We start from the raw sequence: 69,524 nt of genomic DNA on the forward strand, positions 1-69,524 counted from the left end.
ACTGGTGGTTGACTGCCCCCCAGCCCAGAGTGTGCATGGAAAATTGTCTGGCAGCCTCCCTGACAGCAAGCAGTGATAGTGCCCATGAAGGGGACCTTGTTGGGCCCACCCCTTTCACGGTTATCGCTTCTCGGCCTTTTGGCTAAGATCAAGTGTAGTATCTGTTCTTATCAGTTTAATATCTGATACGTCCCCTATCTGGGGACCATATATTAAATGGATTTTTGAGAACGGGGGCCGATTTCGAAGCTTGCTTCCGTCGCCCTATGCATTGACCCGATATGGCAGTATCTTCGGGTACAGTGCACCACCCCCTTACAGGGTTAAAAAGAAAGATTCCTACTTTCATTGCTACCTGCTTGCTGGCTAGCCAGCTAGCCAGCCCTGTGGGCCTTGCTGCTGCTGCAGCCAAAAAACAAAAGGTGGTGCTGCTGCTGCTTCTGCTGCTTCTGCTTCTGCTTGTGTCTGGCCCCTGTTGGAGCGTCCAGGCACAGGACTTCTGCTGCTGCTGACTAAATGGCCTCCTTAATTGGATCATTTGAGTAGCCAGCACACCTGTGCAGGTAGGGCATGACATGATAGGCAGCTGCCTTGATAGCGGGTGGGTGCTGAATGTTCCTAATTGACAAAATAAGATTAATGCTTATGAAGAAATATAAAATCTCATCCCTTCCCCAATATCGCGCCACACCCCTACCCCTTAATTCCCTGGTTGAACTTGATGGACATATGTCTTTTTTCGACCGTACTAACTATGTAACTATGTAACATAACATGGGGGGGGGGGGGTCTCCTGGCTGTTCACACAGGTGTGTCATTGCTGTACATTGACCATGCATTGCTTCTGTGGTATTGCAAAGGCAAAGACAAATGCTTCCAGCCATCCATTGCACTAATGGATTGGTCATCAGCTGGCTGTCTATGTCCCGCATCAATATAGACCAAAGTACAGAGGGTTAGGCTATGCTATTGTGCACCTACCTGATGCATCAGAAGGTGCGAGGCCCTTGCTAAATTCTGTGCACAGACTTTGAGATCTATGCTTTAGACTGTATCTAAACCTGCTCCAACATGGACTGACATTCTGGCCTACTTTCAGCCGATGCGACTTGTCTGTCGCTGAACAGTCGCTTTTTATGTATTCAGCACCTATGTATAATGTTGTAAAAATGCTCTAGAAGCTAAAGTCGCAGAAATGTCACACATATTTGGCCTGCAACTTTCTGTGCGACAAATTCAGACAGGAAAAATCAGTATAAATCCTTAGAAAATTATCCCCCAGTGTCTCCATCTGCTGGCGGTATTGAATAAGCATTGCTGCACTGATGGGGTATGCATTAGACGAAAAAAAAGAAGAAAAAGAAGAATAATACGCCCAGAAAAGAGGCGAAAAGGAGAAAAACGTAAAAAAACGTGAAAAAAAAGTAAGAGGAAGAGAAGGGAAAAAAAGGTGGAAATGGGTTTAAAAGTGATTTCGGCGGAGAAATATATATATATATATATATATATATATATATATATATATATATATGCGCACACACACACATAGATATAAACGTATTCTCCGTTGAGATATTGCAGCCGCTGCTGTGTCCAGGCCCAGGAGCCTTAGCACTGTGCTGTGATGTCACTCAATACCACTGACATCACTAGGTGTAAACAACATCTCTCCTTTGCTGTGTATGTGACTATGGAGCTGTTTGGTGATGTCGTCTATTACGGCCTTCATAGAAGCAACAGGAGATTGTTGCATCCATCTTGAACCCTCAGAACTACAGTGCTATGATGTCACTCACTTCCACAGGCCTTGCAGAGTGTAAACAACAACAACCCAGCTTTGTTGTGTATGTAACCATAGGGATTTGTGATGTCACCTAGAACCTTCACAGCAGCGACAGCTTTATGAGGAGCATCAGCACTGCTCTGCCTGAGCAGAACCATCACCGCCATAGGTTGTCAAATAACCCGGATTTAACCCACACAGGTAAGTCCAATGGGGTGCAGGCATGTCCTCTATGCTTACAGCTTCCCGTGGGTGTTGGTTTGATACCGTTTGGGGACAGCCAAGGAGGCATCTGCAGGCAACAAAGGTAGGTGTGTGCTTGTGTGTGTGTTTCCTATGCAGATCCTAAGCCCAGTGTCACATGCAAGTAGGAGGAGTAAGAAGGGTTCCTGGCAAATCCGGGTTATGGATTGCATTTAAAAAGGCCCCGTGGGAGTGCAATGGGCCCCTGTCTTGCTGCTTAGCAATAATGGTATGGGTTTAGGTTCTGCTGTGTGTACTGGTGGTTGACTGCCCCCCAGCCCAGAGTGTGCATGGAAAATTGTCTGGCAGCCTCCCTGACAGCAAGCAGTGATAGTGCCCATGAAGGGGACCTTGTTGGGCCCGCCCCTTTCACGGTTATCGCTTCTCGGCCTTTTGGCTAAGATCAAGTGTAGTATCTGTTCTTATCAGTTTAATATCTGATACGTCCCCTATCTGGGGACCATATATTAAATGGATTTTTGAGAACGGGGGCCGATTTCGAAGCTTGCTTCCGTCGCCCTATGCATTGACCCGATATGGCAGTATCTTCGGGTACAGTGCACCACCCCCTTACAGGGTTAAAAAGAAAGATTCCTACTTTCATTGCTACCTGCTTGCTGGCTAGCCAGCTAGCCAGCCCTGTGGGCCTTGCTGCTGCTGCAGCCAAAAAACAAAAGGTGGTGCTGCTGCTGCTGCTTCTGCTGCTTCTGCTTCTGCTTGTGTCTGGCCCCTGTTGGAGCGTCCAGGCACAGGACTTCTGCTGCTGCTGACTAAATGGCCTCCTTAATTGGATCATTTGAGTAGCCAGCACACCTGTGCAGGTAGGGCATGACATGATAGGCAGCTGCCTTGATAGCGGGTGGGTGCTGAATGTTCCTAATTGACAAAATAAGATTAATGCTTATGAAGAAATATAAAATCTCATCCCTTCCCCAATATCGCGCCACACCCCTACCCCTTAATTCCCTGGTTGAACTTGATGGACATATGTCTTTTTTCGACCGTACTAACTATGTAACTATGTAACATAACATGGGGGGGGGGGGTCTCCTGGCTGTTCACACAGGTGTGTCATTGCTGTACATTGACCATGCATTGCTTCTGTGGTATTGCAAAGGCAAAGACAAATGCTTCAAGCCATCCATTGCACTAATGGATTGGTCATCAGCTGGCTGTCTATGTCCCGCATCAATATAGACCAAAGTACAGAGGGTTAGGCTATGCTATTGTGCACCTACCTGATGCATCAGAAGGTGCGAGGCCCTTGCTAAATTCTGTGCACAGACTTTGAGATCTATGCTTTAGACTGTATTTAAACCTGCTCCAACATGGACTGACATTCTGGCCTACTTTCAGCCGATGCGACTTGTCTGTCGCTGAACAGTCGCTTTTTATGTATTCAGCACCTATGTATAATGTTGTAAAAATGCTCTAGAAGCTAAAGTCGCAGAAATGTCACACATATTTGGCCTGCAACTTTCTGTGCGACAAATTCAGACAGGAAAAATCAGTATAAATCCTTAGAAAATTATCCCCCAGTGTCTCCATCTGCTGGCGGTATTGAATAAGCATTGCTGCACTGATGGGGTATGCATTAGACGAAAAAAAAGAAGAAAAAGAAGAATAATACGCCCAGAAAAGAGGCGAAAAGGAGAAAAACGTAAAAAAACGTGAAAAAAAAGTAAGAGGAAGAGAAGGGAAAAAAAGGTGGAAATGGGTTTAAAAGTGATTTCGGCGGAGAAATATATATATATATATATATATATATATATATATGTATATATATATATATATATATATATATATATATGCGCACACACACACATAGATATAAACGTATTCTCCGTTGAGATATTGCAGCCGCTGCTGTGTCCAGGCCCAGGAGCCTTAGCACTGTGCTGTGATGTCACTCAATACCACTGACATCACTAGGTGTAAACAACATCTCTCCTTTGCTGTGTATGTGACTATGGAGCTGTTTGGTGATGTCGTCTATTACGGCCTTCATAGAAGCAACAGGAGATTGTTGCATCCATCTTGAACCCTCAGAACTACAGTGCTATGATGTCACTCACTTCCACAGGCCTTGCAGAGTGTAAACAACAACAACCCAGCTTTGTTGTGTATGTAACCATAGGGATTTGTGATGTCACCTAGAACCTTCACAGCAGCGACAGCTTTATGAGGAGCATCAGCACTGCTCTGCCTGAGCAGAACCATCACCGCCATAGGTTGTCAAATAACCCGGATTTAACCCACACAGGTAAGTCCAATGGGGTGCAGGCATGTCCTCTATGCTTACAGCTTCCCGTGGGTGTTGGTTTGATACCGTTTGGGGACAGCCAAGGAGGCATCTGCAGGCAACAAAGGTAGGTGTGTGCTTGTGTGTGTGTTTCCTATGCAGATCCTAAGCCCAGTGTCACATGCAAGTAGGAGGAGTAAGAAGGGTTCCTGGCAAATCCGGGTTATGGATTGCATTTAAAAAGGCCCCGTGGGAGTGCAATGGGCCCCTGTCTTGCTGCTTAGCAATAATGGTATGGGTTTAGGTTCTGCTGTGTGTACTGGTGGTTGACTGCCCCCCAGCCCAGAGTGTGCATGGAAAATTGTCTGGCAGCCTCCCTGACAGCAAGCAGTGATAGTGCCCATGAAGGGGACCTTGTTGGGCCCGCCCCTTTCACGGTTATCGCTTCTCGGCCTTTTGGCTAAGATCAAGTGTAGTATCTGTTCTTATCAGTTTAATATCTGATACGTCCCCTATCTGGGGACCATATATTAAATGGATTTTTGAGAACGGGGGCCGATTTCGAAGCTTGCTTCCGTCGCCCTATGCATTGACCCGATATGGCAGTATCTTCGGGTACAGTGCACCACCCCCTTACAGGGTTAAAAAGAAAGATTCCTACTTTCATTGCTACCTGCTTGCTGGCTAGCCAGCTAGCCAGCCCTGTGGGCCTTGCTGCTGCTGCAGCCAAAAAACAAAAGGTGGTGCTGCTGCTGCTTCTGCTGCTTCTGCTTCTGCTTGTGTCTGGCCCCTGTTGGAGCGTCCAGGCACAGGACTTCTGCTGCTGCTGACTAAATGGCCTCCTTAATTGGATCATTTGAGTAGCCAGCACACCTGTGCAGGTAGGGCATGACATGATAGGCAGCTGCCTTGATAGCGGGTGGGTGCTGAATGTTCCTAATTGACAAAATAAGATTAATGCTTATGAAGAAATATAAAATCTCATCCCTTCCCCAATATCGCGCCACACCCCTACCCCTTAATTCCCTGGTTGAACTTGATGGACATATGTCTTTTTTCGACCGTACTAACTATGTAACTATGTAACATAACATGGGGGGGGGGGTCTCCTGGCTGTTCACACAGGTGTGTCATTGCTGTACATTGACCATGCATTGCTTCTGTGGTATTGCAAAGGCAAAGACAAATGCTTCCAGCCATCCATTGCACTAATGGATTGGTCATCAGCTGGCTGTCTATGTCCCGCATCAATATAGACCAAAGTACAGAGGGTTAGGCTATGCTATTGTGCACCTACCTGATGCATCAGAAGGTGCGAGGCCCTTGCTAAATTCTGTGCACAGACTTTGAGATCTATGCTTTAGACTGTATCTAAACCTGCTCCAACATGGACTGACATTCTGGCCTACTTTCAGCCGATGCGACTTGTCTGTCGCTGAACAGTCGCTTTTTATGTATTCAGCACCTATGTATAATGTTGTAAAAATGCTCTAGAAGCTAAAGTCGCAGAAATGTCACACATATTTGGCCTGCAACTTTCTGTGCGACAAATTCAGACAGGAAAAATCAGTATAAATCCTTAGAAAATTATCCCCCAGTGTCTCCATCTGCTGGCGGTATTGAATAAGCATTGCTGCACTGATGGGGTATGCATTAGACGAAAAAAAAGAAGAAAAAGAAGAATAATACGCCCAGAAAAGAGGCGAAAAGGAGAAAAACGTAAAAAAACGTGAAAAAAAAGTAAGAGGAAGAGAAGGGAAAAAAAGGTGGAAATGGGTTTAAAAGTGATTTCGGCGGAGAAATATATATATATATATATATATATATATATATATATATGCGCACACACACACATAGATATAAACGTATTCTCCGTTGAGATATTGCAGCCGCTGCTGTGTCCAGGCCCAGGAGCCTTAGCACTGTGCTGTGATGTCACTCAATACCACTGACATCACTAGGTGTAAACAACATCTCTCCTTTGCTGTGTATGTGACTATGGAGCTGTTTGGTGATGTCGTCTATTACGGCCTTCATAGAAGCAACAGGAGATTGTTGCATCCATCTTGAACCCTCAGAACTACAGTGCTATGATGTCACTCACTTCCACAGGCCTTGCAGAGTGTAAACAACAACAACCCAGCTTTGTTGTGTATGTAACCATAGGGATTTGTGATGTCACCTAGAACCTTCACAGCAGCGACAGCTTTATGAGGAGCATCAGCACTGCTCTGCCTGAGCAGAACCATCACCGCCATAGGTTGTCAAATAACCCGGATTTAACCCACACAGGTAAGTCCAATGGGGTGCAGGCATGTCCTCTATGCTTACAGCTTCCCGTGGGTGTTGGTTTGATACCGTTTGGGGACAGCCAAGGAGGCATCTGCAGGCAACAAAGGTAGGTGTGTGCTTGTGTGTGTGTTTCCTATGCAGATCCTAAGCCCAGTGTCACATGCAAGTAGGAGGAGTAAGAAGGGTTCCTGGCAAATCCGGGTTATGGATTGCATTTAAAAAGGCCCCGTGGGAGTGCAATGGGCCCCTGTCTTGCTGCTTAGCAATAATGGTATGGGTTTAGGTTCTGCTGTGTGTACTGGTGGTTGACTGCCCCCCAGCCCAGAGTGTGCATGGAAAATTGTCTGGCAGCCTCCCTGACAGCAAGCAGTGATAGTGCCCATGAAGGGGACCTTGTTGGGCCCGCCCCTTTCACGGTTATCGCTTCTCGGCCTTTTGGCTAAGATCAAGTGTAGTATCTGCATTTGGTCTGGTCGGAAGGTGTCTGTGGTACCCTGCTTCTCGGCCTTGGGGGATTGTCTCTCCTTACGGAGGGACTTCACCCCCTTGCTGCTATTGGGGAGCGGGCTTATTCCACAGACAACGGGTTGCGATCCCCCTGTCTCTGGGACCTTGTGTCTCAGAAGGCATTTTCGGTACGTTGAGCGTTACCTGTAGCTTCGGAAGCACCTAGGGTACCCCCGACCTCTGCCTTGGGTAAGGGTTCCGCTTTTATAGCGGGATTCCGAGCCCCTGCTGCTATTGGGGAAGGGGCTTAGTCCCTGGGTGTGGAAGATGCCGTTCTCCTGGGCTTTCCCCTCTGGGGAAATGTCGATGCGAAATACCATCCGCATAGAGGTGTCGGAGAGCCATCGTCAGTTGAAGAACCTCCGCTTCATTGCGGAGGTGATTCTTCTTGACTACTTCCGCCTCAATAGGGAGGACATCCTGTGTCTAAATGACCAGGAAAGCCGTGGCCTGTATACCGTCACCTTCACGGCCACGGCGTGTTGCGATAACATCTATGCAACCTTGTCTGGTGCGGACCAGAGGGACGATCGACTCGACGGTCTTTCGTTCCAGTTCCTCTATGGTGAGGAACATATACCGTTGGTGGTGGCTATGCACAGCCCTCATGTGACCACGGAGGATATAGCCACTTTTCTTCGGCGATACTGCGAAGAGGTGCGATTCGCAAACAAAATCTTGAACTCCGTGCGGTTCTGGAACGGCAAGAGGAAGTTCTGGGTCAAGCTCCGTAAGGATCCCGGTGGTATTGGGGGTCTTTGCCATCCGCCCCCAAATTTTGCCATCGGGAGAGTTCGGGGCTTCCTGTTCTATCCTCAAATGCCTATGTATTGCCGAAATTGCTTGAGGTTTGGCCACACCCAGGAGACCTGCGGCGCGGAGCGTGTGATTCGCTGCAATAGGTGTGGCCAAGAAGGTCACATAGCCTCAAGATGTAGCCACACGATAAGGTGCAACCTCTGCGGAGAGGAAAATCACGATTTTAATTCCTGTCCCCATAAAGCAAAAACTACGATGGGTGGGTCAAGGCTGGGCCCACCCAAAGAGGGGACAGGACAAAAGACATCCTTTTTTAAGATGCCCAAACCCCAGATGGCAGGTACTGATGGGTCCAGGCCCAAGACCTCTGGTGCTCCATCGGGGGGCCCACCGGTGGTAGTGCTAGGGGGAGGCCATGGGGATTCCACGAAGCCCGGGCGGGTGATCGAGTTTACTGCCCGGGAAATTGAAAGACGTCGATCGACTTCCTACCTGGCTCAAGAGCCCGCCGAAACTTCTGAAGGGGGCTCACCTGTGGCGGGTGGCAGCCGACGGGCCTCGGTGGGGGCAGAGGTGGACCCAAAATTGCAGCATAAGCCAGGTACTGGCTTGGCCCAGGGTCGCCCTGCTCCGGACGACGAGGCCCCGGTGAAAGCCCGCCGGAAGGGGAGCCAGGTGGCCAGGTCTGAGCCCGGTCCTGTTACTCCGCCTATACAGGACAGGGCCAAGAAGACAAGTGGCGCCAAACCAGGGTTTGCTGCCCCGCCAGCAGTGGACCCGGTGGGTAAAACTGGCCATCGTCGATCGATGGGGAAGTTGGAGCAACAGTCCTCAGCAACGCTTGCTGGGGAACAAGCGATGAAAACTTCCCAGGGTAGCGGCAAAGGTTCCGGAAAAGAGGCCTCACAGGCCCCTGTGCAGCAGTTCCAGTCGTCAAAAGATGAAAGAAGACGCAGATCCATCAGCCGGGGGCCAGAGATTGCATCGAGTGAGAGCAACACAGAGGATATGGACAGCAGTGTGACATTTAAAAGACAAAGAGAAGAAGAAGAGGAAGACATTCAAAGGAAAGCGGCGTGCCGCAGTTCGGACGAGAGCGAGCTCAGGGTCGGGGCATCATCGATCTCAAGCTCCGACCCTCAGAACATCAAGGAGCTGATGACCCCGCAGGCGGGGGATGACGGTACGCAGCTTATTATTGACTTTGATTCTCCAAGCACGGACTCTCCATAAACTATGCCTATCCCTGTAAAAATTGCCTCACTCAATGTGAGGTCCTTAAAGAGCCCTGATCGCAGGGCTGCTTTATTTTCTTATCTAGAGACATGTGACTTTGACCTTTGCCTGCTACAAGAATGTGGAATCCCTAGTAAAATGGACTATAAAGACTTAAAAGAAGACTGGAAGCTGGGCCCATCCATATGGTCCGGTGCAAATGACTGTCGTTCTGTGGGTGTTGGGCTGCTCTGCCGAGGCCAGTCCTTTTCTATTCATACAGTAACTGAGATTGTGCCTGGCAGAGCTCTTTTAATTCATCTATATTTTAATGGACTTTTAATTCGTGTTTTAAATGTGTATGCCCCTCCTGATAAACAGGAGCGGGCAGAACTATTTGAAATTTTACCACTGTTTTGTGTTGGGTCTTCCCCCCTGCTGGTGGGAGGTGATTTTAACTGCATACGTGATGGGGAACACCGGCAGGGTGGGGATATTAATCGTAAAGACCGCACTTCTTACCTGCTTAAAAATTTTATTGATGATTTTAATTTGAAAGATTGCTGGAAGGATCTCTTGCCGGAGGACCCGGGCGCCACATGGTCCAATGGAAGAGTGAGCTCCAGAATCGATTTTATTTTTTCCTCTAGAGCTTTTAAACCCCTGAAATGCACGCTCGAGCAGAATATCTTCTCTGATCATAAGCTCCTCTTGGTGGGCCTGGAGCTAGAGGGGGAGCAAAAAGCAAAAAGGGGCCTCTGGAGATTAAACACCACACTCCTAGAGGACCCTGAGATAAAAGAGGAGTTTGTGCGGACCTACCAATGCTGGCAATCACAAAGAAAACCCCACGAGCCTATGCTGCACTGGTGGGAGGGCACCAAATCTAAAATCAGATATTTTTTTATCAAAGCAGGTAAGAAGAAGGCAAAAATGGAAAAACAGTGGTTTTATGTTCTTAACATGCGTTTAAATGTACTTTTTAAATTGAAAGAAGCTGGTATGGATGTAGAAAATGATATTTTAAACCTTAAAACTGAAATAAAACATGCCATAGAAAAGAAAGGGAAACAAATCATTTTTAACTCACATGTGCAGCACCTGGAGGAGGGCGAGAAATGTTCCCGTTTCTTTTTTAAAAAAGTGATGAATAGGAGGGATATCATCCAAAACCTTGAGGGTGAATCCACTCCAAAAGGCATGTTAGATGCAGTTTTTAACTTCTACCAGCTTCTTTTTAATAAGAAAGATCTTAATCCATCCTTTTTAGAACATGTTCTTAATTCCCTTGATTTTAAGCTAGATGTTTTAGACCAGGAGGTTTTATCCCGTGATCTTAACTTAGATGAACTTTTATTTGTTTTTAAAAGTTTTTCTAGTGGGAAGGCCCCTGGGGAAGATGGTTTACCCATCGAATTTTATTTAGCTTTTTGGGATATTTTAAAGGATGATATGGTTTTATTGTATAAAGAAACTTTTATTGTTAATGAACTTCCCCCTTCCTGGAGGAGGGGGATTGTATCATTACTTTTTAAAAAGGGTGAAAAGGATATGCTAAAAAATTGGCGCCCCATCACACTTTTAAATGTCGATTATAAAGTTTTAGCCAAGTTATTAGCTGTCCGTTTTAAACCTTTTATTCATAAATTAATTCACCCAAATCAGGTTTGTGGGGTACCTGGAAGGTCTATAGCTGAATCCCTAAATATTTTAAGAGATGTTTTATGGTATTTTAAGGATAGAAATCAAACTGTAGCAATTTTATCCTTAGACTTTGAAAAAGCCTTTGATAGGGTCTCCCATGAATACCTGTTTTTAGTTCTTAAAAAGATGGCAGTGCCTGAAACGATTTTAAGCCGAATCATGCTTTTATACCGATCCTGTTTTAGTCAAGTCTCTGTTAATGGCTTTTTAACCAGCGGTGTTCCTCTTTTATCAGGTGTCAAACAGGGCTGCCCCCTGTCCCCACTCCTTTTTATTTGCGCAATCGAACCACTGATGGCCCTCCTCAGAAAAGACCGGGTAGTAAGAGGCGTACCGATACCTGGTGGAGGAGGGACCCATCTAAAGGTGTTGGGGTACATGGATGATGTCACCATACTGTGCCCGGACTCTCCATCCATGAGGGGGGCATTGAGGAACACCAGCTATTTCTGCGAGGTCTCTGGTTTTAAGCTAAACACAGATAAATGTGACTGTTTTTATATTGGCTCCTGGGATTCATCCATCACCCCAGGAGTTACAATGCAACAGGATCAAATTAAAGTTTTAGGTATTGTTTTTAACCAGGTCAATGATGGGAGCCCTAACTGGGATTCAGCTATAGCTAAGATGGAGAAGAAGATTTTAATGTGGAATCTTAGAAACCATACCATGGATGGGAAGATTTTAATAATAAAGATGGTTTTACTCCCTATTATGCTATACATTGCCATGGTATTTCCTCCATCTATTTTATACATTAAAAAAGTAACTAGAATTGTTTTTACTTTTTTATGGGGTTCAAAAATGGAGAAATTAAAGCGTGATTTTATGTACAAAAGTAAAGATAATGGCGGGAAAGATGTTCCCAACCTTTTTACTTTCTTTTACATAAAGTATTTCTGTTTCTGTTTTAAAATTATTAAATCCGATGGCATTTTTAGCTGCTTTTTAAGGTACGCTGCGGGCATGGTTTTTAAAAGATGGTTGCGCATCCCTCTGAACGCTCCGGTGCTTCTGTGTCCCCCAAAACATTATGTGGTGTTGGAAAAGACAGTCAGGCTCCTAGGTCTCCAAGATTTGGAGCCTGACATACTGGGGGACCAGAGAAAGGTATCAAAGGTCCTCAGGCGGAGTGAGGTTACCCTGGCAGTGTCCAATTTCACACAGGCAAGATCCAAAAAGGTATGGCGGAACGTGTACGGGAAGTTTCTGGCGAATGTACACAGGGATCTTGCCTGGGCAATCGTCCACCAGTGCCTCCCTACTCGTGAGTTCCAGCACAGGCGAGGACTGGTGGCGAGAGCCAAGTGCCCGAGAGATGGCTGCGGAGTGGACGAAACGGTGCTGCACATATTTTGGAACTGCCCTTTTGCACGGGAGCTTTGGAGGAAGGTAGGCCCACTTTTGAAGTGGGCCTGCGGCCTAAAAGATTTTAATCACGAATGTGTCTTTTACAGTCTTTTTAACTGCCCCAATTTTAAACAGCAGATGATCTGCTGGATGATTATTAATTGTTTTAAAAATGCCATCTGGAAAGTTAGGAACATCTTACTTTTTAAACATGATTTTATTGATGTTAAAAACTGTATAAAGCTGGCCCTGAGTGAGATGTACATCTATTACCTAAGAGACAAGAAACAGTTGGGGGCCAGCGAGGCAGCATCCATGTGGTGTCTGCCTCTATGGAACGAAATAACAATATAATCAGTTTTTATGACATTTATATAATGTTTTATCCTGCCATTTTTATTTTTTCTCCTTTTATTACTGGTTTTATTATTTGTATTTTAAAACTTTTGTGAACCTTTTATTATTTTGCATTTTAAATTTTGTATGGTTTCTTATTTATTCAATAAAATTTTGTTTGTTGAAACCTTATCTGTTCTTATCAGTTTAATATCTGATACGTCCCCTATCTGGGGACCATATATTAAATGGATTTTTGAGAACGGGGGCCGATTTCGAAGCTTGCTTCCGTCGCCCTATGCATTGACCCGATATGGCAGTATCTTCGGGTACAGTGCACCACCCCCTTACAGGGTTAAAAAGAAAGATTCCTACTTTCATTGCTACCTGCTTGCTGGCTAGCCAGCTAGCCAGCCCTGTGGGCCTTGCTGCTGCTGCAGCCAAAAAACAAAAGGTGGTGCTGCTGCTGCTTCTGCTGCTTCTGCTTCTGCTTGTGTCTGGCCCCTGTTGGAGCGTCCAGGCACAGGACTTCTGCTGCTGCTGACTAAATGGCCTCCTTAATTGGATCATTTGAGTAGCCAGCACACCTGTGCAGGTAGGGCATGACATGATAGGCAGCTGCCTTGATAGCGGGTGGGTGCTGAATGTTCCTAATTGACAAAATAAGATTAATGCTTATGAAGAAATATAAAATCTCATCCCTTCCCCAATATCGCGCCACACCCCTACCCCTTAATTCCCTGGTTGAACTTGATGGACATATGTCTTTTTTCGACCGTACTAACTATGTAACTATGTAACATAACATGGGGGGGGGGGTCTCCTGGCTGTTCACACAGGTGTGTCATTGCTGTACATTGACCATGCATTGCTTCTGTGGTATTGCAAAGGCAAAGACAAATGCTTCCAGCCATCCATTGCACTAATGGATTGGTCATCAGCTGGCTGTCTATGTCCCGCATCAATATAGACCAAAGTACAGAGGGTTAGGCTATGCTATTGTGCACCTACCTGATGCATCAGAAGGTGCGAGGCCCTTGCTAAATTCTGTGCACAGACTTTGAGATCTATGCTTTAGACTGTATCTAAACCTGCTCCAACATGGACTGACATTCTGGCCTACTTTCAGCCGATGCGACTTGTCTGTCGCTGAACAGTCGCTTTTTATGTATTCAGCACCTATGTATAATGTTGTAAAAATGCTCTAGAAGCTAAAGTCGCAGAAATGTCACACATATTTGGCCTGCAACTTTCTGTGCGACAAATTCAGACAGGAAAAATCAGTATAAATCCTTAGAAAATTATCCCCCAGTGTCTCCATCTGCTGGCGGTATTGAATAAGCATTGCTGCAAAGAAAACCCCACGAGCCTATGCTGCACTGGTGGGAGGGCACCAAATCTAAAATCAGATATTTTTTTATCAAAGCAGGTAAGAAGAAGGCAAAAATGGAAAAACAGTGGTTTTATGTTCTTAACATGCGTTTAAATGTACTTTTTAAATTGAAAGAAGCTGGTATGGATGTAGAAAATGATATTTTAAACCTTAAAACTGAAATAAAACATGCCATAGAAAAGAAAGGGAAACAAATCATTTTTAACTCACATGTGCAGCACCTGGAGGAGGGCGAGAAATGTTCCCGTTTCTTTTTTAAAAAAGTGATGAATAGGAGGGATATCATCCAAAACCTTGAGGGTGAATCCACTCCAAAAGGCATGTTAGATGCAGTTTTTAACTTCTACCAGCTTCTTTTTAATAAGAAAGATCTTAATCCATCCTTTTTAGAACATGTTCTTAATTCCCTTGATTTTAAGCTAGATGTTTTAGACCAGGAGGTTTTATCCCGTGATCTTAACTTAGATGAACTTTTATTTGTTTTTAAAAGTTTTTCTAGTGGGAAGGCCCCTGGGGAAGATGGTTTACCCATCGAATTTTATTTAGCTTTTTGGGATATTTTAAAGGATGATATGGTTTTATTGTATAAAGAAACTTTTATTGTTAATGAACTTCCCCCTTCCTGGAGGAGGGGGATTGTATCATTACTTTTTAAAAAGGGTGAAAAGGATATGCTAAAAAATTGGCGCCCCATCACACTTTTAAATGTCGATTATAAAGTTTTAGCCAAGTTATTAGCTGTCCGTTTTAAACCTTTTATTCATAAATTAATTCACCCAAATCAGGTTTGTGGGGTACCTGGAAGGTCTATAGCTGAATCCCTAAATATTTTAAGAGATGTTTTATGGTATTTTAAGGATAGAAATCAAACTGTAGCAATTTTATCCTTAGACTTTGAAAAAGCCTTTGATAGGGTCTCCCATGAATACCTGTTTTTAGTTCTTAAAAAGATGGCAGTGCCTGAAACGATTTTAAGCCGAATCATGCTTTTATACCGATCCTGTTTTAGTCAAGTCTCTGTTAATGGCTTTTTAACCAGCGGTGTTCCTCTTTTATCAGGTGTCAAACAGGGCTGCCCCCTGTCCCCACTCCTTTTTATTTGCGCAATCGAACCACTGATGGCCCTCCTCAGAAAAGACTGGGTAGTAAGAGGCGTACCGATACCTGGTGGAGGAGGGACCCATCTAAAGGTGTTGGGGTACATGGATGATGTCACCATACTGTGCCCGGACTCTCCATCCATGAGGGGGGCATTGAGGAACACCAGCTATTTCTGCGAGGTCTCTGGTTTTAAGCTAAACACAGATAAATGTGACTGTTTTTATATTGGCTCCTGGGATTCATCCATCACCCCAGGAGTTACAATGCAACAGGATCAAATTAAAGTTTTAGGTATTGTTTTTAACCAGGTCAATGATGGGAGCCCTAACTGGGATTCAGCTATAGCTAAGATGGAGAAGAAGATTTTAATGTGGAATCTTAGAAACCTTACCATGGAGGGGAAGATTTTAATAATAAAGATGGTTTTACTCCCTATTATGCTATACATTGCCATGGTATTTCCTCCATCTATTTTATACATTAAAAAAGTAACTAGAATTGTTTTTACTTTTTTATGGGGTTCAAAAATGGAGAAATTAAAGCGTGATTTTATGTACAAAAGTAAAGATAATGGCGGGAAAGAAATACTTTATGTAACAGAAATACTTTATGTAAAAAGAAGAATAATACGCCCAGAAAAGAGGCGAAAAGGAGAAAAACGTAAAAAAACGTGAAAAAAAAGTAAGAGGAAGAGAAGGGAAAAAAAGGTGGAAATGGGTTTAAAAGTGATTTCGGCGGAGAAATATATATATATATATATATATATATATATATATATATATATATATGCGCACACACACACATAGATATAAACGTATTCTCCGTTGAGATATTGCAGCCGCTGCTGTGTCCAGGCCCAGGAGCCTTAGCACTGTGCTGTGATGTCACTCAATACCACTGACATCACTAGGTGTAAACAACATCTCTCCTTTGCTGTGTATGTGACTATGGAGCTGTTTGGTGATGTCGTCTATTACGGCCTTCATAGAAGCAACAGGAGATTGTTGCATCCATCTTGAACCCTCAGAACTACAGTGCTATGATGTCACTCACTTCCACAGGCCTTGCAGAGTGTAAACAACAACAACCCAGCTTTGTTGTGTATGTAACCATAGGGATTTGTGATGTCACCTAGAACCTTCACAGCAGCGACAGCTTTATGAGGAGCATCAGCACTGCTCTGCCTGAGCAGAACCATCACCGCCATAGGTTGTCAAATAACCCGGATTTAACCCACACAGGTAAGTCCAATGGGGTGCAGGCATGTCCTCTATGCTTACAGCTTCCCGTGGGTGTTGGTTTGATACCGTTTGGGGACAGCCAAGGAGGCATCTGCAGGCAACAAAGGTAGGTGTGTGCTTGTGTGTGTGTTTCCTATGCAGATCCTAAGCCCAGTGTCACATGCAAGTAGGAGGAGTAAGAAGGGTTCCTGGCAAATCCGGGTTATGGATTGCATTTAAAAAGGCCCCGTGGGAGTGCAATGGGCCCCTGTCTTGCTGCTTAGCAATAATGGTATGGGTTTAGGTTCTGCTGTGTGTACTGGTGGTTGACTGCCCCCCAGCCCAGAGTGTGCATGGAAAATTGTCTGGCAGCCTCCCTGACAGCAAGCAGTGATAGTGCCCATGAAGGGGACCTTGTTGGGCCCGCCCCTTTCACGGTTATCGCTTCTCGGCCTTTTGGCTAAGATCAAGTGTAGTATCTGTTCTTATCAGTTTAATATCTGATACGTCCCCTATCTGGGGACCATATATTAAATGGATTTTTGAGAACGGGGGCCGATTTCGAAGCTTGCTTCCGTCGCCCTATGCATTGACCCGATATGGCAGTATCTTCGGGTACAGTGCACCACCCCCTTACAGGGTTAAAAAGAAAGATTCCTACTTTCATTGCTACCTGCTTGCTGGCTAGCCAGCTAGCCAGCCCTGTGGGCCTTGCTGCTGCTGCAGCCAAAAAACAAAAGGTGGTGCTGCTGCTGCTGCTTCTGCTGCTTCTGCTTCTGCTTGTGTCTGGCCCCTGTTGGAGCGTCCAGGCACAGGACTTCTGCTGCTGCTGACTAAATGGCCTCCTTAATTGGATCATTTGAGTAGCCAGCACACCTGTGCAGGTAGGGCATGACATGATAGGCAGCTGCCTTGATAGCGGGTGGGTGCTGAATGTTCCTAATTGACAAAATAAGATTAATGCTTATGAAGAAATATAAAATCTCATCCCTTCCCCAATATCGCGCCACACCCCTACCCCTTAATTCCCTGGTTGAACTTGATGGACATATGTCTTTTTTCGACCGTACTAACTATGTAACTATGTAACATAACATGGGGGGGGGGGTCTCCTGGCTGTTCACACAGGTGTGTCATTGCTGTACATTGACCATGCATTGCTTCTGTGGTATTGCAAAGGCAAAGACAAATGCTTCCAGCCATCCATTGCACTAATGGATTGGTCATCAGCTGGCTGTCTATGTCCCGCATCAATATAGACCAAAGTACAGAGGGTTAGGCTATGCTATTGTGCACCTACCTGATGCATCAGAAGGTGCGAGGCCCTTGCTAAATTCTGTGCACAGACTTTGAGATCTATGCTTTAGACTGTATCTAAACCTGCTCCAACATGGACTGACATTCTGGCCTACTTTCAGCCGATGCGACTTGTCTGTCGCTGAACAGTCGCTTTTTATGTATTCAGCACCTATGTATAATGTTGTAAAAATGCTCTAGAAGCTAAAGTCGCAGAAATGTCACACATATTTGGCCTGCAACTTTCTGTGTGACAAATTCAGACAGGAAAAATCAGTATAAATCCTTAGAAAATTATCCCCCAGTGTCTCCATCTGCTGGCGGTATTGAATAAGCATTGCTGCACTGATGGGGTATGCATTAGACGAAAAAAAAGAAGAAAAAGAAGAATAATACGCCCAGAAAAGAGGCGAAAAGGAGAAAAACGTAAAAAAACGTGAAAAAAAAGTAAGAGGAAGAGAAGGGAAAAAAAGGTGGAAATGGGTTTAAAAGTGATTTCGGCGGAGAAATATATATATATATATATATATATATATATATGCGCACACACACACATAGATATAAACGTATTCTCCGTTGAGATATTGCAGCCGCTGCTGTGTCCAGGCCCAGGAGCCTTAGCACTGTGCTGTGATGTCACTCAATACCACTGACATCACTAGGTGTAAACAACATCTCTCCTTTGCTGTGTATGTGACTATGGAGCTGTTTGGTGATGTCGTCTATTACGGCCTTCATAGAAGCAACAGGAGATTGTTGCATCCATCTTGAACCCTCAGAACTACAGTGCTATGATGTCACTCACTTCCACAGGCCTTGCAGAGTGTAAACAACAACAACCCAGCTTTGTTGTGTATGTAACCATAGGGATTTGTGATGTCACCTAGAACCTTCACAGCAGCGACAGCTTTATGAGGAGCATCAGCACTGCTCTGCCTGAGCAGAACCATCACCGCCATAGGTTGTCAAATAACCCGGATTTAACCCACACAGGTAAGTCCAATGGGGTGCAGGCATGTCCTCTATGCTTACAGCTTCCCGTGGGTGTTGGTTTGATACCGTTTGGGGACAGCCAAGGAGGCATCTGCAGGCAACAAAGGTAGGTGTGTGCTTGTGTGTGTGTTTCCTATGCAGATCCTAAGCCCAGTGTCACATGCAAGTAGGAGGAGTAAGAAGGGTTCCTGGCAAATCCGGGTTATGGATTGCATTTAAAAAGGCCCCGTGGGAGTGCAATGGGCCCCTGTCTTGCTGCTTAGCAATAATGGTATGGGTTTAGGTTCTGCTGTGTGTACTGGTGGTTGACTGCCCCCCAGCCCAGAGTGTGCATGGAAAATTGTCTGGCAGCCTCCCTGACAGCAAGCAGTGATAGTGCCCATGAAGGGGACCTTGTTGGGCCCGCCCCTTTCACGGTTATCGCTTCTCGGCCTTTTGGCTAAGATCAAGTGTAGTATCTGTTCTTATCAGTTTAATATCTGATACGTCCCCTATCTGGGGACCATATATTAAATGGATTTTTGAGAACGGGGGCCGATTTCGAAGCTTGCTTCCGTCGCCCTATGCATTGACCCGATATGGCAGTATCTTCGGGTACAGTGCACCACCCCCTTACAGGGTTAAAAAGAAAGATTCCTACTTTCATTGCTACCTGCTTGCTGGCTACCCAGCTAGCCAGCCCTGTGGGCCTTGCTGCTGCTGCAGCCAAAAAACAAAAGGTGGTGCTGCTGCTGCTTCTGCTGCTTCTGCTTCTGCTTGTGTCTGGCCCCTGTTGGAGCGTCCAGGCACAGGACTTCTGCTGCTGCTGACTAAATGGCCTCCTTAATTGGATCATTTGAGTAGCCAGCACACCTGTGCAGGTAGGGCATGACATGATAGGCAGCTGCCTTGATAGCGGGTGGGTGCTGAATGTTCCTAATTGACAAAATAAGATTAATGCTTATGAAGAAATATAAAATCTCATCCCTTCCCCAATATCGCGCCACACCCCTACCCCTTAATTCCCTGGTTGAACTTGATGGACATATGTCTTTTTTCGACCGTACTAACTATGTAACTATGTAACATAACATGGGGGGGGGGGTCTCCTGGCTGTTCACACAGGTGTGTCATTGCTGTACATTGACCATGCATTGCTTCTGTGGTATTGCAAAGGCAAAGACAAATGCTTCCAGCCATCCATTGCACTAATGGATTGGTCATCAGCTGGCTGTCTATGTCCCGCATCAATATAGACCAAAGTACAGAGGGTTAGGCTATGCTATTGTGCACCTACCTGATGCATCAGAAGGTGCGAGGCCCTTGCTAAATTCTGTGCACAGACTTTGAGATCTATGCTTTAGACTGTATCTAAACCTGCTCCAACATGGACTGACATTCTGGCCTACTTTCAGCCGATGCGACTTGTCTGTCGCTGAACAGTCGCTTTTTATGTATTCAGCACCTATGTATAATGTTGTAAAAATGCTCTAGAAGCTAAAGTCGCAGAAATGTCACACATATTTGGCCTGCAACTTTCTGTGCGACAAATTCAGACAGGAAAAATCAGTATAAATCCTTAGAAAATTATCCCCCAGTGTCTCCATCTGCTGGCGGTATTGAATAAGCATTGCTGCACTGATGGGGTATGCATTAGACGAAAAAAAAGAAGAAAAAGAAGAATAATACGCCCAGAAAAGAGGCGAAAAGGAGAAAAACGTAAAAAAACGTGAAAAAAAAGTAAGAGGAAGAGAAGGGAAAAAAAGGTGGAAATGGGTTTAAAAGTGATTTCGGCGGAGAAATATATATATATATATATATATATATATATATATATATATATATATATATGCGCACACACACACATAGATATAAACGTATTCTCCGTTGAGATATTGCAGCCGCTGCTGTGTCCAGGCCCAGGAGCCTTAGCACTGTGCTGTGATGTCACTCAATACCACTGACATCACTAGGTGTAAACAACATCTCTCCTTTGCTGTGTATGTGACTATGGAGCTGTTTGGTGATGTCGTCTATTACGGCCTTCATAGAAGCAACAGGAGATTGTTGCATCCATCTTGAACCCTCAGAACTACAGTGCTATGATGTCACTCACTTCCACAGGCCTTGCAGAGTGTAAACAACAACAACCCAGCTTTGTTGTGTATGTAACCATAGGGATTTGTGATGTCACCTAGAACCTTCACAGCAGCGACAGCTTTATGAGGAGCATCAGCACTGCTCTGCCTGAGCAGAACCATCACCGCCATAGGTTGTCAAATAACCCGGATTTAACCCACACAGGTAAGTCCAATGGGGTGCAGGCATGTCCTCTATGCTTACAGCTTCCCGTGGGTGTTGGTTTGATACCGTTTGGGGACAGCCAAGGAGGCATCTGCAGGCAACAAAGGTAGGTGTGTGCTTGTGTGTGTGTTTCCTATGCAGATCCTAAGCCCAGTGTCACATGCAAGTAGGAGGAGTAAGAAGGGTTCCTGGCAAATCCGGGTTATGGATTGCATTTAAAAAGGCCCCGTGGGAGTGCAATGGGCCCCTGTCTTGCTGCTTAGCAATAATGGTATGGGTTTAGGTTCTGCTGTGTGTACTGGTGGTTGACTGCCCCCCAGCCCAGAGTGTGCATGGAAAATTGTCTGGCAGCCTCCCTGACAGCAAGCAGTGATAGTGCCCATGAAGGGGACCTTGTTGGGCCCGCCCCTTTCACGGTTATCGCTTCTCGGCCTTTTGGCTAAGATCAAGTGTAGTATCTGTTCTTATCAGTTTAATATCTGATACGTCCCCTATCTGGGGACCATATATTAAATGGATTTTTGAGAACGGGGGCCGATTTCGAAGCTTGCTTCCGTCGCCCTATGCATTGACCCGATATGGCAGTATCTTCGGGTACAGTGCACCACCCCCTTACAGGGTTAAAAAGAAAGATTCCTACTTTCATTGCTACCTGCTTGCTGGCTAGCCAGCTAGCCAGCCCTGTGGGCCTTGCTGCTGCTGCAGCCAAAAAACAAAAGGTGGTGCTGCTGCTGCTTCTGCTGCTTCTGCTTCTGCTTGTGTCTGGCCCCTGTTGGAGCGTCCAGGCACAGGACTTCTGCTGCTGCTGACTAAATGGCCTCCTTAATTGGATCATTTGAGTAGCCAGCACACCTGTGCAGGTAGGGCATGACATGATAGGCAGCTGCCTTGATAGCGGGTGGGTGCTGAATGTTCCTAATTGACAAAATAAGATTAATGCTTATGAAGAAATATAAAATCTCATCCCTTCCCCAATATCGCGCCACACCCCTACCCCTTAATTCCCTGGTTGAACTTGATGGACATATGTCTTTTTTCGACCGTACTAACTATGTAACTATGTAACATAACATGGGGGGGGGGTCTCCTGGCTGTTCACACAGGTGTGTCATTGCTGTACATTGACCATGCATTGCTTCTGTGGTATTGCAAAGGCAAAGACAAATGCTTCCAGCCATCCATTGCACTAATGGATTGGTCATCAGCTGGCTGTCTATGTCCCGCATCAATATAGACCAAAGTACAGAGGGTTAGGCTATGCTATTGTGCACCTACCTGATGCATCAGAAGGTGCGAGGCCCTTGCTAAATTCTGTGCACAGACTTTGAGATCTATGCTTTAGACTGTATCTAAACCTGCTCCAACATGGACTGACATTCTGGCCTACTTTCAGCCGATGCGACTTGTCTGTCGCTGAACAGTCGCTTTTTATGTATTCAGCACCTATGTATAATGTTGTAAAAATGCTCTAGAAGCTAAAGTCGCAGAAATGTCACACATATTTGGCCTGCAACTTTCTGTGCGACAAATTCAGACAGGAAAAATCAGTATAAATCCTTAGAAAATTATCCCCCAGTGTCTCCATCTGCTGGCGGTATTGAATAAGCATTGCTGCACTGATGGGGTATGCATTAGACGAAAAAAAAGAAGAAAAAGAAGAATAATACGCCCAGAAAAGAGGCGAAAAGGAGAAAAACGTAAAAAAACGTGAAAAAAAAGTAAGAGGAAGAGAAGGGAAAAAAAGGTGGAAATGGGTTTAAAAGTGATTTCGGCGGAGAAATATATATATATATATATATATATATATATATATATATATGCGCACACACACACATAGATATAAACGTATTCTCCGTTGAGATATTGCAGCCGCTGCTGTGTCCAGGCCCAGGAGCCTTAGCACTGTGCTGTGATGTCACTCAATACCACTGACATCACTAGGTGTAAACAACATCTCTCCTTTGCTGTGTATGTGACTATGGAGCTGTTTGGTGATGTCGTCTATTACGGCCTTCATAGAAGCAACAGGAGATTGTTGCATCCATCTTGAACCCTCAGAACTACAGTGCTATGATGTCACTCACTTCCACAGGCCTTGCAGAGTGTAAACAACAACAACCCAGCTTTGTTGTGTATGTAACCATAGGGATTTGTGATGTCACCTAGAACCTTCACAGCAGCGACAGCTTTATGAGGAGCATCAGCACTGCTCTGCCTGAGCAGAACCATCACCGCCATAGGTTGTCAAATAACCCGGATTTAACCCACACAGGTAAGTCCAATGGGGTGCAGGCATGTCCTCTATGCTTACAGCTTCCCGTGGGTGTTGGTTTGATACCGTTTGGGGACAGCCAAGGAGGCATCTGCAGGCAACAAAGGTAGGTGTGTGCTTGTGTGTGTGTTTCCTATGCAGATCCTAAGCCCAGTGTCACATGCAAGTAGGAGGAGTAAGAAGGGTTCCTGGCAAATCCGGGTTATGGATTGCATTTAAAAAGGCCCCGTGGGAGTGCAATGGGCCCCTGTCTTGCTGCTTAGCAATAATGGTATGGGTTTAGGTTCTGCTGTGTGTACTGGTGGTTGACTGCCCCCCAGCCCAGAGTGTGCATGGAAAATTGTCTGGCAGCCTCCCTGACAGCAAGCAGTGATAGTGCCCATGAAGGGGACCTTGTTGGGCCCGCCCCTTTCACGGTTATCGCTTCTCGGCCTTTTGGCTAAGATCAAGTGTAGTATCTGTTCTTATCAGTTTAATATCTGATACGTCCCCTATCTGGGGACCATATATTAAATGGATTTTTGAGAACGGGGGCCGATTTCGAAGCTTGCTTCCGTCGCCCTATGCATTGACCCGATATGGCAGTATCTTCGGGTACAGTGCACCACCCCCTTACAGGGTTAAAAAGAAAGATTCCTACTTTCATTGCTACCTGCTTGCTGGCTAGCCAGCTAGCCAGCCCTGTGGGCCTTGCTGCTGCTGCAGCCAAAAAACAAAAGGTGGTGCTGCTGCTGCTTCTGCTGCTTCTGCTTCTGCTTGTGTCTGGCCCCTGTTGGAGCGTCCAGGCACAGGACTTCTGCTGCTGCTGACTAAATGGCCTCCTTAATTGGATCATTTGAGTAGCCAGCACACCTGTGCAGGTAGGGCATGACATGATAGGCAGCTGCCTTGATAGCGGGTGGGTGCTGAATGTTCCTAATTGACAAAATAAGATTAATGCTTATGAAGAAATATAAAATCTCATCCCTTCCCCAATATCGCGCCACACCCCTACCCCTTAATTCCCTGGTTGAACTTGATGGACATATGTCTTTTTTCGACCGTACTAACTATGTAACTATGTAACATAACATGGGGGGGGGGGTCTCCTGGCTGTTCACACAGGTGTGTCATTGCTGTACATTGACCATGCATTGCTTCTGTGGTATTGCAAAGGCAAAGACAAATGCTTCCAGCCATCCATTGCACTAATGGATTGGTCATCAGCTGGCTGTCTATGTCCCGCATCAATATAGACCAAAGTACAGAGGGTTAGGCTATGCTATTGTGCACCTACCTGATGCATCAGAAGGTGCGAGGCCCTTGCTAAATTCTGTGCACAGACTTTGAGATCTATGTTTTAGACTGTATCTAAACCTGCTCCAACATGGACTGACATTCTGGCCTACTTTCAGCCGATGCGACTTGTCTGTCGCTGAACAGTCGCTTTTTATGTATTCAGCACCTATGTATAATGTTGTAAAAATGCTCTAGAAGCTAAAGTCGCAGAAATGTCACACATATTTGGCCTGCAACTTTCTGTGCGACAAATTCAGACAGGAAAAATCAGTATAAATCCTTAGAAAATTATCCCCCAGTGTCTCCATCTGCTGGCGGTATTGAATAAGCATTGCTGCACTGATGGGGTATGCATTAGACGAAAAAAAAGAAGAAAAAGAAGAATAATACGCCCAGAAAAGAGGCGAAAAGGAGAAAAACGTAAAAAAACGTGAAAAAAAAGTAAGAGGAAGAGAAGGGAAAAAAAGGTGGAAATGGGTTTAAAAGTGATTTCGGCGGAGAAATATATATATATATATATATATATATATATATATATATATATATGCGCACACACACACATAGATATAAACGTATTCTCCGTTGAGATATTGCAGCCGCTGCTGTGTCCAGGCCCAGGAGCCTTAGCACTGTGCTGTGATGTCACTCAATACCACTGACATCACTAGGTGTAAACAACATCTCTCCTTTGCTGTGTATGTGACTATGGAGCTGTTTGGTGATGTCGTCTATTACGGCCTTCATAGAAGCAACAGGAGATTGTTGCATCCATCTTGAACCCTCAGAACTACAGTGCTATGATGTCACTCACTTCCACAGGCCTTGCAGAGTGTAAACAACAACAACCCAGCTTTGTTGTGTATGTAACCATAGGGATTTGTGATGTCACCTAGAACCTTCACAGCAGCGACAGCTTTATGAGGAGCATCAGCACTGCTCTGCCTGAGCAGAACCATCACCGCCATAGGTTGTCAAATAACCCGGATTTAACCCACACAGGTAAGTCCAATGGGGTGCAGGCATGTCCTCTATGCTTACAGCTTCCCGTGGGTGTTGGTTTGATACCGTTTGGGGACAGCCAAGGAGGCATCTGCAGGCAACAAAGGTAGGTGTGTGCTTGTGTGTGTGTTTCCTATGCAGATCCTAAGCCCAGTGTCACATGCAAGTAGGAGGAGTAAGAAGGGTTCCTGGCAAATCCGGGTTATGGATTGCATTTAAAAAGGCCCCGTGGGAGTGCAATGGGCCCCTGTCTTGCTGCTTAGCAATAATGGTATGGGTTTAGGTTCTGCTGTGTGTACTGGTGGTTGACTGCCCCCCAGCCCAGAGTGTGCATGGAAAATTGTCTGGCAGCCTCCCTGACAGCAAGCAGTGATAGTGCCCATGAAGGGGACCTTGTTGGGCCCGCCCCTTTCACGGTTATCGCTTCTCGGCCTTTTGGCTAAGATCAAGTGTAGTATCTGTTCTTATCAGTTTAATATCTGATACGTCCCCTATCTGGGGACCATATATTAAATGGATTTTTGAGAACGGGGGCCGATTTCGAAGCTTGCTTCCGTCGCCCTATGCATTGACCCGATATGGCAGTATCTTCGGGTACAGTGCACCACCCCCTTACAGGGTTAAAAAGAAAGATTCCTACTTTCATTGCTACCTGCTTGCTGGCTAGCCAGCTAGCCAGCCCTGTGGGCCTTGCTGCTGCTGCAGCCAAAAAACAAAAGGTGGTGCTGCTGCTGCTTCTGCTGCTTCTGCTTCTGCTTGTGTCTGGCCCCTGTTGGAGCGTCCAGGCACAGGACTTCTGCTGCTGCTGACTAAATGGCCTCCTTAATTGGATCATTTGAGTAGCCAGCACACCTGTGCAGGTAGGGCATGACATGATAGGCAGCTGCCTTGATAGCGGGTGGGTGCTGAATGTTCCTAATTGACAAAATAAGATTAATGCTTATGAAGAAATATAAAATCTCATCCCTTCCCCAATATCGCGCCACACCCCTACCCCTTAATTCCCTGGTTGAACTTGATGGACATATGTCTTTTTTCGACCGTACTAACTATGTAACTATGTAACATAACATGGGGGGGGGGGTCTCCTGGCTGTTCACACAGGTGTGTCATTGCTGTACATTGACCATGCATTGCTTCTGTGGTATTGCAAAGGCAAAGACAAATGCTTCCAGCCATCCATTGCACTAATGGATTGGTCATCAGCTGGCTGTCTATGTCCCGCATCAATATAGACCAAAGTACAGAGGGTTAGGCTATGCTATTGTGCACCTACCTGATGCATCAGAAGGTGCGAGGCCCTTGCTAAATTCTGTGCACAGACTTTGAGATCTATGCTTTAGACTGTATCTAAACCTGCTCCAACATGGACTGACATTCTGGCCTACTTTCAGCCGATGCGACTTGTCTGTCGCTGAACAGTCGCTTTTTATGTATTCAGCACCTATGTATAATGTTGTAAAAATGCTCTAGAAGCTAAAGTCGCAGAAATGTCACACATATTTGGCCTGCAACTTTCTGTGCGACAAATTCAGACAGGAAAAATCAGTATAAATCCTTAGAAAATTATCCCCCAGTGTCTCCATCTGCTGGCGGTATTGAATAAGCATTGCTGCACTGATGGGGTATGCATTAGACGAAAAAAAAGAAGAAAAAGAAGAATAATACGCCCAGAAAAGAGGCGAAAAGGAGAAAAACGTAAAAAAACGTGAAAAAAAAGTAAGAGGAAGAGAAGGGAAAAAAAGGTGGAAATGGGTTTAAAAGTGATTTCGGCGGAGAAATATATATATATATATATATATATATATATATATATATATATGCGCACACACACACATAGATATAAACGTATTCTCCGTTGAGATATTGCAGCCGCTGCTGTGTCCAGGCCCAGGAGCCTTAGCACTGTGCTGTGATGTCACTCAATACCACTGACATCACTAGGTGTAAACAACATCTCTCCTTTGCTGTGTATGTGACTATGGAGCTGTTTGGTGATGTCGTCTATTACGGCCTTCATAGAAGCAACAGGAGATTGTTGCATCCATCTTGAACCCTCAGAACTACAGTGCTATGATGTCACTCACTTCCACAGGCCTTGCAGAGTGTAAACAACAACAACCCAGCTTTGTTGTGTATGTAACCATAGGGATTTGTGATGTCACCTAGAACCTTCACAGCAGCGACAGCTTTATGAGGAGCATCAGCACTGCTCTGCCTGAGCAGAACCATCACCGCCATAGGTTGTCAAATAACCCGGATTTAACCCACACAGGTAAGTCCAATGGGGTGCAGGCATGTCCTCTATGCTTACAGCTTCCCGTGGGTGTTGGTTTGATACCGTTTGGGGACAGCCAAGGAGGCATCTGCAGGCAACAAAGGTAGGTGTGTGCTTGTGTGTGTGTTTCCTATGCAGATCCTAAGCCCAGTGTCACATGCAAGTAGGAGGAGTAAGAAGGGTTCCTGGCAAATCCGGGTTATGGATTGCATTTAAAAAGGCCCCGTGGGAGTGCAATGGGCCCCTGTCTTGCTGCTTAGCAATAATGGTATGGGTTTAGGTTCTGCTGTGTGTACTGGTGGTTGACTGCCCCCCAGCCCAGAGTGTGCATGGAAAATTGTCTGGCAGCCTCCCTGACAGCAAGCAGTGATAGTGCCCATGAAGGGGACCTTGTTGGGCCCGCCCCTTTCACGGTTATCGCTTCTCGGCCTTTTGGCTAAGATCAAGTGTAGTATCTGTTCTTATCAGTTTAATATCTGATACGTCCCCTATCTGGGGACCATATATTAAATGGATTTTTGAGAACGGGGGCCGATTTCGAAGCTTGCTTCCGTCGCCCTATGCATTGACCCGATATGGCAGTATCTTCGGGTACAGTGCACCACCCCCTTACAGGGTTAAAAAGAAAGATTCCTACTTTCATTGCTACCTGCTTGCTGGCTAGCCAGCTAGCCAGCCCTGTGGGCCTTGCTGCTGCTGCAGCCAAAAAACAAAAGGTGGTGCTGCTGCTGCTTCTGCTGCTTCTGCTTCTGCTTGTGTCTGGCCCCTGTTGGAGCGTCCAGGCACAGGACTTCTGCTGCTGCTGACTAAATGGCCTCCTTAATTGGATCATTTGAGTAGCCAGCACACCTGTGCAGGTAGGGCATGACATGATAGGCAGCTGCCTTGATAGCGGGTGGGTGCTGAATGTTCCTAATTGACAAAATAAGATTAATGCTTATGAAGAAATATAAAATCTCATCCCTTCCCCAATATCGCGCCACACCCCTACCCCTTAATTCCCTGGTTGAACTTGATGGACATATGTCTTTTTTCGACCGTACTAACTATGTAACTATGTAACATAACATGGGGGGGGGGGGTCTCCTGGCTGTTCACACAGGTGTGTCATTGCTGTACATTGACCATGCATTGCTTCTGTGGTATTGCAAAGGCAAAGACAAATGCTTCCAGCCATCCATTGCACTAATGGATTGGTCATCAGCTGGCTGTCTATGTCCCGCATCAATATAGACCAAAGTACAGAGGGTTAGGCTATGCTATTGTGCACCTACCTGATGCATCAGAAGGTGCGAGGCCCTTGCTAAATTCTGTGCACAGACTTTGAGATCTATGCTTTAGACTGTATCTAAACCTGCTCCAACATGGACTGACATTCTGGCCTACTTTCAGCCGATGCGACTTGTCTGTCGCTGAACAGTCGCTTTTTATGTATTCAGCACCTATGTATAATGTTGTAAAAATGCTCTAGAAGCTAAAGTCGCAGAAATGTCACACATATTTGGCCTGCAACTTTCTGTGCGACAAATTCAGACAGGAAAAATCAGTATAAATCCTTAGAAAATTATCCCCCAGTGTCTCCATCTGCTGGCGGTATTGAATAAGCATTGCTGCACTGATGGGGTATGCATTAGACGAAAAAAAAGAAGAAAAAGAAGAATAATACGCCCAGAAAAGAGGCGAAAAGGAGAAAAACGTAAAAAAACGTGAAAAAAAAGTAAGAGGAAGAGAAGGGGAAAAAAAGGTGGAAATGGGTTTAAAAGTGATTTCGGCGGAGAAATATATATATATATATATATATATATATATATATATATATATATATATGCGCACACACACACATAGATATAAACGTATTCTCCGTTGAGATATTGCAGCCGCTGCTGTGTCCAGGCCCAGGAGCCTTAGCACTGTGCTGTGATGTCACTCAATACCACTGACATCACTAGGTGTAAACAACATCTCTCCTTTGCTGTGTATGTGACTATGGAGCTGTTTGGTGATGTCGTCTATTACGGCCTTCATAGAAGCAACAGGAGATTGTTGCATCCATCTTGAACCCTCAGAACTACAGTGCTATGATGTCACTCACTTCCACAGGCCTTGCAGAGTGTAAACAACAACAACCCAGCTTTGTTGTGTATGTAACCATAGGGATTTGTGATGTCACCTAGAACCTTCACAGCAGCGACAGCTTTATGAGGAGCATCAGCACTGCTCTGCCTGAGCAGAACCATCACCGCCATAGGTTGTCAAATAACCCGGATTTAACCCACACAGGTAAGTCCAATGGGGTGCAGGCATGTCCTCTATGCTTACAGCTTCCCGTGGGTGTTGGTTTGATACCGTTTGGGGACAGCCAAGGAGGCATCTGCAGGCAACAAAGGTAGGTGTGTGCTTGTGTGTGTGTTTCCTATGCAGATCCTAAGCCCAGTGTCACATGCAAGTAGGAGGAGTAAGAAGGGTTCCTGGCAAATCCGGGTTATGGATTGCATTTAAAAAGGCCCCGTGGGAGTGCAATGGGCCCCTGTCTTGCTGCTTAGCAATAATGGTATGGGTTTAGGTTCTGCTGTGTGTACTGGTGGTTGACTGCCCCCCAGCCCAGAGTGTGCATGGAAAATTGTCTGGCAGCCTCCCTGACAGCAAGCAGTGATAGTGCCCATGAAGGGGACCTTGTTGGGCCCGCCCCTTTCACGGTTATCGCTTCTCGGCGTTTTGGCTAAGATCAAGTGTAGTATCTGTTCTTATCAGTTTAATATCTGATACGTCCCCTATCTGGGGACCATATATTAAATGGATTTTTGAGAACGGGGGCCGATTTCGAAGCTTGCTTCCGTCGCCCTATGCATTGACCCGATATGGCAGTATCTTCGGGTACAGTGCACCACCCCCTTACAGGGTTAAAAAGAAAGATTCCTACTTTCATTGCTACCTGCTTGCTGGCTACCCAGCTAGCCAGCCCTGTGGGCCTTGCTGCTGCTGCAGCCAAAAAACAAAAGGTGGTGCTGCTGCTGCTTCTGCTGCTTCTGCTTCTGCTTGTGTCTGGCCCCTGTTGGAGCGTCCAGGCACAGGACTTCTGCTGCTGCTGACTAAATGGCCTCCTTAATTGGATCATTTGAGTAGCCAGCACACCTGTGCAGGTAGGGCATGACATGATAGGCAGCTGCCTTGATAGCGGGTGGGTGCTGAATGTTCCTAATTGACAAAATAAGATTAATGCTTATGAAGAAATATAAAATCTCATCCCTTCCCCAATATCGCGCCACACCCCTACCCCTTAATTCCCTGGTTGAACTTGATGGACATATGTCTTTTTTCGACCGTACTAACTATGTAACTATGTAACATAACATGGGGGGGGGGGTCTCCTGGCTGTTCACACAGGTGTGTCATTGCTGTACATTGACCATGCATTGCTTCTGTGGTATTGCAAAGGCAAAGACAAATGCTTCCAGCCATCCATTGCACTAATGGATTGGTCATCAGCTGGCTGTCTATGTCCCGCATCAATATAGACCAAAGTACAGAGGGTTAGGCTATGCTATTGTGCACCTACCTGATGCATCAGAAGGTGCGAGGCCCTTGCTAAATTCTGTGCACAGACTTTGAGATCTATGCTTTAGACTGTATCTAAACCTGCTCCAACATGGACTGACATTCTGGCCTACTTTCAGCCGATGCGACTTGTCTGTCGCTGAACAGTCGCTTTTTATGTATTCAGCACCTATGTATAATGTTGTAAAAATGCTCTAGAAGCTAAAGTCGCAGAAATGTCACACATATTTGGCCTGCAACTTTCTGTGCGACAAATTCAGACAGGAAAAATCAGTATAAATCCTTAGAAAATTATCCCCCAGTGTCTCCATCTGCTGGCGGTATTGAATAAGCATTGCTGCACTGATGGGGTATGCATTAGACGAAAAAAAAGAAGAAAAAGAAGAATAATACGCCCAGAAAAGAGGCGAAAAGGAGAAAAACGTAAAAAAACGTGAAAAAAAAGTAAGAGGAAGAGAAGGGAAAAAAAGGTGGAAATGGGTTTAAAAGTGATTTCGGCGGAGAAATATATATATATATATATATATATATATATATGCGCACACACACACATAGATATAAACGTATTCTCCGTTGAGATATTGCAGCCGCTGCTGTGTCCAGGCCCAGGAGCCTTAGCACTGTGCTGTGATGTCACTCAATACCACTGACATCACTAGGTGTAAACAACATCTCTCCTTTGCTGTGTATGTGACTATGGAGCTGTTTGGTGATGTCGTCTATTACGGCCTTCATAGAAGCAACAGGAGATTGTTGCATCCATCTTGAACCCTCAGAACTACAGTGCTATGATGTCACTCACTTCCACAGGCCTTGCAGAGTGTAAACAACAACAACCCAGCTTTGTTGTGTATGTAACCATAGGGATTTGTGATGTCACCTAGAACCTTCACAGCAGCGACAGCTTTATGAGGAGCATCAGCACTGCTCTGCCTGAGCAGAACCATCACCGCCATAGGTTGTCAAATAACCCGGATTTAACCCACACAGGTAAGTCCAATGGGGTGCAGGCATGTCCTCTATGCTTACAGCTTCCCGTGGGTGTTGGTTTGATACCGTTTGGGGACAGCCAAGGAGGCATCTGCAGGCAACAAAGGTAGGTGTGTGCTTGTGTGTGTGTTTCCTATGCAGATCCTAAGCCCAGTGTCACATGCAAGTAGGAGGAGTAAGAAGGGTTCCTGGCAAATCCGGGTTATGGATTGCATTTAAAAAGGCCCCGTGGGAGTGCAATGGGCCCCTGTCTTGCTGCTTAGCAATAATGGTATGGGTTTAGGTTCTGCTGTGTGTACTGGTGGTTGACTGCCCCCCAGCCCAGAGTGTGCATGGAAAATTGTCTGGCAGCCTCCCTGACAGCAAGCAGTGATAGTGCCCATGAAGGGGACCTTGTTGGGCCCGCCCCTTTCACGGTTATCGCTTCTCGGCCTTTTGGCTAAGATCAAGTGTAGTATCTGTTCTTATCAGTTTAATATCTGATACGTCCCCTATCTGGGGACCATATATTAAATGGATTTTTGAGAACGGGGGCCGATTTCGAAGCTTGCTTCCGTCGCCCTATGCATTGACCCGATATGGCAGTATCTTCGGGTACAGTGCACCACCCCCTTACAGGGTTAAAAAGAAAGATTCCTACTTTCATTGCTACCTGCTTGCTGGCTAGCCAGCTAGCCAGCCCTGTGGGCCTTGCTGCTGCTGCAGCCAAAAAACAAAAGGTGGTGCTGCTGCTGCTTCTGCTGCTTCTGCTTCTGCTTGTGTCTGGCCCCTGTTGGAGCGTCCAGGCACAGGACTTCTGCTGCTGCTGACTAAATGGCCTCCTTAATTGGATCATTTGAGTAGCCAGCACACCTGTGCAGGTAGGGCATGACATGATAGGCAGCTGCCTTGATAGCGGGTGGGTGCTGAATGTTCCTAATTGACAAAATAAGATTAATGCTTATGAAGAAATATAAAATCTCATCCCTTCCCCAATATCGCGCCACACCCCTACCCCTTAATTCCCTGGTTGAACTTGATGGACATATGTCTTTTTTCGACCGTACTAACTATGTAACTATGTAACATAACATGGGGGGGGGGGTCTCCTGGCTGTTCACACAGGTGTGTCATTGCTGTACATTGACCATGCATTGCTTCTGTGGTATTGCAAAGGCAAAGACAAATGCTTCCAGCCATCCATTGCACTAATGGATTGGTCATCAGCTGGCTGTCTATGTCCCGCATCAATATAGACCAAAGTACAGAGGGTTAGGCTATGCTATTGTGCACCTACCTGATGCATCAGAAGGTGCGAGGCCCTTGCTAAATTCTGTGCACAGACTTTGAGATCTATGCTTTAGACTGTATCTAAACCTGCTCCAACATGGACTGACATTCTGGCCTACTTTCAGCCGATGCGACTTGTCTGTCGCTGAACAGTCGCTTTTTATGTATTCAGCACCTATGTATAATGTTGTAAAAATGCTCTAGAAGCTAAAGTCGCAGAAATGTCACACATATTTGGCCTGCAACTTTCTGTGCGACAAATTCAGACAGGAAAAATCAGTATAAATCCTTAGAAAATTATCCCCCAGTGTCTCCATCTGCTGGCGGTATTGAATAAGCATTGCTGCACTGATGGGGTATGCATTAGACGAAAAAAAAGAAGAAAAAGAAGAATAATACGCCCAGAAAAGAGGCGAAAAGGAGAAAAACGTAAAAAAACGTGAAAAAAAAGTAAGAGGAAGAGAAGGGAAAAAAAGGTGGAAATGGGTTTAAAAGTGATTTCGGCGGAGAAATATATATATATATATATATATATATATATATATATATATATATATATATATGCGCACACACACACATAGATATAAACGTATTCTCCGTTGAGATATTGCAGCCGCTGCTGTGTCCAGGCCCAGGAGCCTTAGCACTGTGCTGTGATGTCACTCAATACCACTGACATCACTAGGTGTAAACAACATCTCTCCTTTGCTGTGTATGTGACTATGGAGCTGTTTGGTGATGTCGTCTATTACGGCCTTCATAGAAGCAACAGGAGATTGTTGCATCCATCTTGAACCCTCAGAACTACAGTGCTATGATGTCACTCACTTCCACAGGCCTTGCAGAGTGTAAACAACAACAACCCAGCTTTGTTGTGTATGTAACCATAGGGATTTGTGATGTCACCTAGAACCTTCACAGCAGCGACAGCTTTATGAGGAGCATCAGCACTGCTCTGCCTGAGCAGAACCATCACCGCCATAGGTTGTCAAATAACCCGGATTTAACCCACACAGGTAAGTCCAATGGGGTGCAGGCATGTCCTCTATGCTTACAGCTTCCCGTGGGTGTTGGTTTGATACCGTTTGGGGACAGCCAAGGAGGCATCTGCAGGCAACAAAGGTAGGTGTGTGCTTGTGTGTGTGTTTCCTATGCAGATCCTAAGCCCAGTGTCACATGCAAGTAGGAGGAGTAAGAAGGGTTCCTGGCAAATCCGGGTTATGGATTGCATTTAAAAAGGCCCCGTGGGAGTGCAATGGGCCCCTGTCTTGCTGCTTAGCAATAATGGTATGGGTTTAGGTTCTGCTGTGTGTACTGGTGGTTGACTGCCCCCCAGCCCAGAGTGTGCATGGAAAATTGTCTGGCAGCCTCCCTGACAGCAAGCAGTGATAGTGCCCATGAAGGGCACCTTGTTGGGCCCGCCCCTTTCACGGTTATCGCTTCTCGGCCTTTTGGCTAAGATCAAGTGTAGTAATACAGGAGATCTGGTCAGAAGGTACTCGGGTACCCCTCTCCTCGGCCTTGTGGGATCGCCCAGGTTTATTGCCTGGGCTTCACCCACTTGTTGCTATTGGGGAGAGGGCCTAGTCCCAGGGTAACGAGTAGCGATCGCCTCTCAAGACCTTCGGGTGGAGAGAGGTTAGAACCATGGATGATGATCCGGATCCAGGTTCTGTGCCGGCATACGCAAGGATCAAAAACACCATGAGAGTCATTCTCACGGATGATACCAAAAGGGCGGACGATTTGAAATTCGTAGTAGAGGACGTGCTCGGAGGAGTTTTCGGAATACAGAAGGGCGAGATATTGGCAATCCAGGACTACCCGAAGCGTAAAATTTTTGATGTGACGTTCACACAAAATGGCATCCACAGAGATTTTGTTACCAGAGCTGCTGCGAGTAAAGACAAAAAGCTTCAGGGTGTCCGGATTATTGAGCACGTTCTAGACGATATTAAGCTGGTGGTAGTAAAGATGTATTCCCCTTTCGCCAACCTACACGATGTTGAGTTGTTTTTACAAGTCTATTTTAGTAAGGTTGAGTGCAGAGGAAAAATCATGAACAGCTGTGGCATCTGGACATCTAAGTGGAGATTTCAGGTTACATGCAAAAAAGATGACAGATTGCCAGGGGGAATACAACTACCACCAGCTCGTTTTAAAATAAATAATATGTGTGGCGACCTCTTTTATGCGGGGATGCCAAGCTACTGCAGGAAGTGTCACAGATATGGACACACAAAAGAAAACTGTGAAAGTACATGCAAAAAATGTGGTAGCACACAGCACGAGACAGAGAAATGCACAAGAGGAGGGAGGTGCAATTTCTGTCAACAATTCGGTCACCTTTTCTCCTCTTGTCCCCACAGACATAGGACGGAGCAGCAGTGGCAACCCTGGAGGCAGCAAGGACAGCAACCGGGACACCAGCCGAGGCAAGCAGAGCCAGTGATTACCCCCCCACAAGAGGTAAGCGGTGAGATGGAGAAGGAGAAAGACCCCCCTCAGGCAAAAGGAGGGGACCCTAAAGAGCAGAGGATGGCCAAAAAACGTGCATGTGGTGGAAAAACTGGCCCCCAGGAGCATGCTGGGTTAAGAGAGGAGCGGACGGCGGCCGAATCCGCTCCTCAGCAACCTCTGGCTCAGGGTCCCCCTGAGAGCGATGATCCGGGTGGAGAGGTGAAGGTTAAAAGGCGGAGGGGCTCCAGAAGACTCTATTCGGAGGCGGTCCAGGGGGAGCCGATGGAAGTACCTGCGGATGCAGGGAACCCAAGTGACGTTCCTCCACAGGTCCCCATAGGGGATACCCCCCCTCCTCCCTGCCAGGAGGAGGTTTCAGGGGTGACCGTCTCTGAGGTACCAGAGACGGAACTAAGTGAACACCCGACCCCTATGGAGGGGCAAGAGGTGGAAGAACCCAATGAGTCTGGAGCCCTGATTGCCAGGATGCCCGAGAACAACTATGCCTCAATCATGATGGAGGAGGGGGGTCGGCTGAGTGATGGTGCCTCCTCTCCTGCTTCCTCTATGCGTACAGTTGAGTCAGATTTTGGGGGGTATGAGGCTTCGGAGGGGGAATCAGAGGTGTAAGACGTTTTCTTGTACATTCCCATGGCTGAGTTGTCCGGTCTGTCCTTGAACGTGAGAAGTGTGAGCGCCAGAGTAAGAAGGGTTGCCCTATTTAATTACTTGTCGGTTTTTGCTGCTTCCGTCCTTTTCCTGCAGGAATGTGGCATCCCGCACAGATTAAATTATAAAGAATATGAAGATGATTGGGTGCACGGTCCATCAGTCTGGTCTGGATCAAATGAGTCCAGATCAGCAGGGGTCGCCATACTTTTTAAAGGGAACGTTTTAATTGAGAGTTTTAACGAAATTTTACCAGGCAGAATTTTATTGGTCAACGCTTTTATTAATGGTATTAAATGGCGGTTTTTAAATTTTTATGGTTCTCCTGATAAGAATGAAAGAATAAAAATGTTGGAGATTTTACCCCTTTTTATTAACAATTCTAGTCCTCTTGTTTTATCAGGTGATTTTAATTGTATTTTAAGGGGAGAACGCCGTTTTTCGAACGCAGTGAGTAGGAACTATGATAAGACGTCTTTTATGTTAAAAAACTTGATTTTAGATTTTAATCTCACTGATGTTTTTAAAAAATGTAATTTTAACGTACCAGAGGAAGACGGTGTTACCTGGAGCAATGCAAGCTGTAGCTCCAGGATAGATTTTATTTTTTGTTCTTATCAAGTACTGCCTTTTAACTGTGATCTTTTTACCAATGTTTTTTCTGACCATAAATTATTGTATTTTAAAGTTAAAAGTGATTTTAAAAGGAGAACTGGTAGGAATGCCTGGAAGTTAAACGTGTCCCTTTTAGAAGATCCGCAGGTTTTATCAGATTTTATCACCTTTTACAAGGAATGCAGACGAGTAAAAGACCCCAACACTCCCACCAGTATCTGGTGGGAAAAAATGAAACTAAAAATAAAAGAATTTTTTATCCGTGTTGGGGTTAGGAAAGCTAAAGAAAAACGTGAATTTTATAATATCCTAAATACTCGTCTGCAAACCCTGTACAAATTCAGAGCACATGGGATGGAGGTGGAGAAGGAGGTACATGATCTTAAAAAAGAAATAACTAAGTGCCTGGAGCAGAAAGGAAAAGAAATTATCTTTAGGTCTCGAATACAGCATCTTGAGGAAAACGAGACCTGCTCCAGGTATTTTTTTAAGAAAATACATGAAAATAGAAGGTTAATAGAAAACATTGAAGGAGTGAATGATGTACAGGGTATTTTAAAAAAGGTGCAAGAGTTTTATGCGGATCTTTTTAATGTAAAACACATTGATGAATGTTTTATGAATGACTCGTTAAAGGAGATCACCAATTTTTTAGATCCTGTCTCACAGTCTTTTTTATTGCAGAATATTTCAGAGCAGGAGATTTTAGAGACCGTCAAGAGTTTTAAAACAGGTAAAGTGCCTGGGCCGGATGGTATACCCATTGAATTTTATGTTACTTTTTATGGTATTTTAAAAGAAGATTTGTTCTCCCTTTTTACGGAAGTCTTTAAGTCTAAAATCCTCCCAGGCTCATGGAAGAAGGGTGATGTCTCCCTGCTATTCAAAAAGGGAGACCGGTCGGAACTCAAAAACTGGAGACCAATCACCCTTCTGAACTGCGACTATAAAATAATGGCGAAACTGTGTGCTAACCGCTTAAAGAACGTAATCCATAAAATAATTCATACAAACCAAGTCTGTGGGGTGCCTGGGAGGAGTTTATGGGAGAACCTAAACCTTTTAAAGGATGTAATTAGCGACACCAAATTAAGAAAAGGAAAGCTGGCGGTTTTATCCATAGATTTTGAAAAAGCTTTCGACAGGGTGTCACATTTTTATCTTTTTAAGGTTTTAGAGAAAATGGGTATACCTGATGGCTTTTTATTGTCTCTTAGAGCTTTTTATGATAACTGTACTAGTAAAATTTTAGTAAATGGTTTTAAGACACAGGGCGTGATTTTAAATTCCGGAGTGAAGCAGGGGTGTCCCTTGTCCCCACTACTCTTCATTTGCGCAATAGAGCCTCTTTTATGTACAATACGAAAGGATAAGCAGATCCATGGAGTCCCCCTGCCAGGAGGAGGGGGACTAGAGGCGAAGGTAGTGGGGTACATGGACGATGTTGCGGTGTTTTGCAGGGACACCCCATCGCTTCAGAAGACGCTAAAACAGATTCAATATTTTAATTGTGCCTCCGGTTTTAAAGTCAATTTTAACAAAAGTAACATTTTAAACATAGGCGGAATGCCTTTGTATGATGTGCCCGTCCCTGTGTCTGAGTCGGTGCAGATTTTAGGTGTCTCCTTTGACGAGTCTAATAATGGTTTTAATAGCTGGGACTTGGTGGCTCAAAAAATAAATAAGAAAATATGTATGTGGAACATGCGAGAACTTACAATGGAAGGGAAGGTTTTAATTACAAAAATGGTGCTTTTACCTATTTTATTGTATTTAAGTCTGGTTTTCCCACCCCCCGAAATGGTTCTAAAGAAAATAACAAAAGCTTGTTTTACTTTCTTTTGGAGTTCTAAGAGCGAAAAATTAAAGAGACAAATTGTGATAAAACCGAACTCCAGGGGCGGTAAGGATTTTCCAGATTTTAAAGCTTTCCTTTTAATAAAGTTTTTTAGCATGTGTTTTACTACTGTTTTTAAAGATAGCTACTGGTCTTATTTTGTTCGTTTTAATACTGGTTATTTTATGCGGAGGAACGGCTGGTTTTCTACAGTTTTAAGTTGCCCTTATTCTTTGAATTTACCCCCTCAATACATGATTTTAGGAAAAATTTTAAACTTATATAATTTTAAAGGTAAAAGTGTTCAGGATCTGTGCAATAGCAAAAAACTACTAAAGGAAATAAAAGAAACCAGTACCGTGACTCCCATCAAAAATTTTAACGAACAGAAGTGTATACAGATTTGGAAGATGTTGAGTATTAATTATCTTTTTAATTCACAGAAGGACCTGGCCTGGAGCTGCGCACACGAGTGTCTTCCATGCCGGGCATTCCAGCACCGAAGAGGATTATCCAACTCTGCAACCTGCCCGAGGGAGGGATGCCGACAAGAGGAGACCGTGCACCATCTAATATGGACTTGTTTTTACTCGCAGAAAATATGGACAAAGATACTCCCTCTGGTAAAAAGGATAACTGGACTAAAAGACTTAAATATTGCAGTGGTTTTTTATGGTTGCCTGGAATGCCCAACACGGACTCAAGAGACTATTGCATGGAAGATCATAAACTGTGTGAAGGCAGCTCTGTGGAAGGCCAGGAATATTTTATTGTTCAAGCATGAGGTTTTATCTGTGAAGGACATTTTATCTATCTGTTTTTATGAAATGTACCAGTACTATCTTTTAGACAAGAAGAGATTTCCGCTTTTATCTAGAAAATGGTTTTTAAAAGAATGGAATTCTATCTTGTAAAGCCACCAAGTGCCCATTTTATGTTTTAATATGTTGTAAATATGTTATTTATATGTAACTGTATTTATTGACATATTTGCACAACTTTGTTAACATTATTTAATTTTTAATAAAGTTGCCCCCGTAAGGGTAGTCAAGTTAAAAAAAAAATCTGTTCTTATCAGTTTAATATCTGATACGTCCCCTATCTGGGGACCATATATTAAATGGATTTTTGAGAACGGGGGCCGATTTCGAAGCTTGCTTCCGTCGCCCTATGCATTGACCCGATATGGCAGTATCTTCGGGTACAGTGCACCACCCCCTTACAGGGTTAAAAAGAAAGATTCCTACTTTCATTGCTACCTGCTTGCTGGCTAGCCAGCTAGCCAGCCCTGTGGGCCTTGCTGCTGCTGCAGCCAAAAAACAAAAGGTGGTGCTGCTGCTGCTTCTGCTGCTTCTGCTTCTGCTTGTGTCTGGCCCCTGTTGGAGCGTCCAGGCACAGGACTTCTGCTGCTGCTGACTAAATGGCCTCCTTAATTGGATCATTTGAGTAGCCAGCACACCTGTGCAGGTAGGGCATGACATGATAGGCAGCTGCCTTGATAGCGGGTGGGTGCTGAATGTTCCTAATTGACAAAATAAGATTAATGCTTATGAAGAAATATAAAATCTCATCCCTTCCCCAATATCGCGCCACACCCCTACCCCTTAATTCCCTGGTTGAACTTGATGGACATATGTCTTTTTTCGACCGTACTAACTATGTAACTATGTAACATAACATGGGGGGGGGGGGTCTCCTGGCTGTTCACACAGGTGTGTCATTGCTGTACATTGACCATGCATTGCTTCTGTGGTATTGCAAAGGCAAAGACAAATGCTTCCAGCCATCCATTGCACTAATGGATTGGTCATCAGCTGGCTGTCTATGTCCCGCATCAATATAGACCAAAGTACAGAGGGTTAGGCTATGCTATTGTGCACCTACCTGATGCATCAGAAGGTGCGAGGCCCTTGCTAAATTCTGTGCACAGACTTTGAGATCTATGCTTTAGACTGTATCTAAACCTGCTCCAACATGGACTGACATTCTGGCCTACTTTCAGCCGATGCGACTTGTCTGTCGCTGAACAGTCGCTTTTTATGTATTCAGCACCTATGTATAATGTTGTAAAAATGCTCTAGAAGCTAAAGTCGCAGAAATGTCACACATATTTGGCCTGCAACTTTCTGTGCGACAAATTCAGACAGGAAAAATCAGTATAAATCCTTAGAAAATTATCCCCCAGTGTCTCCATCTGCTGGCGGTATTGAATAAGCATTGCTGCACTGATGGGGTATGCATTAGACGAAAAAAAAGAAGAAAAAGAAGAATAATACGCCCAGAAAAGAGGCGAAAAGGAGAAAAACGTAAAAAAACGTGAAAAAAAAGTAAGAGGAAGAGAAGGGAAAAAAAGGTGGAAATGGGTTTAAAAGTGATTTCGGCGGAGAAATATATATATATATATATATATATATATATATATATATATGCGCACACACACACATAGATATAAACGTATTCTCCGTTGAGATATTGCAGCCGCTGCTGTGTCCAGGCCCAGGAGCCTTAGCACTGTGCTGTGATGTCACTCAATACCACTGACATCACTAGGTGTAAACAACATCTCTCCTTTGCTGTGTATGTGACTATGGAGCTGTTTGGTGATGTCGTCTATTATGGCCTTCATAGAAGCAACAGGAGATTGTTGCATCCATCTAGAACCCTCAGAACTACAGTGCTATGATGTCACTGACTTCCACAGGCCTTGCAGAGTGTAAACAACAACAACCCAGCTTTGTTGTGTATGTAACCATAGGGATTTGTGATGTCACCTAGAACCTTCACAGCAGCGACAGCTTTATGAGGAGCATCAGCACTGCTCTGCCTGAGCAGAACCATCACCGCCATAGGTTGTCAAATAACCCGGATTTAACCCACACAGGTAAGTCCAATGGGGTGCAGGCATGTCCTCTATGCTTACAGCTTCCCGTGGGTGTTGGTTTGATACCGTTTGGGGACAGCCAAGGAGGCATCTGCAGGCAACAAAGGTAGGTGTGTGCTTGTGTGTGTGTTTCCTATGCAGATCCTAAGCCCAGTGTCACATGCAAGTAGGAGGAGTAAGAAGGGTTCCTGGCAAATCCGGGTTATGGATTGCATTTAAAAAGGCCCCGTGGGAGTGCAATGGGCCCCTGTCTTGCTGCTTAGCAATAATGGTATGGGTTTAGGTTCTGCTGTGTGTACTGGTGGTTGACTGCCCCCCAGCCCAGAGTGTGCATGGAAAATTGTCTGGCAGCCTCCCTGACAGCAAGCAGTGATAGTGCCCATGAAGGGGACCTTGTTGGGCCCGCCCCTTTCACGGTTATCGCTTCTCGGCCTTTTGGCTAAGATCAAGTGTAGTATCTGTTCTTATCAGTTTAATATCTGATACGTCCCCTATCTGGGGACCATATATTAAATGGATTTTTGAGAACGGGGGCCGATTTCGAAGCTTGCTTCCGTCGCCCTATGCATTGACCCGATATGGCAGTATCTTCGGGTACAGTGCACCACCCCCTTACAGGGTTAAAAAGAAAGATTCCTACTTTCATTGCTACCTGCTTGCTGGCTAGCCAGCTAGCCAGCCCTGTGGGCCTTGCTGCTGCTGCAGCCAAAAAACAAAAGGTGGTGCTGCTGCTGCTTCTGCTGCTTCTGCTTCTGCTTGTGTCTGGCCCCTGTTGGAGCGTCCAGGCACAGGACTTCTGCTGCTGCTGACTAAATGGCCTCCTTAATTGGATCATTTGAGTAGCCAGCACACCTGTGCAGGTAGGGCATGACATGATAGGCAGCTGCCTTGATAGCGGGTGGGTGCTGAATGTTCCTAATTGACAAAATAAGATTAATGCTTATGAAGAAATATAAAATCTCATCCCTTCCCCAATATCGCGCCACACCCCTACCCCTTAATTCCCTGGTTGAACTTGATGGACATATGTCTTTTTTCGACCGTACTAACTATGTAACTATGTAACATAACATGGGGGGGGGGGGTCTCCTGGCTGTTCACACAGGTGTGTCATTGCTGTACATTGACCATGCATTGCTTCTGTGGTATTGCAAAGGCAAAGACAAATGCTTCCAGCCATCCATTGCACTAATGGATTGGTCATCAGCTGGCTGTCTATGTCCCGCATCAATATAGACCAAAGTACAGAGGGTTAGGCTATGCTATTGTGCACCTACCTGATGCATCAGAAGGTGCGAGGCCCTTGCTAAATTCTGTGCACAGACTTTGAGATCTATGCTTTAGACTGTATCTAAACCTGCTCCAACATGGACTGACATTCTGGCCTACTTTCAGCCGATGCGACTTGTCTGTCGCTGAACAGTCGCTTTTTATGTATTCAGCACCTATGTATAATGTTGTAAAAATGCTCTAGAAGCTAAAGTCGCAGAAATGTCACACATATTTGGCCTGCAACTTTCTGTGCGACAAATTCAGACAGGAAAAATCAGTATAAATCCTTAGAAAATTATCCCCCAGTGTCTCCATCTGCTGGCGGTATTGAATAAGCATTGCTGCACTGATGGGGTATGCATTAGACGAAAAAAAAGAAGAAAAAGAAGAATAATACGCCCAGAAAAGAGGCGAAAAGGAGAAAAACGTAAAAAAACGTGAAAAAAAAGTAAGAGGAAGAGAAGGGAAAAAAAGGTGGAAATGGGTTTAAAAGTGATTTCGGCGGAGAAATATATATATATATATATATATATATATATATATATATATGCGCACACACACACATAGATATAAACGTATTCTCCGTTGAGATATTGCAGCCGCTGCTGTGTCCAGGCCCAGGAGCCTTAGCACTGTGCTGTGATGTCACTCAATACCACTGACATCACTAGGTGTAAACAACATCTCTCCTTTGCTGTGTATGTGACTATGGAGCTGTTTGGTGATGTCGTCTATTACGGCCTTCATAGAAGCAACAGGAGATTGTTGCATCCATCTTGAACCCTCAGAACTACAGTGCTATGATGTCACTCACTTCCACAGGCCTTGCAGGGTGTAAACAACAACAACCCAGCTTTGTTGTGTATGTAACCATAGGGATTTGTGATGTCACCTAGAACCTTCACAGCAGCGACAGCTTTATGAGGAGCATCAGCACTGCTCTGCCTGAGCAGAACCATCACCGCCATAGGTTGTCAAATAACCCGGATTTAACCCACACAGGTAAGTCCAATGGGGTGCAGGCATGTCCTCTATGCTTACAGCTTCCCGTGGGTGTTGGTTTGATACCGTTTGGGGACAGCCAAGGAGGCATCTGCAGGCAACAAAGGTAGGTGTGTGCTTGTGTGTGTGTTTCCTATGCAGATCCTAAGCCCAGTGTCACATGCAAGTAGGAGGAGTAAGAAGGGTTCCTGGCAAATCCGGGTTATGGATTGCATTTAAAAAGGCCCCGTGGGAGTGCAATGGGCCCCTGTCTTGCTGCTTAGCAATAATGGTATGGGTTTAGGTTCTGCTGTGTGTACTGGTGGTTGACTGCCCCCCAGCCCAGAGTGTGCATGGAAAATTGTCTGGCAGCCTCCCTGACAGCAAGCAGTGATAGTGCCCATGAAGGGGACCTTGTTGGGCCCGCCCCTTTCACGGTTATCGCTTCTCGGCCTTTTGGCTAAGATCAAGTGTAGTATCTGTTCTTATCAGTTTAATATCTGATACGTCCCCTATCTGGGGACCATATATTAAATGGATTTTTGAGAACGGGGGCCGATTTCGAAGCTTGCTTCCGTCGCCCTATGCATTGACCCGATATGGCAGTATCTTCGGGTACAGTGCACCACCCCCTTACAGGGTTAAAAAGAAAGATTCCTACTTTCATTGCTACCTGCTTGCTGGCTAGCCAGCTAGCCAGCCCTGTGGGCCTTGCTGCTGCTGCAGCCAAAAAACAAAAGGTGCTGCTGCTGCTGCTTCTGCTGCTTCTGCTTCTGCTTGTGTCTGGCCCCTGTTGGAGCGTCCAGGCACAGGACTTCTGCTGCTGCTGACTAAATGGCCTCCTTAATTGGATCATTTGAGTAGCCAGCACACCTGTGCAGGTAGGGCATGACATGATAGGCAGCTGCCTTGATAGCGGGTGGGTGCTGAATGTTCCTAATTGACAAAATAAGATTAATGCTTATGAAGAAATATAAAATCTCATCCCTTCCCCAATATCGCGCCACACCCCTACCCCTTAATTCCCTGGTTGAACTTGATGGACATATGTCTTTTTTCGACCGTACTAACTATGTAACTATGTAACATAACATGGGGGGGGGGGTCTCCTGGCTGTTCACACAGGTGTGTCATTGCTGTACATTGACCATGCATTGCTTCTGTGGTATTGCAAAGGCAAAGACAAATGCTTCCAGCCATCCATTGCACTAATGGATTGGTCATCAGCTGGCTGTCTATGTCCCGCATCAATATAGACCAAAGTACAGAGGGTTAGGCTATGCTATTGTGCACCTACCTGATGCATCAGAAGGTGCGAGGCCCTTGCTAAATTCTGTGCACAGACTTTGAGATCTATGCTTTAGACTGTATCTAAACCTGCTCCAACATGGACTGACATTCTGGCCTACTTTCAGCCGATGCGACTTGTCTGTCGCTGAACAGTCGCTTTTTATGTATTCAGCACCTATGTATAATGTTGTAAAAATGCTCTAGAAGCTAAAGTCGCAGAAATGTCACACATATTTGGCCTGCAACTTTCTGTGCGACAAATTCAGACAGGAAAAATCAGTATAAATCCTTAGAAAATTATCCCCCAGTGTCTCCATCTGCTGGCGGTATTGAATAAGCATTGCTGCACTGATGGGGTATGCATTAGACGAAAAAAAAGAAGAAAAAGAAGAATAATACGCCCAGAAAAGAGGCGAAAAGGAGAAAAACGTAAAAAAACGTGAAAAAAAAGTAAGAGGAAGAGAAGGGAAAAAAAGGTGGAAATGGGTTTAAAAGTGATTTCGGCGGAGAAATATATATATATATATATATATATATATATATATATATATATGCGCACACACACACATAGATATAAACGTATTCTCCGTTGAGATATTGCAGCCGCTGCTGTGTCCAGGCCCAGGAGCCTTAGCACTGTGCTGTGATGTCACTCAATACCACTGACATCACTAGGTGTAAACAACATCTCTCCTTTGCTGTGTATGTGACTATGGAGCTGTTTGGTGATGTCGTCTATTACGGCCTTCATAGAAGCAACAGGAGATTGTTGCATCCATCTTGAACCCTCAGAACTACAGTGCTATGATGTCACTCACTTCCACAGGCCTTGCAGAGTGTAAACAACAACAACCCAGCTTTGTTGTGTATGTAACCATAGGGATTTGTGATGTCACCTAGAACCTTCACAGCAGCGACAGCTTTATGAGGAGCATCAGCACTGCTCTGCCTGAGCAGAACCATCACCGCCATAGGTTGTCAAATAACCCGGATTTAACCCACACAGGTAAGTCCAATGGGGTGCAGGCATGTCCTCTATGCTTACAGCTTCCCGTGGGTGTTGGTTTGATACCGTTTGGGGACAGCCAAGGAGGCATCTGCAGGCAACAAAGGTAGGTGTGTGCTTGTGTGTGTGTTTCCTATGCAGATCCTAAGCCCAGTGTCACATGCAAGTAGGAGGAGTAAGAAGGGTTCCTGGCAAATCCGGGTTATGGATTGCATTTAAAAAGGCCCCGTGGGAGTGCAATGGGCCCCTGTCTTGCTGCTTAGCAATAATGGTATGGGTTTAGGTTCTGCTGTGTGTACTGGTGGTTGACTGCCCCCCAGCCCAGAGTGTGCATGGAAAATTGTCTGGCAGCCTCCCTGACAGCAAGCAGTGATAGTGCCCATGAAGGGGACCTTGTTGGGCCCGCCCCTTTCACGGTTATCGCTTCTCGGCCTTTTGGCTAAGATCAAGTGTAGTATCTGTTCTTATCAGTTTAATATCTGATACGTCCCCTATCTGGGGACCATATATTAAATGGATTTTTGAGAACGGGGGCCGATTTCGAAGCTTGCTTCCGTCGCCCTATGCATTGACCCGATATGGCAGTATCTTCGGGTACAGTGCACCACCCCCTTACAGGGTTAAAAAGAAAGATTCCTACTTTCATTGCTACCTGCTTGCTGGCTAGCCAGCTAGCCAGCCCTGTGGGCCTTGCTGCTGCTGCAGCCAAAAAACAAAAGGTGGTGCTGCTGCTGCTTCTGCTGCTTCTGCTTCTGCTTGTGTCTGGCCCCTGTTGGAGCGTCCAGGCACAGGACTTCTGCTGCTGCTGACTAAATGGCCTCCTTAATTGGATCATTTGAGTAGCCAGCACACCTGTGCAGGTAGGGCATGACATGATAGGCAGCTGCCTTGATAGCGGGTGGGTGCTGAATGTTCCTAATTGACAAAATAAGATTAATGCTTATGAAGAAATATAAAATCTCATCCCTTCCCCAATATCGCGCCACACCCCTACCCCTTAATTCCCTGGTTGAACTTGATGGACATATGTCTTTTTTCGACCGTACTAACTATGTAACTATGTAACATAACATGGGGGGGGGGGGTCTCCTGGCTGTTCACACAGGTGTGTCATTGCTGTACATTGACCATGCATTGCTTCTGTGGTATTGCAAAGGCAAAGACAAATGCTTCCAGCCATCCATTGCACTAATGGATTGGTCATCAGCTGGCTGTCTATGTCCCGCATCAATATAGACCAAAGTACAGAGGGTTAGGCTATGCTATTGTGCACCTACCTGATGCATCAGAAGGTGCGAGGCCCTTGCTAAATTCTGTGCACAGACTTTGAGATCTATGCTTTAGACTGTATCTAAACCTGCTCCAACATGGACTGACATTCTGGCCTACTTTCAGCCGATGCGACTTGTCTGTCGCTGAACAGTCGCTTTTTATGTATTCAGCACCTATGTATAATGTTGTAAAAATGCTCTAGAAGCTAAAGTCGCAGAAATGTCACACATATTTGGCCTGCAACTTTCTGTGCGACAAATTCAGACAGGAAAAATCAGTATAAATCCTTAGAAAATTATCCCCCAGTGTCTCCATCTGCTGGCGGTATTGAATAAGCATTGCTGCACTGATGGGGTATGCATTAGACGAAAAAAAAGAAGAAAAAGAAGAATAATACGCCCAGAAAAGAGGCGAAAAGGAGAAAAACGTAAAAAAACGTGAAAAAAAAGTAAGAGGAAGAGAAGGGAAAAAAAGGTGGAAATGGGTTTAAAAGTGATTTCGGCGGAGAAATATATATATATATATATATATATATATATATATATATATATATATGCGCACACACACACATAGATATAAACGTATTCTCCGTTGAGATATTGCAGCCGCTGCTGTGTCCAGGCCCAGGAGCCTTAGCACTGTGCTGTGATGTCACTCAATACCACTGACATCACTAGGTGTAAACAACATCTCTCCTTTGCTGTGTATGTGACTATGGAGCTGTTTGGTGATGTCGTCTATTACGGCCTTCATAGAAGCAACAGGAGATTGTTGCATCCATCTTGAACCCTCAGAACTACAGTGCTATGATGTCACTCACTTCCACAGGCCTTGCAGAGTGTAAACAACAACAACCCAGCTTTGTTGTGTATGTAACCATAGGGATTTGTGATGTCACCTAGAACCTTCACAGCAGCGACAGCTTTATGAGGAGCATCAGCACTGCTCTGCCTGAGCAGAACCATCACCGCCATAGGTTGTCAAATAACCCGGATTTAACCCACACAGGTAAGTCCAATGGGGTGCAGGCTGGGGTGCAGGCATGTCCTCTATGCTTACAGCTTCCCGTGGGTGTTGGTTTGATACCGTTTGGGGACAGCCAAGGAGGCATCTGCAGGCAACAAAGGTAGGTGTGTGCTTGTGTGTGTGTTTCCTATGCAGATCCTAAGCCCAGTGTCACATGCAAGTAGGAGGAGTAAGAAGGGTTCCTGGCAAATCCGGGTTATGGATTGCATTTAAAAAGGCCCCGTGGGAGTGCAATGGGCCCCTGTCTTGCTGCTTAGCAATAATGGTATGGGTTTAGGTTCTGCTGTGTGTACTGGTGGTTGACTGCCCCCCAGCCCAGAGTGTGCATGGAAAATTGTCTGGCAGCCTCCCTGACAGCAAGCAGTGATAGTGCCCATGAAGGGCACCTTGTTGGGCCCGCCCCTTTCACGGTTATCGCTTCTCGGCCTTTTGGCTAAGATCAAGTGTAGTAATACAGGAGATCTGGTCAGAAGGTACTCGGGTACCCCTCTCCTCGGCCTTGTGGGATCGCCCAGGTTTATTGCCTGGGCTTCACCCACTTGTTGCTATTGGGGAGAGGGCCTAGTCCCAGGGTAACGAGTAGCGATCGCCTCTCAAGACCTTCGGGTGGAGAGAGGTTAGAACCATGGATGATGATCCGGATCCAGGTTCTGTGCCGGCATACGCAAGGATCAAAAACACCGTGAGAGTCATTCTCACGGATGATACCAAAAGGGCGGACGATTTGAAATTCGTAGTAGAGGACGTGCTCGGAGGAGTTTTCGGAATACAGAAGGGCGAGATATTGGCAATCCAGGACTACCCGAAGCGTAAAATTTTTGATGTGACGTTCACACAAAATGGCATCCACAGAGATTTTGTTACCAGAGCTGCTGCGAGTAAAGACAAAAAGCTTCAGGGTGTCCGGATTATTGAGCACGTTCTAGACGATATTAAGCTGGTGGTAGTAAAGATGTATTCCCCTTTCGCCAACCTACACGATGTTGAGTTGTTTTTACAAGTCTATTTTAGTAAGGTTGAGTGCAGAGGAAAAATCATGAACAGCTGTGGCATCTGGACATCTAAGTGGAGATTTCAGGTTACATGCAAAAAAGATGACAGATTGCCAGGGGGAATACAACTACCACCAGCTCGTTTTAAAATAAATAATATGTGTGGCGACCTCTTTTATGCGGGGATGCCAAGCTACTGCAGGAAGTGTCACAGATATGGACACACAAAAGAAAACTGTGAAAGTACATGCAAAAAATGTGGTAGCACACAGCACGAGACAGAGAAATGCACAAGAGGAGGGAGGTGCAATTTCTGTCAACAATTCGGTCACCTTTTCTCCTCTTGTCCCCACAGACATAGGACGGAGCAGCAGTGGCAACCCTGGAGGCAGCAAGGACAGCAACCGGGACACCAGCCGAGGCAAGCAGAGCCAGTGATTACCCCCCCACAAGAGGTAAGCGGTGAGATGGAGAAGGAGAAAGACCCCCCTCAGGCAAAAGGAGGGGACCCTAAAGAGCAGAGGATGGCCAAAAAACGTGCATGTGGTGGAAAAACTGGCCCCCAGGAGCATGCTGGGTTAAGAGAGGAGCGGACGGCGGCCGAATCCGCTCCTCAGCAACCTCTGGCTCAGGGTCCCCCTGAGAGCGATGATCCGGGTGGAGAGGTGAAGGTTAAAAGGCGGAGGGGCTCCAGAAGACTCTATTCGGAGGCGGTCCAGGGGGAGCCGATGGAAGTACCTGCGGATGCAGGGAACCCAAGTGACGTTCCTCCACAGGTCCCCATAGGGGATACCCCCCCTCCTCCCTGCCAGGAGGAGGTTTCAGGGGTGACCGTCTCTGAGGTACCAGAGACGGAACTAAGTGAACACCCGACCCCTATGGAGGGGCAAGAGGTGGAAGAACCCAATGAGTCTGGAGCCCTGATTGCCAGGATGCCCGAGAACAACTATGCCTCAATCATGATGGAGGAGGGGGGTCGGCTGAGTGATGGTGCCTCCTCTCCTGCTTCCTCTATGCGTACAGTTGAGTCAGATTTTGGGGGGTATGAGGCTTCGGAGGGGGAATCAGAGGTGTAAGACGTTTTCTTGTACATTCCCATGGCTGAGTTGTCCGGTCTGTCCTTGAACGTGAGAAGTGTGAGCGCCAGAGTAAGAAGGGTTGCCCTATTTAATTACTTGTCGGTTTTTGCTGCTTCCGTCCTTTTCCTGCAGGAATGTGGCATCCCGCACAGATTAAATTATAAAGAATATGAAGATGATTGGGTGCACGGTCCATCAGTCTGGTCTGGATCAAATGAGTCCAGATCAGCAGGGGTCGCCATACTTTTTAAAGGGAACGTTTTAATTGAGAGTTTTAACGAAATTTTACCAGGCAGAATTTTATTGGTCAACGCTTTTATTAATGGTATTAAATGGCGGTTTTTAAATTTTTATGGTTCTCCTGATAAGAATGAAAGAATAAAAATGTTGGAGATTTTACCCCTTTTTATTAACAATTCTAGTCCTCTTGTTTTATCAGGTGATTTTAATTGTATTTTAAGGGGAGAACGCCGTTTTTCGAACGCAGTGAGTAGGAACTATGATAAGACGTCTTTTATGTTAAAAAACTTGATTTTAGATTTTAATCTCACTGATGTTTTTAAAAAATGTAATTTTAACGTACCAGAGGAAGACGGTGTTACCTGGAGCAATGCAAGCTGTAGCTCCAGGATAGATTTTATTTTTTGTTCTTATCAAGTACTGCCTTTTAACTGTGATCTTTTTACCAATGTTTTTTCTGACCATAAATTATTGTATTTTAAAGTTAAAAGTGATTTTAAAAGGAGAACTGGTAGGAATGCCTGGAAGTTAAACGTGTCCCTTTTAGAAGATCCGCAGGTTTTATCAGATTTTATCACCTTTTACAAGGAATGCAGACGAGTAAAAGACCCCAACACTCCCACCAGTATCTGGTGGGAAAAAATGAAACTAAAAATAAAAGAATTTTTTATCCGTGTTGGGGTTAGGAAAGCTAAAGAAAAACGTGAATTTTATAATATCCTAAATACTCGTCTGCAAACCCTGTACAAATTCAGAGCACATGGGATGGAGGTGGAGAAGGAGGTACATGATCTTAAAAAAGAAATAACTAAGTGCCTGGAGCAGAAAGGAAAAGAAATTATCTTTAGGTCTCGAATACAGCATCTTGAGGAAAACGAGACCTGCTCCAGGTATTTTTTTAAGAAAATACATGAAAATAGAAGGTTAATAGAAAACATTGAAGGAGTGAATGATGTACAGGGTATTTTAAAAAAGGTGCAAGAGTTTTATGCGGATCTTTTTAATGTAAAACACATTGATGAATGTTTTATGAATGACTCGTTAAAGGAGATCACCAATTTTTTAGATCCTGTCTCACAGTCTTTTTTATTGCAGAATATTTCAGAGCAGGAGATTTTAGAGACCGTCAAGAGTTTTAAAACAGGTAAAGTGCCTGGGCCGGATGGTATACCCATTGAATTTTATGTTACTTTTTATGGTATTTTAAAAGAAGATTTGTTCTCCCTTTTTACGGAAGTCTTTAAGTCTAAAATCCTCCCAGGCTCATGGAAGAAGGGTGATGTCTCCCTGCTATTCAAAAAGGGAGACCGGTCGGAACTCAAAAACTGGAGACCAATCACCCTTCTGAACTGCGACTATAAAATAATGGCGAAACTGTGTGCTAACCGCTTAAAGAACGTAATCCATAAAATAATTCATACAAACCAAGTCTGTGGGGTGCCTGGGAGGAGTTTATGGGAGAACCTAAACCTTTTAAAGGATGTAATTAGCGACACCAAATTAAGAAAAGGAAAGCTGGCGGTTTTATCCATAGATTTTGAAAAAGCTTTCGACAGGGTGTCACATTTTTATCTTTTTAAGGTTTTAGAGAAAATGGGTATACCTGATGGCTTTTTATTGTCTCTTAGAGCTTTTTATGATAACTGTACTAGTAAAATTTTAGTAAATGGTTTTAAGACACAGGGCGTGATTTTAAATTCCGGAGTGAAGCAGGGGTGTCCCTTGTCCCCACTACTCTTCATTTGCGCAATAGAGCCTCTTTTATGTACAATACGAAAGGATAAGCAGATCCATGGAGTCCCCCTGCCAGGAGGAGGGGGACTAGAGGCGAAGGTAGTGGGGTACATGGACGATGTTGCGGTGTTTTGCAGGGACACCCCATCGCTTCAGAAGACGCTAAAACAGATTCAATATTTTAATTGTGCCTCCGGTTTTAAAGTCAATTTTAACAAAAGTAACATTTTAAACATAGGCGGAATGCCTTTGTATGATGTGCCCGTCCCTGTGTCTGAGTCGGTGCAGATTTTAGGTGTCTCCTTTGACGAGTCTAATAATGGTTTTAATAGCTGGGACTTGGTGGCTCAAAAAATAAATAAGAAAATATGTATGTGGAACATGCGAGAACTTACAATGGAAGGGAAGGTTTTAATTACAAAAATGGTGCTTTTACCTATTTTATTGTATTTAAGTCTGGTTTTCCCACCCCCCGAAATGGTTCTAAAGAAAATAACAAAAGCTTGTTTTACTTTCTTTTGGAGTTCTAAGAGCGAAAAATTAAAGAGACAAATTGTGATAAAACCGAACTCCAGGGGCGGTAAGGATTTTCCAGATTTTAAAGCTTTCCTTTTAATAAAGTTTTTTAGCATGTGTTTTACTACTGTTTTTAAAGATAGCTACTGGTCTTATTTTGTTCGTTTTAATACTGGTTATTTTATGCGGAGGAACGGCTGGTTTTCTACAGTTTTAAGTTGCCCTTATTCTTTGAATTTACCCCCTCAATACATGATTTTAGGAAAAATTTTAAACTTATATAATTTTAAAGGTAAAAGTGTTCAGGATCTGTGCAATAGCAAAAAACTACTAAAGGAAATAAAAGAAACCAGTACCGTGACTCCCATCAAAAATTTTAACGAACAGAAGTGTATACAGATTTGGAAGATGTTGAGTATTAATTATCTTTTTAATTCACAGAAGGACCTGGCCTGGAGCTGCGCACACGAGTGTCTTCCATGCCGGGCATTCCAGCACCGAAGAGGATTATCCAACTCTGCAACCTGCCCGAGGGAGGGATGCCGACAAGAGGAGACCGTGCACCATCTAATATGGACTTGTTTTTACTCGCAGAAAATATGGACAAAGATACTCCCTCTGGTAAAAAGGATAACTGGACTAAAAGACTTAAATATTGCAGTGGTTTTTTATGGTTGCCTGGAATGCCCAACACGGACTCAAGAGACTATTGCATGGAAGATCATAAACTGTGTGAAGGCAGCTCTGTGGAAGGCCAGGAATATTTTATTGTTCAAGCATGAGGTTTTATCTGTGAAGGACATTTTATCTATCTGTTTTTATGAAATGTACCAGTACTATCTTTTAGACAAGAAGAGATTTCCGCTTTTATCTAGAAAATGGTTTTTAAAAGAATGGAATTCTATCTTGTAAAGCCACCAAGTGCCCATTTTATGTTTTAATATGTTGTAAATATGTTATTTATATGTAACTGTATTTATTGACATATTTGCACAACTTTGTTAACATTATTTAATTTTTAATAAAGTTGCCCCCGTAAGGGTAGTCAAGTTAAAAAAAAAATCTGTTCTTATCAGTTTAATATCTGATACGTCCCCTATCTGGGGACCATATATTAAATGGATTTTTGAGAACGGGGGCCGATTTCGAAGCTTGCTTCCGTCGCCCTATGCATTGACCCGATATGGCAGTATCTTCGGGTACAGTGCACCACCCCCTTACAGGGTTAAAAAGAAAGATTCCTACTTTCATTGCTACCTGCTTGCTGGCTAGCCAGCTAGCCAGCCCTGTGGGCCTTGCTGCTGCTGCAGCCAAAAAACAAAAGGTGGTGCTGCTGCTGCTTCTGCTGCTTCTGCTTCTGCTTGTGTCTGGCCCCTGTTGGAGCGTCCAGGCACAGGACTTCTGCTGCTGCTGACTAAATGGCCTCCTTAATTGGATCATTTGAGTAGCCAGCACACCTGTGCAGGTAGGGCATGACATGATAGGCAGCTGCCTTGATAGCGGGTGGGTGCTGAATGTTCCTAATTGACAAAATAAGATTAATGCTTATGAAGAAATATAAAATCTCATCCCTTCCCCAATATCGCGCCACACCCCTACCCCTTAATTCCCTGGTTGAACTTGATGGACATATGTCTTTTTTCGACCGTACTAACTATGTAACTATGTAACATAACATGGGGGGGGGGGGTCTCCTGGCTGTTCACACAGGTGTGTCATTGCTGTACATTGACCATGCATTGCTTCTGTGGTATTGCAAAGGCAAAGACAAATGCTTCCAGCCATCCATTGCACTAATGGATTGGTCATCAGCTGGCTGTCTATGTCCCGCATCAATATAGACCAAAGTACAGAGGGTTAGGCTATGCTATTGTGCACCTACCTGATGCATCAGAAGGTGCGAGGCCCTTGCTAAATTCTGTGCACAGACTTTGAGATCTATGCTTTAGACTGTATCTAAACCTGCTCCAACATGGACTGACATTCTGGCCTACTTTCAGCCGATGCGACTTGTCTGTCGCTGAACAGTCGCTTTTTATGTATTCAGCACCTATGTATAATGTTGTAAAAATGCTCTAGAAGCTAAAGTCGCAGAAATGTCACACATATTTGGCCTGCAACTTTCTGTGCGACAAATTCAGACAGGAAAAATCAGTATAAATCCTTAGAAAATTATCCCCCAGTGTCTCCATCTGCTGGCGGTATTGAATAAGCATTGCTGCACTGATGGGGTATGCATTAGACGAAAAAAAAGAAGAAAAAGAAGAATAATACGCCCAGAAAAGAGGCGAAAAGGAGAAAAACGTAAAAAAACGTGAAAAAAAAGTAAGAGGAAGAGAAGGGAAAAAAAGGTGGAAATGGGTTTAAAAGTGATTTCGGCGGAGAAATATATATATATATATATATATATATATATATATATATATGCGCACACACACACATAGATATAAACGTATTCTCCGTTGAGATATTGCAGCCGCTGCTGTGTCCAGGCCCAGGAGCCTTAGCACTGTGCTGTGATGTCACTCAATACCACTGACATCACTAGGTGTAAACAACATCTCTCCTTTGCTGTGTATGTGACTATGGAGCTGTTTGGTGATGTCGTCTATTATGGCCTTCATAGAAGCAACAGGAGATTGTTGCATCCATCTAGAACCCTCAGAACTACAGTGCTATGATGTCACTGACTTCCACAGGCCTTGCAGAGTGTAAACAACAACAACCCAGCTTTGTTGTGTATGTAACCATAGGGATTTGTGATGTCACCTAGAACCTTCACAGCAGCGACAGCTTTATGAGGAGCATCAGCACTGCTCTGCCTGAGCAGAACCATCACCGCCATAGGTTGTCAAATAACCCGGATTTAACCCACACAGGTAAGTCCAATGGGGTGCAGGCATGTCCTCTATGCTTACAGCTTCCCGTGGGTGTTGGTTTGATACCGTTTGGGGACAGCCAAGGAGGCATCTGCAGGCAACAAAGGTAGGTGTGTGCTTGTGTGTGTGTTTCCTATGCAGATCCTAAGCCCAGTGTCACATGCAAGTAGGAGGAGTAAGAAGGGTTCCTGGCAAATCCGGGTTATGGATTGCATTTAAAAAGGCCCCGTGGGAGTGCAATGGGCCCCTGTCTTGCTGCTTAGCAATAATGGTATGGGTTTAGGTTCTGCTGTGTGTACTGGTGGTTGACTGCCCCCCAGCCCAGAGTGTGCATGGAAAATTGTCTGGCAGCCTCCCTGACAGCAAGCAGTGATAGTGCCCATGAAGGGGACCTTGTTGGGCCCGCCCCTTTCACGGTTATCGCTTCTCGGCCTTTTGGCTAAGATCAAGTGTAGTATCTGTTCTTATCAGTTTAATATCTGATACGTCCCCTATCTGGGGACCATATATTAAATGGATTTTTGAGAACGGGGGCCGATTTCGAAGCTTGCTTCCGTCGCCCTATGCATTGACCCGATATGGCAGTATCTTCGGGTACAGTGCACCACCCCCTTACAGGGTTAAAAAGAAAGATTCCTACTTTCATTGCTACCTGCTTGCTGGCTAGCCAGCTAGCCAGCCCTGTGGGCCTTGCTGCTGCTGCAGCCAAAAAACAAAAGGTGGTGCTGCTGCTGCTTCTGCTGCTTCTGCTTCTGCTTGTGTCTGGCCCCTGTTGGAGCGTCCAGGCACAGGACTTCTGCTGCTGCTGACTAAATGGCCTCCTTAATTGGATCATTTGAGTAGCCAGCACACCTGTGCAGGTAGGGCATGACATGATAGGCAGCTGCCTTGATAGCGGGTGGGTGCTGAATGTTCCTAATTGACAAAATAAGATTAATGCTTATGAAGAAATATAAAATCTCATCCCTTCCCCAATATCGCGCCACACCCCTACCCCTTAATTCCCTGGTTGAACTTGATGGACATATGTCTTTTTTCGACCGTACTAACTATGTAACTATGTAACATAACATGGGGGGGGGGGGTCTCCTGGCTGTTCACACAGGTGTGTCATTGCTGTACATTGACCATGCATTGCTTCTGTGGTATTGCAAAGGCAAAGACAAATGCTTCCAGCCATCCATTGCACTAATGGATTGGTCATCAGCTGGCTGTCTATGTCCCGCATCAATATAGACCAAAGTACAGAGGGTTAGGCTATGCTATTGTGCACCTACCTGATGCATCAGAAGGTGCGAGGCCCTTGCTAAATTCTGTGCACAGACTTTGAGATCTATGCTTTAGACTGTATCTAAACCTGCTCCAACATGGACTGACATTCTGGCCTACTTTCAGCCGATGCGACTTGTCTGTCGCTGAACAGTCGCTTTTTATGTATTCAGCACCTATGTATAATGTTGTAAAAATGCTCTAGAAGCTAAAGTCGCAGAAATGTCACACATATTTGGCCTGCAACTTTCTGTGCGACAAATTCAGACAGGAAAAATCAGTATAAATCCTTAGAAAATTATCCCCCAGTGTCTCCATCTGCTGGCGGTATTGAATAAGCATTGCTGCACTGATGGGGTATGCATTAGACGAAAAAAAAGAAGAAAAAGAAGAATAATACGCCCAGAAAAGAGGCGAAAAGGAGAAAAACGTAAAAAAACGTGAAAAAAAAGTAAGAGGAAGAGAAGGGAAAAAAAGGTGGAAATGGGTTTAAAAGTGATTTCGGCGGAGAAATATATATATATATATATATATATATATATATATATATATGCGCACACACACACATAGATATAAACGTATTCTCCGTTGAGATATTGCAGCCGCTGCTGTGTCCAGGCCCAGGAGCCTTAGCACTGTGCTGTGATGTCACTCAATACCACTGACATCACTAGGTGTAAACAACATCTCTCCTTTGCTGTGTATGTGACTATGGAGCTGTTTGGTGATGTCGTCTATTACGGCCTTCATAGAAGCAACAGGAGATTGTTGCATCCATCTTGAACCCTCAGAACTACAGTGCTATGATGTCACTCACTTCCACAGGCCTTGCAGGGTGTAAACAACAACAACCCAGCTTTGTTGTGTATGTAACCATAGGGATTTGTGATGTCACCTAGAACCTTCACAGCAGCGACAGCTTTATGAGGAGCATCAGCACTGCTCTGCCTGAGCAGAACCATCACCGCCATAGGTTGTCAAATAACCCGGATTTAACCCACACAGGTAAGTCCAATGGGGTGCAGGCATGTCCTCTATGCTTACAGCTTCCCGTGGGTGTTGGTTTGATACCGTTTGGGGACAGCCAAGGAGGCATCTGCAGGCAACAAAGGTAGGTGTGTGCTTGTGTGTGTGTTTCCTATGCAGATCCTAAGCCCAGTGTCACATGCAAGTAGGAGGAGTAAGAAGGGTTCCTGGCAAATCCGGGTTATGGATTGCATTTAAAAAGGCCCCGTGGGAGTGCAATGGGCCCCTGTCTTGCTGCTTAGCAATAATGGTATGGGTTTAGGTTCTGCTGTGTGTACTGGTGGTTGACTGCCCCCCAGCCCAGAGTGTGCATGGAAAATTGTCTGGCAGCCTCCCTGACAGCAAGCAGTGATAGTGCCCATGAAGGGGACCTTGTTGGGCCCGCCCCTTTCACGGTTATCGCTTCTCGGCCTTTTGGCTAAGATCAAGTGTAGTATCTGTTCTTATCAGTTTAATATCTGATACGTCCCCTATCTGGGGACCATATATTAAATGGATTTTTGAGAACGGGGGCCGATTTCGAAGCTTGCTTCCGTCGCCCTATGCATTGACCCGATATGGCAGTATCTTCGGGTACAGTGCACCACCCCCTTACAGGGTTAAAAAGAAAGATTCCTACTTTCATTGCTACCTGCTTGCTGGCTAGCCAGCTAGCCAGCCCTGTGGGCCTTGCTGCTGCTGCAGCCAAAAAACAAAAGGTGCTGCTGCTGCTGCTTCTGCTGCTTCTGCTTCTGCTTGTGTCTGGCCCCTGTTGGAGCGTCCAGGCACAGGACTTCTGCTGCTGCTGACTAAATGGCCTCCTTAATTGGATCATTTGAGTAGCCAGCACACCTGTGCAGGTAGGGCATGACATGATAGGCAGCTGCCTTGATAGCGGGTGGGTGCTGAATGTTCCTAATTGACAAAATAAGATTAATGCTTATGAAGAAATATAAAATCTCATCCCTTCCCCAATATCGCGCCACACCCCTACCCCTTAATTCCCTGGTTGAACTTGATGGACATATGTCTTTTTTCGACCGTACTAACTATGTAACTATGTAACATAACATGGGGGGGGGGGTCTCCTGGCTGTTCACACAGGTGTGTCATTGCTGTACATTGACCATGCATTGCTTCTGTGGTATTGCAAAGGCAAAGACAAATGCTTCCAGCCATCCATTGCACTAATGGATTGGTCATCAGCTGGCTGTCTATGTCCCGCATCAATATAGACCAAAGTACAGAGGGTTAGGCTATGCTATTGTGCACCTACCTGATGCATCAGAAGGTGCGAGGCCCTTGCTAAATTCTGTGCACAGACTTTGAGATCTATGCTTTAGACTGTATCTAAACCTGCTCCAACATGGACTGACATTCTGGCCTACTTTCAGCCGATGCGACTTGTCTGTCGCTGAACAGTCGCTTTTTATGTATTCAGCACCTATGTATAATGTTGTAAAAATGCTCTAGAAGCTAAAGTCGCAGAAATGTCACACATATTTGGCCTGCAACTTTCTGTGCGACAAATTCAGACAGGAAAAATCAGTATAAATCCTTAGAAAATTATCCCCCAGTGTCTCCATCTGCTGGCGGTATTGAATAAGCATTGCTGCACTGATGGGGTATGCATTAGACGAAAAAAAAGAAGAAAAAGAAGAATAATACGCCCAGAAAAGAGGCGAAAAGGAGAAAAACGTAAAAAAACGTGAAAAAAAAGTAAGAGGAAGAGAAGGGAAAAAAAGGTGGAAATGGGTTTAAAAGTGATTTCGGCGGAGAAATATATATATATATATATATATATATATATATATATATATATGCGCACACACACACATAGATATAAACGTATTCTCCGTTGAGATATTGCAGCCGCTGCTGTGTCCAGGCCCAGGAGCCTTAGCACTGTGCTGTGATGTCACTCAATACCACTGACATCACTAGGTGTAAACAACATCTCTCCTTTGCTGTGTATGTGACTATGGAGCTGTTTGGTGATGTCGTCTATTACGGCCTTCATAGAAGCAACAGGAGATTGTTGCATCCATCTTGAACCCTCAGAACTACAGTGCTATGATGTCACTCACTTCCACAGGCCTTGCAGAGTGTAAACAACAACAACCCAGCTTTGTTGTGTATGTAACCATAGGGATTTGTGATGTCACCTAGAACCTTCACAGCAGCGACAGCTTTATGAGGAGCATCAGCACTGCTCTGCCTGAGCAGAACCATCACCGCCATAGGTTGTCAAATAACCCGGATTTAACCCACACAGGTAAGTCCAATGGGGTGCAGGCATGTCCTCTATGCTTACAGCTTCCCGTGGGTGTTGGTTTGATACCGTTTGGGGACAGCCAAGGAGGCATCTGCAGGCAACAAAGGTAGGTGTGTGCTTGTGTGTGTGTTTCCTATGCAGATCCTAAGCCCAGTGTCACATGCAAGTAGGAGGAGTAAGAAGGGTTCCTGGCAAATCCGGGTTATGGATTGCATTTAAAAAGGCCCCGTGGGAGTGCAATGGGCCCCTGTCTTGCTGCTTAGCAATAATGGTATGGGTTTAGGTTCTGCTGTGTGTACTGGTGGTTGACTGCCCCCCAGCCCAGAGTGTGCATGGAAAATTGTCTGGCAGCCTCCCTGACAGCAAGCAGTGATAGTGCCCATGAAGGGGACCTTGTTGGGCCCGCCCCTTTCACGGTTATCGCTTCTCGGCCTTTTGGCTAAGATCAAGTGTAGTATCTGTTCTTATCAGTTTAATATCTGATACGTCCCCTATCTGGGGACCATATATTAAATGGATTTTTGAGAACGGGGGCCGATTTCGAAGCTTGCTTCCGTCGCCCTATGCATTGACCCGATATGGCAGTATCTTCGGGTACAGTGCACCACCCCCTTACAGGGTTAAAAAGAAAGATTCCTACTTTCATTGCTACCTGCTTGCTGGCTAGCCAGCTAGCCAGCCCTGTGGGCCTTGCTGCTGCTGCAGCCAAAAAACAAAAGGTGGTGCTGCTGCTGCTTCTGCTGCTTCTGCTTCTGCTTGTGTCTGGCCCCTGTTGGAGCGTCCAGGCACAGGACTTCTGCTGCTGCTGACTAAATGGCCTCCTTAATTGGATCATTTGAGTAGCCAGCACACCTGTGCAGGTAGGGCATGACATGATAGGCAGCTGCCTTGATAGCGGGTGGGTGCTGAATGTTCCTAATTGACAAAATAAGATTAATGCTTATGAAGAAATATAAAATCTCATCCCTTCCCCAATATCGCGCCACACCCCTACCCCTTAATTCCCTGGTTGAACTTGATGGACATATGTCTTTTTTCGACCGTACTAACTATGTAACTATGTAACATAACATGGGGGGGGGGGGTCTCCTGGCTGTTCACACAGGTGTGTCATTGCTGTACATTGACCATGCATTGCTTCTGTGGTATTGCAAAGGCAAAGACAAATGCTTCCAGCCATCCATTGCACTAATGGATTGGTCATCAGCTGGCTGTCTATGTCCCGCATCAATATAGACCAAAGTACAGAGGGTTAGGCTATGCTATTGTGCACCTACCTGATGCATCAGAAGGTGCGAGGCCCTTGCTAAATTCTGTGCACAGACTTTGAGATCTATGCTTTAGACTGTATCTAAACCTGCTCCAACATGGACTGACATTCTGGCCTACTTTCAGCCGATGCGACTTGTCTGTCGCTGAACAGTCGCTTTTTATGTATTCAGCACCTATGTATAATGTTGTAAAAATGCTCTAGAAGCTAAAGTCGCAGAAATGTCACACATATTTGGCCTGCAACTTTCTGTGCGACAAATTCAGACAGGAAAAATCAGTATAAATCCTTAGAAAATTATCCCCCAGTGTCTCCATCTGCTGGCGGTATTGAATAAGCATTGCTGCACTGATGGGGTATGCATTAGACGAAAAAAAAGAAGAAAAAGAAGAATAATACGCCCAGAAAAGAGGCGAAAAGGAGAAAAACGTAAAAAAACGTGAAAAAAAAGTAAGAGGAAGAGAAGGGAAAAAAAGGTGGAAATGGGTTTAAAAGTGATTTCGGCGGAGAAATATATATATATATATATATATATATATATATATATATATATATATGCGCACACACACACATAGATATAAACGTATTCTCCGTTGAGATATTGCAGCCGCTGCTGTGTCCAGGCCCAGGAGCCTTAGCACTGTGCTGTGATGTCACTCAATACCACTGACATCACTAGGTGTAAACAACATCTCTCCTTTGCTGTGTATGTGACTATGGAGCTGTTTGGTGATGTCGTCTATTACGGCCTTCATAGAAGCAACAGGAGATTGTTGCATCCATCTTGAACCCTCAGAACTACAGTGCTATGATGTCACTCACTTCCACAGGCCTTGCAGAGTGTAAACAACAACAACCCAGCTTTGTTGTGTATGTAACCATAGGGATTTGTGATGTCACCTAGAACCTTCACAGCAGCGACAGCTTTATGAGGAGCATCAGCACTGCTCTGCCTGAGCAGAACCATCACCGCCATAGGTTGTCAAATAACCCGGATTTAACCCACACAGGTAAGTCCAATGGGGTGCAGGCATGTCCTCTATGCTTACAGCTTCCCGTGGGTGTTGGTTTGATACCGTTTGGGGACAGCCAAGGAGGCATCTGCAGGCAACAAAGGTAGGTGTGTGCTTGTGTGTGTGTTTCCTATGCAGATCCTAAGCCCAGTGTCACATGCAAGTAGGAGGAGTAAGAAGGGTTCCTGGCAAATCCGGGTTATGGATTGCATTTAAAAAGGCCCCGTGGGAGTGCAATGGGCCCCTGTCTTGCTGCTTAGCAATAATGGTATGGGTTTAGGTTCTGCTGTGTGTACTGGTGGTTGACTGCCCCCCAGCCCAGAGTGTGCATGGAAAATTGTCTGGCAGCCTCCCTGACAGCAAGCAGTGATAGTGCCCATGAAGGGGACCTTGTTGGGCCCGCCCCTTTCACGGTTATCGCTTCTCGGCCTTTTGGCTAAGATCAAGTGTAGTATCTGTTCTTATCAGTTTAATATCTGATACGTCCCCTATCTGGGGACCATATATTAAATGGATTTTTGAGAACGGGGGCCGATTTCGAAGCTTGCTTCCGTCGCCCTATGCATTGACCCGATATGGCAGTATCTTCGGGTACAGTGCACCACCCCCTTACAGGGTTAAAAAGAAAGATTCCTACTTTCATTGCTACCTGCTTGCTGGCTAGCCAGCTAGCCAGCCCTGTGGGCCTTGCTGCTGCTGCAGCCAAAAAACAAAAGGTGGTGCTGCTGCTGCTTCTGCTGCTTCTGCTTCTGCTTGTGTCTGGCCCCTGTTGGAGCGTCCAGGCACAGGACTTCTGCTGCTGCTGACTAAATGGCCTCCTTAATTGGATCATTTGAGTAGCCAGCACACCTGTGCAGGTAGGGCATGACATGATAGGCAGCTGCCTTGATAGCGGGTGGGTGCTGAATGTTCCTAATTGACAAAATAAGATTAATGCTTATGAAGAAATATAAAATCTCATCCCTTCCCCAATATCGCGCCACACCCCTACCCCTTAATTCCCTGGTTGAACTTGATGGACATATGTCTTTTTTCGACCGTACTAACTATGTAACTATGTAACATAACATGGGGGGGGGGGTCTCCTGGCTGTTCACACAGGTGTGTCATTGCTGTACATTGACCATGCATTGCTTCTGTGGTATTGCAAAGGCAAAGACAAATGCTTCCAGCCATCCATTGCACTAATGGATTGGTCATCAGCTGGCTGTCTATGTCCCGCATCAATATAGACCAAAGTACAGAGGGTTAGGCTATGCTATTGTGCACCTACCTGATGCATCAGAAGGTGCGAGGCCCTTGCTAAATTCTGTGCACAGACTTTGAGATCTATGCTTTAGACTGTATCTAAACCTGCTCCAACATGGACTGACATTCTGGCCTACTTTCAGCCGATGCGACTTGTCTGTCGCTGAACAGTCGCTTTTTATGTATTCAGCACCTATGTATAATGTTGTAAAAATGCTCTAGAAGCTAAAGTCGCAGAAATGTCACACATATTTGGCCTGCAACTTTCTGTGCGACAAATTCAGACAGGAAAAATCAGTATAAATCCTTAGAAAATTATCCCCCAGTGTCTCCATCTGCTGGCGGTATTGAATAAGCATTGCTGCACTGATGGGGTATGCATTAGACGAAAAAAAAGAAGAAAAAGAAGAATAATACGCCCAGAAAAGAGGCGAAAAGGAGAAAAACGTAAAAAAACGTGAAAAAAAAGTAAGAGGAAGAGAAGGGAAAAAAAGGTGGAAATGGGTTTAAAAGTGATTTCGGCGGAGAAATATATATATATATATATATATATATATATATATATATATATATATATGCGCACACACACACATAGATATAAACGTATTCTCCGTTGAGATATTGCAGCCGCTGCTGTGTCCAGGCCCAGGAGCCTTAGCACTGTGCTGTGATGTCACTCAATACCACTGACATCACTAGGTGTAAACAACATCTCTCCTTTGCTGTGTATGTGACTATGGAGCTGTTTGGTGATGTCGTCTATTACGGCCTTCATAGAAGCAACAGGAGATTGTTGCATCCATCTTGAACCCTCAGAACTACAGTGCTATGATGTCACTCACTTCCACAGGCCTTGCAGAGTGTAAACAACAACAACCCAGCTTTGTTGTGTATGTAACCATAGGGATTTGTGATGTCACCTAGAACCTTCACAGCAGCGACAGCTTTATGAGGAGCATCAGCACTGCTCTGCCTGAGCAGAACCATCACCGCCATAGGTTGTCAAATAACCCGGATTTAACCCACACAGGTAAGTCCAATGGGGTGCAGGCATGTCCTCTATGCTTACAGCTTCCCGTGGGTGTTGGTTTGATACCGTTTGGGGACAGCCAAGGAGGCATCTGCAGGCAACAAAGGTAGGTGTGTGCTTGTGTGTGTGTTTCCTATGCAGATCCTAAGCCCAGTGTCACATGCAAGTAGGAGGAGTAAGAAGGGTTCCTGGCAAATCCGGGTTATGGATTGCATTTAAAAAGGCCCCGTGGGAGTGCAATGGGCCCCTGTCTTGCTGCTTAGCAATAATGGTATGGGTTTAGGTTCTGCTGTGTGTACTGGTGGTTGACTGCCCCCCAGCCCAGAGTGTGCATGGAAAATTGTCTGGCAGCCTCCCTGACAGCAAGCAGTGATAGTGCCCATGAAGGGGACCTTGTTGGGCCCGCCCCTTTCACGGTTATCGCTTCTCGGCCTTTTGGCTAAGATCAAGTGTAGTATCTGTTCTTATCAGTTTAATATCTGATACGTCCCCTATCTGGGGACCACATATTAAATGGATTTTTGAGAACGGGGGCCGATTTCGAAGCTTGCTTCCGTCGCCCTATGCATTGACCCGATATGGCAGTATCTTCGGGTACAGTGCACCACCCCCTTACAGGGTTAAAAAGAAAGATTCCTACTTTCATTGCTACCTGCTTGCTGGCTAGCCAGCTAGCCAGCCCTGTGGGCCTTGCTGCTGCTGCAGCCAAAAAACAAAAGGTGGTGCTTCTGCTGCTTCTGCTTCTGCTTGTGTCTGGCCCCTGTTGGAGCGTCCAGGCACAGGACTTCTGCTGCTGCTGACTAAATGGCCTCCTTAATTGGATCATTTGAGTAGCCAGCACACCTGTGCAGGTAGGGCATGACATGATAGGCAGCTGCCTTGATAGCGGGTGGGTGCTGAATGTTCCTAATTGACAAAATAAGATTAATGCTTATGAAGAAATATAAAATCTCATCCCTTCCCCAATATCGCGCCACACCCCTACCCCTTAATTCCCTGGTTGAACTTGATGGACATATGTCTTTTTTCGACCGTACTAACTATGTAACTATGTAACATAACATGGGGGGGGGGGTCTCCTGGCTGTTCACACAGGTGTGTCATTGCTGTACATTGACCATGCATTGCTTCTGTGGTATTGCAAAGGCAAAGACAAATGCTTCCAGCCATCCATTGCACTAATGGATTGGTCATCAGCTGGCTGTCTATGTCCCGCATCAATATAGACCAAAGTACAGAGGGTTAGGCTATGCTATTGTGCACCTACCTGATGCATCAGAAGGTGCGAGGCCCTTGCTAAATTCTGTGCACAGACTTTGAGATCTATGCTTTAGACTGTATCTAAACCTGCTCCAACATGGACTGACATTCTGGCCTACTTTCAGCCGATGCGACTTGTCTGTCGCTGAACAGTCGCTTTTTATGTATTCAGCACCTATGTATAATGTTGTAAAAATGCTCTAGAAGCTAAAGTCGCAGAAATGTCACACATATTTGGCCTGCAACTTTCTGTGCGACAAATTCAGACAGGAAAAATCAGTATAAATCCTTAGAAAATTATCCCCCAGTGTCTCCATCTGCTGGCGGTATTGAATAAGCATTGCTGCACTGATGGGGTATGCATTAGACGAAAAAAAAGAAGAAAAAGAAGAATAATACGCCCAGAAAAGAGGCGAAAAGGAGAAAAACGTAAAAAAACGTGAAAAAAAAGTAAGAGGAAGAGAAGGGAAAAAAAGGTGGAAATGGGTTTAAAAGTGATTTCGGCGGAGAAATATATATATATATATATATATATATATATATATATATATATGCGCACACACACACATAGATATAAACGTATTCTCCGTTGAGATATTGCAGCCGCTGCTGTGTCCAGGCCCAGGAGCCTTAGCACTGTGCTGTGATGTCACTCAATACCACTGACATCACTAGGTGTAAACAACATCTCTCCTTTGCTGTGTATGTGACTATGGAGCTGTTTGGTGATGTCGTCTATTACGGCCTTCATAGAAGCAACAGGAGATTGTTGCATCCATCTTGAACCCTCAGAACTACAGTGCTATGATGTCACTCACTTCCACAGGCCTTGCAGAGTGTAAACAACAACAACCCAGCTTTGTTGTGTATGTAACCATAGGGATTTGTGATGTCACCTAGAACCTTCACAGCAGCGACAGCTTTATGAGGAGCATCAGCACTGCTCTGCCTGAGCAGAACCATCACCGCCATAGGTTGTCAAATAACCCGGATTTAACCCACACAGGTAAGTCCAATGGGGTGCAGGCATGTCCTCTATGCTTACAGCTTCCCGTGGGTGTTGGTTTGATACCGTTTGGGGACAGCCAAGGAGGCATCTGCAGGCAACAAAGGTAGGTGTGTGCTTGTGTGTGTGTTTCCTATGCAGATCCTAAGCCCAGTGTCACATGCAAGTAGGAGGAGTAAGAAGGGTTCCTGGCAAATCCGGGTTATGGATTGCATTTAAAAAGGCCCCGTGGGAGTGCAATGGGCCCCTGTCTTGCTGCTTAGCAATAATGGTATGGGTTTAGGTTCTGCTGTGTGTACTGGTGGTTGACTGCCCCCCAGCCCAGAGTGTGCATGGAAAATTGTCTGGCAGCCTCCCTGACAGCAAGCAGTGATAGTGCCCATGAAGGGGACCTTGTTGGGCCCGCCCCTTTCACGGTTATCGCTTCTCGGCCTTTTGGCTAAGATCAAGTGTAGTATCTGTTCTTATCAGTTTAATATCTGATACGTCCCCTATCTGGGGACCACATATTAAATGGATTTTTGAGAACGGGGGCCGATTTCGAAGCTTGCTTCCGTCGCCCTATGCATTGACCCGATATGGCAGTATCTTCGGGTACAGTGCACCACCCCCTTACAGGGTTAAAAAGAAAGATTCCTACTTTCATTGCTACCTGCTTGCTGGCTAGCCAGCTAGCCAGCCCTGTGGGCCTTGCTGCTGCTGCAGCCAAAAAACAAAAGGTGGTGCTGCTGCTGCTTCTGCTGCTTCTGCTTCTGCTTGTGTCTGGCCCCTGTTGGAGCGTCCAGGCACAGGACTTCTGCTGCTGCTGACTAAATGGCCTCCTTAATTGGATCATTTGAGTAGCCAGCACACCTGTGCAGGTAGGGCATGACATGATAGGCAGCTGCCTTGATAGCGGGTGGGTGCTGAATGTTCCTAATTGACAAAATAAGATTAATGCTTATGAAGAAATATAAAATCTCATCCCTTCCCCAATATCGCGCCACACCCCTACCCCTTAATTCCCTGGTTGAACTTGATGGACATATGTCTTTTTTCGACCGTACTAACTATGTAACTATGTAACATAACATGGGGGGGGGGGGGTCTCCTGGCTGTTCACACAGGTGTGTCATTGCTGTACATTGACCATGCATTGCTTCTGTGGTATTGCAAAGGCAAAGACAAATGCTTCCAGCCATCCATTGCACTAATGGATTGGTCATCAGCTGGCTGTCTATGTCCCGCATCAATATAGACCAAAGTACAGAGGGTTAGGCTATGCTATTGTGCACCTACCTGATGCATCAGAAGGTGCGAGGCCCTTGCTAAATTCTGTGCACAGACTTTGAGATCTATGCTTTAGACTGTATCTAAACCTGCTCCAACATGGACTGACATTCTGGCCTACTTTCAGCCGATGCGACTTGTCTGTCGCTGAACAGTCGCTTTTTATGTATTCAGCACCTATGTATAATGTTGTAAAAATGCTCTAGAAGCTAAAGTCGCAGAAATGTCACACATATTTGGCCTGCAACTTTCTGTGCGACAAATTCAGACAGGAAAAATCAGTATAAATCCTTAGAAAATTATCCCCCAGTGTCTCCATCTGCTGGCGGTATTGAATAAGCATTGCTGCACTGATGGGGTATGCATTAGACGAAAAAAAAGAAGAAAAAGAAGAATAATACGCCCAGAAAAGAGGCGAAAAGGAGAAAAACGTAAAAAAACGTGAAAAAAAGTAAGAGGAAGAGAAGGGAAAAAAAGGTGGAAATGGGTTTAAAAGTGATTTCGGCGGAGAAATATATATATATATATATATATATATATATATATATATATATATATATATATATATGCGCACACACACACATAGATATAAACGTATTCTCCGTTGAGATATTGCAGCCGCTGCTGTGTCCAGGCCCAGGAGCCTTAGCACTGTGCTGTGATGTCACTCAATACCACTGACATCACTAGGTGTAAACAACATCTCTCCTTTGCTGTGTATGTGACTATGGAGCTGTTTGGTGATGTCGTCTATTACGGCCTTCATAGAAGC

General features: G+C 45.1%; 21 non-coding genes and 5 pseudogenes across 21 annotated transcripts; all 26 read left to right on the plus strand.

The window, feature by feature from the left end:
• Positions 1-122: 122 nt before the first annotated feature.
• On the plus strand, positions 123-313 carry LOC130298757 (U2 spliceosomal RNA). The gene has a single exon (XR_008850057.1). It is a non-coding gene; the product is annotated as a U2 spliceosomal RNA (small nuclear RNA).
• A 2,090-nt stretch (positions 314-2,403) lies between these two features.
• LOC130298758 (U2 spliceosomal RNA) lies at positions 2,404-2,594 on the plus strand. Its single transcript, XR_008850058.1, has one exon. It is a non-coding gene; the product is annotated as a U2 spliceosomal RNA (small nuclear RNA).
• A 2,114-nt stretch (positions 2,595-4,708) lies between these two features.
• Positions 4,709-4,899, plus strand: LOC130298759 (U2 spliceosomal RNA). Its single transcript, XR_008850059.1, has one exon. It is a non-coding gene; the product is annotated as a U2 spliceosomal RNA (small nuclear RNA).
• Positions 4,900-6,979: 2,080 nt separating this feature from the next.
• LOC130298748 (U2 spliceosomal RNA) lies at positions 6,980-7,134 on the plus strand (annotated as a pseudogene).
• Positions 7,135-12,588: 5,454 nt separating this feature from the next.
• On the plus strand, positions 12,589-12,776 carry LOC130298800 (U2 spliceosomal RNA). The gene has a single exon (XR_008850098.1). It is a non-coding gene; the product is annotated as a U2 spliceosomal RNA (small nuclear RNA).
• A 3,809-nt stretch (positions 12,777-16,585) lies between these two features.
• On the plus strand, positions 16,586-16,776 carry LOC130298760 (U2 spliceosomal RNA). The gene has a single exon (XR_008850060.1). It is a non-coding gene; the product is annotated as a U2 spliceosomal RNA (small nuclear RNA).
• Positions 16,777-18,853: 2,077 nt separating this feature from the next.
• LOC130298761 (U2 spliceosomal RNA) lies at positions 18,854-19,044 on the plus strand. The gene has a single exon (XR_008850061.1). It is a non-coding gene; the product is annotated as a U2 spliceosomal RNA (small nuclear RNA).
• Positions 19,045-21,136: 2,092 nt separating this feature from the next.
• LOC130298764 (U2 spliceosomal RNA) lies at positions 21,137-21,327 on the plus strand. The gene has a single exon (XR_008850063.1). It is a non-coding gene; the product is annotated as a U2 spliceosomal RNA (small nuclear RNA).
• A 2,081-nt stretch (positions 21,328-23,408) lies between these two features.
• LOC130298765 (U2 spliceosomal RNA) lies at positions 23,409-23,599 on the plus strand. Its single transcript, XR_008850064.1, has one exon. It is a non-coding gene; the product is annotated as a U2 spliceosomal RNA (small nuclear RNA).
• Positions 23,600-25,685: 2,086 nt separating this feature from the next.
• Positions 25,686-25,876, plus strand: LOC130298766 (U2 spliceosomal RNA). The gene has a single exon (XR_008850065.1). It is a non-coding gene; the product is annotated as a U2 spliceosomal RNA (small nuclear RNA).
• Positions 25,877-27,960: 2,084 nt separating this feature from the next.
• LOC130298767 (U2 spliceosomal RNA) lies at positions 27,961-28,151 on the plus strand. Its single transcript, XR_008850066.1, has one exon. It is a non-coding gene; the product is annotated as a U2 spliceosomal RNA (small nuclear RNA).
• Positions 28,152-30,243: 2,092 nt separating this feature from the next.
• On the plus strand, positions 30,244-30,434 carry LOC130298799 (U2 spliceosomal RNA). The gene has a single exon (XR_008850096.1). It is a non-coding gene; the product is annotated as a U2 spliceosomal RNA (small nuclear RNA).
• A 2,074-nt stretch (positions 30,435-32,508) lies between these two features.
• On the plus strand, positions 32,509-32,699 carry LOC130298768 (U2 spliceosomal RNA). Its single transcript, XR_008850067.1, has one exon. It is a non-coding gene; the product is annotated as a U2 spliceosomal RNA (small nuclear RNA).
• Positions 32,700-34,793: 2,094 nt separating this feature from the next.
• Positions 34,794-34,926, plus strand: LOC130298749 (U2 spliceosomal RNA; annotated as a pseudogene).
• A 5,026-nt stretch (positions 34,927-39,952) lies between these two features.
• On the plus strand, positions 39,953-40,156 carry LOC130298801 (U2 spliceosomal RNA; annotated as a pseudogene).
• A 2,083-nt stretch (positions 40,157-42,239) lies between these two features.
• Positions 42,240-42,430, plus strand: LOC130298769 (U2 spliceosomal RNA). The gene has a single exon (XR_008850068.1). It is a non-coding gene; the product is annotated as a U2 spliceosomal RNA (small nuclear RNA).
• A 2,083-nt stretch (positions 42,431-44,513) lies between these two features.
• Positions 44,514-44,704, plus strand: LOC130298770 (U2 spliceosomal RNA). The gene has a single exon (XR_008850069.1). It is a non-coding gene; the product is annotated as a U2 spliceosomal RNA (small nuclear RNA).
• A 2,084-nt stretch (positions 44,705-46,788) lies between these two features.
• Positions 46,789-46,979, plus strand: LOC130298771 (U2 spliceosomal RNA). The gene has a single exon (XR_008850070.1). It is a non-coding gene; the product is annotated as a U2 spliceosomal RNA (small nuclear RNA).
• Positions 46,980-49,080: 2,101 nt separating this feature from the next.
• LOC130298750 (U2 spliceosomal RNA) lies at positions 49,081-49,213 on the plus strand (annotated as a pseudogene).
• A 5,026-nt stretch (positions 49,214-54,239) lies between these two features.
• On the plus strand, positions 54,240-54,443 carry LOC130298802 (U2 spliceosomal RNA; annotated as a pseudogene).
• Positions 54,444-56,526: 2,083 nt separating this feature from the next.
• Positions 56,527-56,717, plus strand: LOC130298772 (U2 spliceosomal RNA). The gene has a single exon (XR_008850071.1). It is a non-coding gene; the product is annotated as a U2 spliceosomal RNA (small nuclear RNA).
• Positions 56,718-58,800: 2,083 nt separating this feature from the next.
• LOC130298773 (U2 spliceosomal RNA) lies at positions 58,801-58,991 on the plus strand. Its single transcript, XR_008850072.1, has one exon. It is a non-coding gene; the product is annotated as a U2 spliceosomal RNA (small nuclear RNA).
• Positions 58,992-61,075: 2,084 nt separating this feature from the next.
• LOC130298775 (U2 spliceosomal RNA) lies at positions 61,076-61,266 on the plus strand. The gene has a single exon (XR_008850074.1). It is a non-coding gene; the product is annotated as a U2 spliceosomal RNA (small nuclear RNA).
• Positions 61,267-63,355: 2,089 nt separating this feature from the next.
• Positions 63,356-63,546, plus strand: LOC130298776 (U2 spliceosomal RNA). The gene has a single exon (XR_008850075.1). It is a non-coding gene; the product is annotated as a U2 spliceosomal RNA (small nuclear RNA).
• A 2,090-nt stretch (positions 63,547-65,636) lies between these two features.
• LOC130298791 (U2 spliceosomal RNA) lies at positions 65,637-65,827 on the plus strand. The gene has a single exon (XR_008850089.1). It is a non-coding gene; the product is annotated as a U2 spliceosomal RNA (small nuclear RNA).
• Positions 65,828-67,902: 2,075 nt separating this feature from the next.
• Positions 67,903-68,093, plus strand: LOC130298792 (U2 spliceosomal RNA). The gene has a single exon (XR_008850090.1). It is a non-coding gene; the product is annotated as a U2 spliceosomal RNA (small nuclear RNA).
• The last annotated feature ends 1,431 nt before the right edge of the window (positions 68,094-69,524 follow it).

Source organism: Hyla sarda, unplaced genomic scaffold (assembly GCF_029499605.1).
Source record: "Hyla sarda isolate aHylSar1 unplaced genomic scaffold, aHylSar1.hap1 scaffold_1019, whole genome shotgun sequence".
NCBI classification, from domain to species: Eukaryota; Metazoa; Chordata; class Amphibia; order Anura; family Hylidae; genus Hyla; species Hyla sarda.